This window comes from Malus domestica, chromosome 08, assembly GCF_042453785.1.
Source record: "Malus domestica chromosome 08, GDT2T_hap1".
In the NCBI taxonomy this organism is placed as follows: Eukaryota; Viridiplantae; Streptophyta; class Magnoliopsida; order Rosales; family Rosaceae; genus Malus; species Malus domestica.
Genome location: NC_091668.1, coordinates 12,499,645 through 12,571,733, shown reverse-complemented (window position 1 = coordinate 12,571,733; position 72,089 = coordinate 12,499,645). Strand labels below are relative to the sequence as shown.

The window sequence follows — 72,089 nt, the reverse complement described above, 5'->3', positions numbered from 1 at the left end:
GAGAACATTCAGATATAAAAATACAAAAACTAATTGTGTTGTCCGTAAACACTGTATGCATAAAGATACAAAAACAATTGCATGATTGCATCTTTTGAAATTCTACAGCCTTCATGGCTGTTCTGTAAACACTGTGAGCCTTCTTCTTTTACAGACACATACATACATATATATATATATGGTAGTTGCTTCTTCATATCGAAAATAAAAAAATTCATGATCCCTTACAGACTAAAAATAGTATAGATCAATTTCTATGCCACACATTCTTTGTTCGCCAACTAGAAATGTTTCTTGTTTGAGAAGTGTTGAAATGTAAATTCTTCATTCGTTTAAATTAATTCTTAACAGTTATAGTTTGTTTTGAATTAAGTTGGACGCGTAAGGTCTTGATATATTTTCTTTGATAGATGACAAGGGACAGGCTCATATTGTTGACTACATTACAAGGCTGTGATGTCATCTCTAAACATGTAAAAAGAATGTTTCTGTTGGAACGAATGTGTGCGTGCACTGCTATGTTTAGTATAGCAATAACAAACTTCTCTCTCCTCTGATTAGCTCCATCTTCCTTTTCCTCCTGCAATGCTTGTTTTCTCTTAGATTTTTCATCTTTGTGATTACAAGACTCTGTGTATAAGCTCAGATTAGAATTTCAACATGGTATCTTCTGGGCATCATGAAATCCAAAAAGAAATGGGGAAATCCAACAAAGATAACCTCTATCTTGTTGAGCTGGTCTTACATGACTGGATCTAGAGCGAGTGAGCTTCGAGCTTCCATTTTCAATGGATTTATGATTTCTGGAGAAGCTAGATGAGTAGGAATTTTAAATCGCACAAGATCTTGGAAATGAAAGCCCAGTGAACGAGGAAGGCAGTACTCTGACGGCAGCTCAGAAGCTTGAACTGGAGGAAAATGTTGCCAAGGATGCTAAGGCATTGGGACTGATTCAAAATGCAGTCTCCGATGACATTTTTCCCAGAATCGCATAGCAAGAATCTACAAAGAATGCTTAGGAGATTTTGCAACAAGAATTTCGAGGAGATAAGAAGGTACGATCTGGAAAATTGGAAGCACTCAGAAGGGAATTTGAATATACACATAGGCAAGATGATGAATCCTTGTCTAGGTATATTATATAACAAAATTGCTTCAGCTGGTAAATCAAATGAAATCCTATGGAGAAGAATACAGAAACCCTTGATTAGTTTGTCTACAGAATATGATTCCATTACAGAGGTGATAGAAGAAACAAAGGATACAGAGCTATAGGAGTTCAGGAGGTCATTGGCTCTTTGAAATCCCATGAAAAACGCTTGCAAAGGCATACTGAGAAACTTACAGAAAAGGCTTTCTCTAGCCTAAGTGTGAGTCCCAGAGAGCAAACAAATACAGGTCATGGTGGAAACTCCCAGTTTAAAAAGAATTGGAAACCACGTCAGGGGAAAAAATAGGATATGAAGCCTGGAAACAATTTCAAGAAAGAAAATCAAAATGAAGGAACAAATGGTCCTTGCAAGATTTGTGATAAACTTCACTACGGTTCCTTGTTGGTTCAAGGGCAAGCCTAGGGGCCACAAATGTTATAGGTTTGGTCACTTGGCAAGCGATTGTAGAGGAAAGATACCTCAAGCAGCTAACTAGACAAATCACATGCATGAAGAAGAAACGATGTTTTAAGCATGCCATGCTGCCTCACTGATAGAGAAAAATAATGTGTCGTATGTAGATAGTGCTTGTAGCAACCACATGACCTCACATGAGTCATTTCGTATTAATATTATTACAGATAGGGTTGAAAAAAATTCCCGAAAATCCCAAATCAAACTTGAAAAAATCCCGATTCCAAACTGAATTTCCCGAAATTTTGGGAACGGAATCCCAAACCATTCGGTACAGGATTCTGGATTACTTATTTAATTTTTTGGGAATCCGAACCAATACGAAATTATATATTAATTATAGTTAGAATTAATCGTCACCATTGGATTGTTTTGAAACGATTTGGGCCATCCAATGTTTGTTTAGGGTCTCCAGGCTCCTGCCTTACTCTCTCATTTCCTCGAACCTCAGAGCCTGCTCCTGCCTCCCTCACCCTTAACCACCCACCCCTTTCTTTGTCTCGAATTCGAACCGATGAACCTCAACTCAACTCCGACCACCCACCAGCCCACCACACCCAGCCACCCGCTCTCTGTCATGATTCTCTCTCTCTCTGGCGATTCTCTCTCTTTGACCTTGGAACAAGCAAAGCAAGGCAGCAATCATGGACTACCAGAATTGAAGTTTGCTCTCATTTCTGGATTTGTATTATAACTTTTGTTTCTGTTCATTGTATTTGTCTCCTTTTACATTTATGTGTTCAAGTTCAATCATGGACTGAGTAATTGAATCTGGTTGGTCATCATGAACTGAGTATGTGAAGTTGGGTTTTGTTCAATTCCTCGGCCTTCTTTTCACATTGTCTCGTATTTAAGTTTACGATGCAGTCTTAACATAAAATCCCAAATAGGGATTGGAATTTGAATTGAATAAATATTAGTTTGAAATGGAATTGTCGTAGTTTGAATTTGGATTTGATTTGTGTGTGTTGTGTGTGTCTTGTATAATGTTGCTTTTGAATTGGAATTTGGATTTAAATATGTGATTGAATTTGAATATGTTATTGATTTTGGATTTTGGATAAATGAAGTTCAGGAATCCTGAAATACCGAAAACATTTTGGGAATCCCAAAAATTAGGAATACCAAAATTTTGGTTCGGGATTGGTCTTTAAATTATCGTCCTGAAAATTTTCAGTTTGAGATCTTATACCGAACAACCCCTAGATACAAATATCGCTACAAAGGTAAAAATGGGAACATGGGAATTGGTTCAGGCCACTAGTAAAGGCACTTCAGTGATTGGCACTAAGTTTGGACCAAGGTAAATTAAAGAAGTCATGCTTGTACCAGGCTTAGATGAAAAATTGCTTAGTGTTGGGCAAATGATTAAGAATGGAAACTTCTTGCTTTTTGGTGATTTCTTGGTGGATATATTTGATGATAGATCACTAAAGCACCTTGTTGCTGGAGTTCCAATGATAGGGAACAGGTGTTTTCCACTTTCTCTCAAATATATGAATTCAGTGGCTATTAGGGCAACCATTGAAGGATCAACCTAGTGTTGGCATAAAAGATATGGGCATCTTAAGTTTCAAAGTTTGAAGGTGCAACAACAAAGAGAAATGGTTTATGGTTTGCCAGAAATTGGTGATACAGAGAAAACTTGCCAAGGATGTGGAATAGGGAAAGCACATAAGGAGTTAATGATAAAGAGAAAGCTTCGAGAGCAAGCATGCCACTTGAACTCATCCACTCAGTTGTGTGTGGACCAATGCAAGCAACAACCATTGGAGGCAACAGATACTTTTCAACTTTCATTAACATCATGTGTTAGGTGTATTTCATGCATTGTAAGTCTGAATTTCTCAACAAATTCAAGAAATTTAAAACAATGGTGGAATTACGAAGTGGATAGAAGATTAAAAGACTTAGGAGTGACAGAGGTGGAGAGTATACCTCAACTGAATTCTTGAAAGTTTGTGAAGATGTAGGAAATGAAAGACAGCTCACAGTGGCTTACTCACCCCAACAAAATGGGGTGGCTGAGAGGAAAAATAGAAATGTTATGGAAATGAGTAAAGCACTGATGCATGAAAATAGATTGCCAAATAAGTTTTAGGGAGAATCTGTAAACATATTTATCTATCTTCAAAATAGATGTCCAACAAGAGTTTTGGATGATATGACCCCATTTAAAGCATTTAGTGGTAGGAAACCTGAAATCAAACATTTGAGAGTATTTGGCTCTATTTGTTATTGTCATGTGCCAAACCAGTTGAGATCAAAATTGGATGAATCAGCAGCTAAGTTTATTTTTATTGGTTATGGCAAGTGTGAGAAAGGTTATAGAGTGTACAATGTGCAAACCAACAAAGTGACAGTCTCAAAGTGTGATATTTGATGAGGATTCTTTATGGGATTGGGAGAAGCAAGTTCTGCAACACATCTCAGTTCCTATGAGTGTTGAAGAGAACACAAGAATCAATGAAGTGGAGAGTGAAATCACAACCTCACCTACACCAGATTCTGAGTTTGGAAATGCTTCAAACATAACTAAGATGGTCTCAGGTTCATCTACTTCTAGCTCAAACATTGATTATCAAAGTTTAACTCTTGTGAAACTCAGAGATATCACTGAGTTATATGCAAGGTGTAATATGAGCATCATTGAGCCATAAAACTATGAAGAAGCTTCAAAAGACAAAGCTTGGCAACAAGTAGGGCTGGCGCGGATTGGTTTGGGCCAGTTTTGGGTCAAAACTAAAACCAAACCAACCTAGTCGGTTGGGCCAAAATTGTAAAGTGAAACCAACCAAGCTGGGTCTAAAATCGACCAAGTCGTTTAACCGACAATGGCAGGTTGGTTTGGGTTAGTTTTCGGTTTATGTGAACACTAGTTAAATTCAAAGTTTAACATTCAGACATTCTTAAAGTTACAAAAAGGAAATTCATCAAAGCTCCAATTCTTGATAATATTACAATCCAAATGTTCCAAAAGTTCTAAAAGATCAAAAGTTCTAAGTTCAAAAGTTCCAAAAGATCTACTAGAGAAGGCATTATATATAGATACTTAAGTATTACATTCATACATTCTTAAATTCATCCTAGACATACAGACAAAATACCACCATCTCCACTAAGGTCTATGTTCTAATTAAAACAAATAAAAGAAAACACATAGGTCGGTTCGATTAACCGATGTCCAAGAATTATAGGAACTGCTCGTCCAACCGACCTTATTCGGCACGGTTTGGCTGGTTTAGTCATTTTTTTTTAATTTCCCAGCCTTAGCAGCAGGCAATGAAAGTTGAAATGGAGATGATTGAGAAAAATGAAACATGGGTGCTAGTTAATAGACCAATGGAAAAACCTGTAATAGGGGTTGTTGATGCACAAAATCAGTGAAAACTTTGGTACAACATAAAGTGTTAAGTTTGTGACCTTCGCTAGATTGCTCCGGTCACTAGTGTGGATAAGTATGTAAATGGATAGAGATAGGGAAGCAAACACAAGATATACGTGGTTCACCCAGATTGGCTACGTCCACGGAGTAAAGGAGTTCTCATTAATTGTGAAGGGTTTACACAAGTACATAGGTTCAAGCTCTCCTTTAGTGAGTACAAGTGAATGATTTAGTACAAATGACATTAGGAAATATTGTGAGAGAATGATCTCTATTTATAGAAGAGAGTTTCTAGTTTCATTCTGACATTGACACGTGTCGCACTGTGATTGACTTTTGATGTTGACATGTGTCGCGTTATGATTGGCTTCTGATGTCGACACGTGTCGCACTGTGATTGGCCTCCTGGTTGGAGGGAAACTCTTATGGGTCCTTGACGGTATAACGTTGACCGGTGCTCAATAGTTTCAGGATTGGTCAAGTATGGTACAAACAATGCTCCCCTAAGTTCTCGAGTGAGGGAAGCTCCTCGGTTGGGGACTTGCAAGATCCAAGCCGCTGAGTAATCACGAAACTTCTAAGTACCGAAGTGTGGTATCGTCTTTACTTGCCTTATCTGTCTCATAAGTAGATATGGCATCTTCTCTAGAAGTACTTTTCCTCCATCCAGGGGTGGTATCTTTAATCGGTGGAGATGCACAAGGTAATGTATCAATTTCACTTGAAGCTTACTTGTAGTTTCAGGCTTGGTCAAGTGCGATACAAACCCTATAGTAGGAGTCCCCCAAGTCGCCGAGCTAGGAGATTTGTCAAAGGAGGTAACAGACAAGGTAAGCAATCAGACTTCCAAGCAAGCAACCTGGATCAGAAGTTAGACTTCGGCTTCCGGTTGATTGTTCTCCTTCTCCTTGTGTCGTAAACAGTAACAAGGATAAGGAGAAGCAAATGGAGAATATATGATATGAGATATTTTTTCTTTTGAATAAGTAACTTTCCACAGGCTTATTATTGAACTGGGCTGGAGGGTTTTCTGGTTTCCTCTAGAGTATAAGGCTGACTCAAGAATTTGAGGGTCAAAACAAGTCCATCAAATCTAGAGTATGTTCGACCCTGATGATATGAGATACTTTTGCTGTTGACAAAGTAATGGATGTATCGGCACATGTTCTATTACACTTGTCTCCACATGCTTCCTTGTATCCTTTTCACTTGCTTTATATGTTCCTCAGGCAGATGTGGTATCTTTTCTGGAAGCATAAGATGTTGAAGATGAGTACTCAAGAGTAATGCCAGGTAAGTAATCAGGCAAGGGGTTCCAGGCAGTCAGTTTCTGACTAGAAGCTTGATTCCAAGTGCTGACTGATTGCTCTCTTTCTTATTGTCTTGCAGGTAAGAACAAGGTCAAAGGAAAAGACAGGGAAAAAGCATGATATGAGATACTCTTGCTTTTAACCCTGATGATATGAGATACTCTTGCTCTGGTGTGACTTGTTTGCAGAGGTATTATTAGGAGGAAAAGAAACTGAGTATTTCGAGAGACTTTGCTGAGAGTGCCCTCTTGGATGTGAAGAAAAGTTGAGCATTTTTTATTTATTTGCAGGTCTGCTTGGCTGTGGAGGATGTGATAGGAGCATATTTATGCTACTGGATTAGCTTGTTCTTATGCATTTATGTTGTTATTTCTTAGTTAATTATGTATTTTAAGCTATTTTCGTGTGTTTGTAGGTCCATAGGCCTTATGAAGCAATAAGATGCATTTTGGAGCAGTTTTGGGCTTGGAATGAATAGCACATGCATGGAGCAAGGTGGATTGACGAAATTGTAGACTAAAGAGGCTATGAATGTGTTAAAGAGAAAGAATAATTAATGTAAAAAGGACAAAGAGCTCAGCCACAAGGGGTGTCACTTCACCATTCACCTTTTCATCATTGCCGTGCACCACCATTGCACTCCATTTGGATTCCTATGCCGTGCATCATCATCCATGTTCCCTTTATTAACTCATTTGTTGCATCATTCCACCTCCCTTTCCTTTCTCTACCATGTGCACAATCATTCATGTTCCCTAGCTGCAACACCACTTCATTTTACCCCCATGCTTTGCATCATCACTTCACTTTCACATTTAAATCATTTCAAACACCACTCATTGCACTCAATTGCTACACCATTCCTTGTTTCCTTCATCATTTCAAATTTAATGCATCATTACATTGAATCATTGCACTCAATTGCTACATCATTCCTTGTTCCTTCCATCATTTCAAATTCATGCATCATTACATTGAATCATTGCACTCAATTGCTACACCATTCCTTATTCCCTCCATCATTTCAGATTTCATGCATCATTGTACTCAATTGCTACACCATTACATGTTCCCCTTCATTGCCTTGCACTTCCTCTATAAAAGGAAGTGTGTGTAACATAAATTTAGTTCATACTTGGTTAGATCATTCACTCCTATTTCAACACAACCTTCATCCAAACACATCCATTCATCTTCACATTTATTCCTCCATACAAACAAACCTTCAAACACTCACCAACACCTTGTGCCGTAGCAAAGGAAGGGAAGGAAAGTGCTTGGACGTGCTTGCTGTCCAACTTGGATCGTTGGAGCGTTTAGGTGTTTTCTTTCTTTTGTTTCTAATGTTTAAATTCATTTCCTTTCGTTTTGTTGTAAATATGAGTGGTTAAACCCTTCTTGGCTAGGGATGATTTCAAAGCCATGATTATGTGTGCAATATAATTTGATAAATTCCAGTTACGAACTCTTGAATCATGAATGCAATTGGCTTAACTATTTGATTGATAACTTATTTGTATTTGTTAATTAAGGGTCGACACTTAATTGGCATGCATAAATCCGTTACTAGAATATAAGGAAGTTTCACATAATCGTTACAAACTTATATTCACATGTAGTGAAGATCGCTTATAAACGATCGTGTTAAGTTCAATTCCTAGCATGAGTGACATGATGTCATAGTTGCAAGTGCTTTGTCAATGCTTATGATTTTCATTAAACGTAATGATCTTTGATTGTATTTCTATTATGATGTCATGTAGGGAACTTTAGAAGAATGTTTTGGGTTGTCGAATGATGTCATCCAATCCAATAAAACAAGGAAAATCTGAGAGTTAACTAGTGATGTCACGATTAATTTGGAGCATTGTCGTTCATAATTCAATGAAGTAGTAATTGGAAATCGAATTATTTGCATACATGTCATGTGTGGAGAAAAAGCCTCTAGCTATCCCATCCATCATCTTATTTCTCAAATTTGTTTTACAATCTGTCTAGTTTTTCATACTTGTTTGTTTGTTTCAACTTCGTCCAAAACTCAATCCCCCTTTACTTTAGTGTGTCTAATTAGTTAGAATCTGTTTTATTTTGTGTTTTGAAATGTTTTGATTCAAGTAAAAGTCAATTTTCATCCAAAGTCATTCCTAGTGTCTAGTTTAAGTTTATTTAGTTGTTTTAAGCTGTTTTGAGTACTTTAAGTTTGGTTTGAGTCTTGTGAGTCTTGTTTAGTATTTTAAGTTTGCTTTAAGTTTAGTTTTATGTTTTTTTAGAGGTTATTAGCAAGCCCTCCTAATCCCCGGTCCAGAACGATCCCTACTTATACTTATACTACAGTTGTCAAAAGAGGGTTAAATTTGTGTGTTAAGATAATTTTTGCATCAGGATGGAGATCGACATATATAAGAGTCTTCCTAATAACAAGTAGTAGTGCTATTCCTTTACCCTTCTTGGTCATAGCAATGTAGTGGGAGCTGCAAGCTTCACGTGTTTTAACTTTGTCAGAGCACTTTGAAAAAGTGGTCTGTGGTATCTGGAAAGCTGATGTTGCGTGTGAAGATTGCATACAAGCTTTATCCAAGGAAATCTGGCATTTGAAGTTCGAAGAGCGGTGCCTCTTCGGTTTTCGAACAAGCAATCATGTCGAGGATCTAGCTCTCGAGATTCGAAGAGCAATGTCTCTTTGATTTTTGAGAAAGTAATCTTGTTGGGAGTCTGGCTCTCGAGATTCAAAGGGCGGCGCCTCTTCGATTTTTGAGCACGTAATCTTGTTAGGAGTCTAGCTCTTGAGATTCGGAGGGCAGTGCCTCTTCGATTTTTGTGAAAGCAATCTTGTTGTGAGTCTGAATCTTGAGATTCGGAGAGTAGTGTCTCTTCGATTTTTGAGAAAGTAATCCTGTTGGGAGTCTGGCTCTCGAGATTCGGAGAGCGGTGCCTCTTCGATTTTTTAGCACATAATCATGTTGGGAGTCTGGCTCTCGAGATTCAAAGGGCAGTGTCTCTTTGATTTTTGAGCACGTAATCCTATTGGGAGTCTGGCTTTCGAGATTCGGAGAGCTATGCCTTTTCAATTTTTGAGCAAGAAATCTTGTTGGGAGTGTTTTCTCGAATGTGAGTAAAGGTTGGGCATTTTTGCTAGTCTGCTTTGCCACAGAGTATGAAAGTTGACACACATTGGAACTTTCTAGTTATCAAGCAGTGGTGCTGTTCTTTTACCCTTGTGGGTAATAGTAGGGTAGCTAGACCTTCAAAATTTATGTGTTTAAACTTTGTCAGAGATCTTTGGCAAAGTTATCTGTGGTACCCGAAAAGTTGATGTTGCGTGTGGAAAGTGGTGCCTCTTCGAAATCCGGAGAGTGGTGCCTCTTCGATTTTTGAACCAACGGCCCTGTTGCCCTTTCTTTTAAAGGGCACCAATTGTGTCCAAGGAGTACATTCAGAGAGTTATTGCTTGTAGGAATTTTCCCCTTATTTCATAGATTTATTGCACCTCATTTCTCCTTCATCATTTCTGAGAATGTCTGGCCCATCCGACTGTCGTTTTGACTTGAACTTTGGTGAAGAGGCAGCCATGTCTTCTCAAGACAACATATGACGCCCATCCTTCTTATCCCCTACTGGTCATCTTACCGTTGGGGACTCTGTGATAAAGAATGATATGACCGCTGCGGTGGTGGCCAGGAACCTTCTCATTCCCAAAGATAACAGACTACTTTCCAAAAGGTTTGATGAGTTGGCTGTTAAGGATTCTCTGGCTCTCAGTGTTCAGTGTGCATGTTTTGTGTCTAATATGGCCCAACGCCTATTTGCTCGAACCCGCCAAGTTGAATCATTGGCGGCTGAAGTGATAAGTCTCAAACAGGAGATCAGATAGCTCAAACATGAGAATAAACAATTGCGCAGGCTCACACATGACTATGCTACAAACATGAAGAGGAAGCTCGACCAGCTGCAGGAATCTGATGGTCAGATTTTACTTGATCATCAAAGCTTTGTGGGTTTGTTCCAAAGGCATTTATTGCCTTCGTCTTCTGGGGCTGTACCGCGTAATGAAGCTCTAAATGATCAACCTTCGATGCCTCTTCCTTCTGGGGTTCTGCCTAGTACTGGGGCTCCGAATAATCACCCTCTGGTGCCTCCTCTTTCTGGGGCTCTGCCGACTGCTGAGACTTCTCCTGAGCAACCTTTGTGAAGGCTCCCTCTTGTTTGTTTATTTTGATTCATGTATATGTACATATTTGTAACTTATCGGAGATATTAATAAACAAGCTTTGCTTCATTTCAACGTATTGTGTTAAATACACAAAGGCCTTCTTCACTAAGTTATTTGAATTTTTCCTTTTGTTGAAGGTTGTATGTTGAAGCTTTGTGAGTGAAGCATGTAGGTTGAGGTAGTGCTCCCTTAATTTTCCGAGTGACGAAAACTTCTCGTTTGGAGACTTGAAAAATCCAAGTCACTGAGTGGTCGTGAGACTTCCGAGTATCAAGGTGCAGTAGCATACGGTAGGAGTCCCCCAAGTTTCCGGTCGAGGGAGTTGACAAATGAGGCATTTCCTTTCTAAGTGGTAGCCCAAAACTCCTTCTTCATATATATTTGTTATGAAAGTTGTTAGGCCTAAAGAAGAGGAGGCGTAGGCAATTTTTTTTTTTTTTCGAATTATTTTTTTTTTTCTTGAATTTTCGAATTTTTTAATTTCCGAATTTTTGAATTTTCAAAATTTCGAATATATATTTTAAAGCTTTGTAGATGAAGCTTTGCTGTTGAAGCTTTATAGGTGAAGTTTGAGGTTGAAGCTTTGTTGGGCACCATGAATTGATTTTGCTTCACACTATCTTGATCAAGATAGTGTGAAGCGTTTGTAGGTGAAGCTTTTGTGTTGAAGCTTTATAGGTGAAGCTTTTGTGGGTGAAGCTTTATAGGTGAAGTGGGTCAAGCTTTTGTAGGTGAAGCTTTTGTGGGTCAAGCTTTTGTGGGTCAAGCTTTTGTAGGTGAAGCTTTTGTGTTGAAGCTTTTGTGGGTGAAGCTTTTGTGTTGAAGCTTTTGTAGGTAAAGCTTTGGAGTTGAAGCTTTTGTTGGGTACTATGAATTGATTTTGCTTCACACTATCTTGATCAAGATAGTGTGAAGTTTTTGAGAATTTGTAGTTGTCCTCCATTGATGAAGCTTTGGAGTTGAAGTGTTTGTGGGCGAAGCTTTTGTAGGTGAAGCTTTTGTGGGTGAAGCTTTTGTGGGTGAAGCTTTTATGGGTGAAGCTTTTGTGGGTGAAGCTTTTGTGGGTCAAGCTTTTGTGGGTGAAGCTTTTATGGGTGAAGCTTTTATGGGTGAAGCTTTTGTAGGTGAAGCTTTTGTGGGTCAAGCTTTTGTAGGTGAAGCTTTTGTGTTGAAGCTTTTGTGTTGAAGCTTTTGTGGGTGAAGCTTTTGTGTTGAAGCTTTTGTAGATGAAGCTTTGGAGTTGAAGCTTTTGTTGGGTACCATGAATTGATTTTGCTTCACACTATCTTAATTAAGATAGTGTGAAGCTTTTGAGAATTTGTAGTTGTCGTCCATTGATGAAGCTTTTGTTGGTGAAGCTTTTGTTGGTAAAGCTTTTGTGGGTGAAGCTTTTGTAGGTGAAGCATTTGTGGGTCAAGTTTTTGTGGGTGAAGCTTTTATGGGTGAAGCTTTTGTTAGGTACCATGAATTGATTTTGCTTCACACTATCTTGATCAAGATAGTGTGAAGCTTTTGAGAATTTGTAGTTGTCTTCCATTGATGAAGCTTTGTTGAATTTTCCTTTTTTTTTTTTTTTTTTGGGAAACTAGAAATTTGAAAATGTGGGAGAGACAACATATACAAATTTTGCTTTCACACTGTTGAGTAAGAGATTGTGATGCAAGCCACACCTTGTAGTAGTCGAAGGTTTGGATAAACCATATAAATTGAATTTGCTTCGAAGGTCTGAGAATTGTAGTTGCTCTCCATTGATGAAGCTTTTGTTGGCACCATAAATTGATTTTGCTTCACACTGTCTTGATCAAGAGTGTGTGAAGCTTTTGAGAATTATGGTTGAACTCTTTTGATGAAGCTTTTGTTGGCACCATAAATTGGTTTTGCTTCACACTGTCTTAATCAAGAGTGTGTGAAGCTTTTAAGAATTGTGGTTGCCCTCCATTGATGAAGCTCTTGTTGGCACCATAAATTGGTTTTGCTTCACACTGTCTTGATCAAGAATGTGTGAAGCTTTCGAGAATTGTGGTTGAACTCCTTTGATGAAGCTTTTGTTGGCACCATAAATTGGTTTTGCTTCACACTGTCTTGATCAAGAGTGTGTGAAGCTTTTGAGAATTATGGTTGCCCTCCATTGATGAAGTTGTTGTTGGCATCGTAAATTGATTTTAGTTCACACTGTCTTGATCAAGAGTGTGTGAAGCTTTTGAAAATTTTGGTTGCCCTCTATTGATGAAGCTCTTGTTGGCACCATAAATTGGTTTTGCTTCACACTGTCTTGATCAAGAGTGTGTGAAGCTTTCCACGAGTTGTAGTGTTTGCATTGTTATGGAAAGGAAATGTTTGAAGCAGATGCAAGAGAGCTGAATAGTTTGATCTTCGTATGCCATGCACTGAAGTTGCTGTTGGCTTGCAATAAGACTCTGTTAGTGACTATAACTCTTGTTGGGCATAAGTGATCCCCTAGTTGAGTTGTCAAGCTTGAGGGTTTTTTATTATTTATGAATGCTAGGAGTTCACATGTACAAGTTGTACCACTCGTCTTCTGGTAGATGGAATGAATGGTGAGTTGCTTTCATCACTTGGTTGGTGGTACGAAGGTAAGTTCCTTTTTCTCCTGGTTGGTGGCATGAATGGCAAGTTTCCAAATGATATTAGAGTACGGGTTGTACATGTCATCATCTGGTTGGTGGCATGAATGATAGTATGAGTTGTACATTTCATCACCTGGTTGGTGGCATGAAAATGAGTTCATTCTTCACATTTCATCACCTAGTTGGTGAGAATAAGGGCAAGGTGTCTAGGCACATTGTAGCAAGTGTTGAATGACACAAAATATGTTGAACCCTTTCAAAGCACAGTTGGCTTATGTTTGAATGTGTTGGAATGTATGATTGAACGAATATACTGTGAAGCTGTTCGTTTATTTGTATAGTCTTGTTGATATATACTTAGACTTTGTTTCATGTTGGAAGCATTCATGTTGAAGCTTTGAACCTGAGTGTTTTATTGCTAGGAATGTAAAAGGATTAGGATCTAGTTGTTTAAATCACCTTTTTATTGAATTCATGCCAAATAGTTTTCGTTACATAGGATGTCGAACGGCTGAAGCTTAACACTTGTACAATGTGAGTTTACTTGTAATAGTACTTCAAGTGATCAGCGTTCCATGGATGGCCAAGGGTCTTGCCATCGGAGCTTCTAAGCTTGTAGGAGCCAGGGCGACTGATGCCAACAACTTCAAACGGTCAATCCCAATTTGGACTAAGTGTTCCTTCACTTGGGACTCTGTTGCAGAGTAATCTTTTCTTCAATACCCAGTCCCCCACTTTGAAAGAACGAGGTTTAACCTTTGAGTTATAGTAGTTGGAGATGCGCTGCTTGTAGGCGACATTCCTCAAGTAAGCCTGGTTTCTGTGTTCCTCGACTAGATCTAAGTTGAGGGTAAGTTGTTTGTCATTTTTGCTTTGCACGTAGTTCTGGACTCGGAACGTTGCTTGCTCAAGCTCAACTGGGACAACTGCCTCTGTATCAAAGGTAAGTGAGAATGAGGTTTCTCTTGTTGATGTCCGATACGAAGTGCGGTATGACCAAAGAACTTGGGGTACAAATTCTGGCCAACAACCTTTAGCCTTGTCTAAGCTGGTTTTCAAAGTTTGCTTGATTATTTTATTGATGGCTTCAACTTGTCCATTAGACTGGGGATGAGCTAGGGAGGCAAAACATAAGTTGATGTTGAACTTAGAGCAGAACATCCTGAACTTATTGTTGTCGAACTGTCGCCCGTTGTCAGTGACTATCGCATTGGGAATGCCGAATCTGCAAAGGATGTTCTTCCATACGAAGTCTTCTCTTTTTTCCTCAGTAATGGTTGCCAAGGGTTCTACTTCGGCCCACTTTGTGAAGTAGTCAACTGCAACGATTGCATAGCGAACCTTGCCCTTCCCTGCAGGCATTGGGCCGATCAAATCAAGTCCTTATTAGGCAAAGGGCTAAGGGCTGATCATAGGAGTGAGTGGCTTGGGAGGGGAATGAGGAATAGTTGCGTAGCGTTGACACTTATCACATGAGCGGGATATTCTGATGGCATCTTAGTGGAGTGTTGGCTAGTAATATCCTTGGCAAAAAGCCTTGTGTGCTGAGGATCGAGATCTAGCATGATCTCCGCAGACTCCTTCATGTATTTCCCGAAGGATAGTTTCCGCCTCTGCAGGCGTAAGGCATCTTAGGTATGGTAGGTTAAAACCCCGCTTGTAGAGTTAGTCATTAATGATCAAGTAATGAGTAGCCTTGTATCGAATCTGCTTAGCTTGGACTTTGTCATTTGGAAGGGACCAAGGAATCTATAAATCGGGGTAATGCAACTATCCCCCTGTTGTAAGTTGCACACTTCCGCAGCCATAATGCTTGGTGCTGCCAACAATTCGACTGAATTTTTCTCCCAATCTTGTCTTTCACCGCTGAGGCGAGGTGAGCCAAGGCATCTGCATGACTGTTTGCCGCTCGAGGAATTTGGGTGATCTGGTAGTGGAAGTGCTTGAGCAACAATTGTGTTTGTGCCAGATAGGCTGCCATGGAGCTATCCTTAGCGTCAAAGTTGTTAGTAACCTGGTTAACCACCAATTAGGAGTCACTGAAGATATTAATTCATTTAACCCCAAGATGTTTTGCCAAACGTAAGCCTGCTAGGAGGGCTTTATATTCGGCCTCATTATTCGACGCCTTGAATTTGAAACAAAGAGCATACTTCATCGCCACTTTGTCAAGGGTCGTAAGGACTAGTCCTGCTTCACAACCTTGTTGGTTGGACGAGCCATCAATCTATAGACTCCATGCTGGAGCTGTTGGTTCTATTTTCTGAGCTTCCGAGGGTAATGAAACCACTTCTTTAAGCGTAGAAACAATGTCAACAGGATATGTGAAGTCGGCAATGAAGTCTGCCACTGTTTGGCCCTCTCAGCTGGCTTTGGTTGGTAAGAGATATCAAACTCACCCAATGCTATCGCCCATTTGATCATTCGCCCGGAAGTGTCAGGACTTTGGAGTATCTATCGAAGAGGATGATTGGTAAACACGATGATAGAGTGTGCTTGGAAGTAAGGGCGAAGTTTTTGAGCAGACATGACCAATGCTAGAACCAATTTCTGAATGTTGGAGTATTGTGTCTCCGCATCTTGTAAGGCCTTGCTAGCATAGTAGACAGGCCGTTCGACATTACCATCATTTCTAATGAGAACGGAACTTACTGCTGAATTCGATACCGACAGATAGATAATAAGAGTGTCACCAACCTCAAGTTTGGAGAGCAGAAGGGGCTTTACTCATGTAGTCTTTGAGGTTCTTGAATGCCTCAGCACATTCATCAGTCTATGTAATGTACTTCTTACTTCCCTTAAGTGCTTTGAAGAAAGGAGCACATCTGTCTGTGGCCTTAGAGATGAACCTAGTTAAGGCTGCCACCTTGCCAGTAAGGCGCTGGATGTCTTTTGAAGTTACCGGTTCTTTCATGTCGAGGATTGTTTTGTTCTTCTTGGAATTAGCCTCAATGCCTCATTGGCTTATCATGAAGCCTAAGAATTTGCCAAAGCCTACGCCGAAGGCACATTTGTTAGGGTTCAACCTCATTCGATACCTCTTCAGAATGGTGAAAGTTTCAGATAGGTTGGTGATGTGTTGGTTAGCATGTTTACTCTTGACTAGCATATCATCAACGTAAACTTCCATGCTCTTCCTAATCTGTTCGGCGAACATTGAATTGACCAGTCTCTGATAAGTCGCTCCTGCATTCTTTAGGCTGAAGGGCATAACTTTATGGTAATATAGTCCTCTATCAGTAGTGAAGGCTATGTGTTCTTGGTCCGGAGGGTTCATGAGGATTTGGTTGTATCCTGAGTAAGCATCCATGAAGCTCAGGAGTTCACACCCTGCCGTAGAGTTTATAAGTCTGTCTATGAGAGGAAGATGAAAGCTATCCTTTGGGCATCCTTTGTTTAGGTCGGTGTAATCGACACACATTCTCCACAAGACCTTTTGGAGCAGGAGACTTTCCTTGGTCGGATTCTTCTTAACAAGGACAACATTTACTATCCACGTTGGATAATTGACTTCGCGGATGAAGCCTATGCCTTTGAGTTTTTCAACTTCTACCTTCATTGCCTCGTACCGTTCAGCGTCATAAGATCTTTGCTTCTGTCTCACTGGCTTGGTCTTGAGGTCAATACTTAAGTGATGACAGATGATATCGGGAGAGATGCTTGGCATATCCTCGTATGACCAGGCAAAAACCTCAGTGTTCTCTTGCAAAAATGAGATCAATGCCAACCAAATGGGTGGTGACAAAGTGGTGCCAATCTTCACCATGCGATCCGGATAATCTTTTGAGATAGAGACCTTCTCCTACTCTTCAGCGGGTTGTGCTTGCTGGGTGAAAGAGTCATCTCGAGGATCGTCGGGTTGACTATTGCCACCGTGAAGATCCAAGTTGGCTTCGTCTGGGCTGGTATTTATGACTTGGTCATGTATACAAAGGGTTTCCTTAGGCACAGGCAGATGATATTGCTTAACCGAAATGTTGTAACATGATCGTGCACTAAGTTGATCTCCTCTGATGTAACCATTGCCATAGGGGGTTGGAAATGTCATCAACAACATATGTGTGGATACCATGGCCTTGAGATCATTGATGCCTGTGCGTCTGAAGATGACATTGTATGCCGTTGGGCAATCAACCACCAGGAAGTTAGTGGTAATGGTAGATGTGTAAGGGTCTGTACCAATGGTGAAAGGTAAGTGTATTAGAGCGGAAATCGAGCGATCGAGCAAGTGTTCAGCTATATTAAGTGCCCTGAAAGGTCGCACGATATCACCGGATAAGCTTATTAGAGCGGAAATCGAGCGATCGAGCAAGTGTTCAGCTACATTAAGTGCCCTGAAAGCTTCAGCAAACATGATATTGACCAAAGCCTCCGTGTCTACCAGGATTCGTCGTTTTCAAAGTTGGCTATGTGAGCTTCCACAATCAATGGGTCGTTGTGTGGGTAGATGATACCTCTTTCTTCCTCAGGGTAGAAACATATTGGATCCCAGTTAGGCTTTTGATACTTACCTCCCCTGATGTCTTCCACGTGAAACACTTGGTGGCCAAACCTTAAAGCTCGTTCACTATTTTTCATGGCCCTGTTGGAAGATTTAGATATGGGTGTGCCACCACTTATGGAATATATCACATTCACCTAGCTTTGGTTACGGTTACCCCTTAGAGGGTGAAGGAGGAATTGATCAATTTTTCCTTCACATGCCAAATTTTCAATATGATCACGAAGGGTGATACACTTATCGCCGTAATGGCTATTATGCTCGTGGTAGCAGCAAAACGTGCCCGTGTTCTTCGTAGGCTTGTAATCCAGGTGCCTTGGTTTTGGCTTCGGTACCAGGTGTGCTATGCTGGGGTAAATAGCCACTCATGTGGCGTTCAAAAGTGTGTATGCCTCATACCTCAGGGCAGGGGTTGTCCTGACACGTGCTTGACCCACTATGTTGACTGCTTAAGGTTGGGGATTATCACGGTGATACCCTTGGTTATCGCAGTAGTGTCTCTTACTCCTTTTACTAAAATGAGACTGGTGAGGATGGAAATCTTTCCTTTTGCCTTGAGATTGATATGTCTGTTGACTTGGCAAAGTATTAAGTAAGGTAGGGGGAGGCACTGCTGCCGTTTGGAAGTCGAGATCTTCTCATTTGGTTGGATTTGGCTTCCACTCCTTACTTGCTGATAAGGGGTGGTTGTGGGGGGTTTCCCTTGATATGTCCTTGCCTCGGCGGAGGCATGGTTATAAGCCTATGCCATCACCTCAAAGTAAGTCTTCCAAGTGTTGGCATTGATCATGTACTTAAAGAAACAATCATGTAGGCCTGCCGTGAAGGCCTTGAGGGCGGTCTTGTCATCTGCCTCAGCGCAGCGAGAATACTCATGGCTGAAACGACTAGCATACTCTTGTAGTGACTCGTCCGGTATCTGGCGAATAGTGTACAAGTCATCTACAGAATGCAAGCGATCGGTCTGGAAGATGTGTTGAGAGATAAACAGTTTCCTTAGTTCCTCAAATGAGTCTACTGTCTCAGGTGGAAGACGGCAATACCAGTTTAGAGCTCCGCTAGAGAGGGTGGAGGGGAAGAGAAGACATCGCTCTTCGTTAGTGTGCATTCGATATGCCATGGTGGACTCAAAGAGGTTAAGGTGTTCAAATGGGACTTCCCTTCTAGTATAGAGTTGTAACCCAAGCTTTTGTTTTGTCTTTGCTTGAAGGGGGTGTCGAAGATCCTCCTTGTGAGAGGGCCAAGCCTGGGTTGGTTCCAGTCAGGTATCTCGGCCTAACGTTCAACCTTCAACTTGTTTACTTCCTTAAGGAGTTGTAGGACAAGGGGGTCCTGAGTGGAGTCATGTACCACTGGTATTTTCTTTCGTAAGTCTTCATCGCCTCTTGAAAGTAGGAAAGTTTGAGCCAAGGCGTGTGATTTTCTCTTGGATTTGCCGTACTAACTTCTAGGGCGAGTCTATCGGAATACCTCAAAGTCCCATGTACCTTCATGTTCCTCTGGGACCTTTCGTTCCTTCCCTAGATTGGCAGCTAACCTGGGTCATGGGAGGGGACCAGGTCTTTCAGGAACCCTTGGGTCATTGATCTTCGAGCATATGTGGAGGGGATTCTCTCGACGTTGCTTTAGGAAGTCTTGACAGTCACGATAAACGGCTTTCGATCTTTCCAACCCTTCTGCAAGGAGGTGTCTTTCTCCACTTCTCCTGGTTCGGGTCGAAGCAGCTAGGTTGAGAGATGTCTCATGTTGATCAATGTTTTGATGATTAGCTCGCTCTTCATCAGGGATACCCATGTCGAAAGAATGTGACCCTCAATGTTGGAGGGCACCCATATGATGGTTGATGTCCACAGGGACAACGAGCTCTTGTGTTTGAGTATGCCTAGTTTCATGGAGCGTCTCAAAAAGCTTCTTATACTACTTCTGAAGGACCTCATTCTTCATTGTATCTCTTTGTTCTAAGCTTCTAGCTCATCGACTTTAGCTTGAAGAGCAACCCTCTTTGCTTCCTTCTTTAGTTACTTCGCACTAGGTGCAAGAGGGGTGTCATTCTGTGTGCTGTGGCTTCCTTCGCTCCCCATGTTGGAGAGGGATGCCTGGTTAAAAGAGAGTGTACGAATGGTGGAAACCAGCTTGACAAAGCTGAAGAGAGTGGGAATAAGTGTCGTTCCCACAGACGGTGCCAAATGTTGATGCACAAAATCAGTGAGGACTTTGGTACAGCAGAAAGTGTTAAGTTTGTGACCTTCGCTAGATTGCTCCGGTCACTAGTGTGGAAAAATATGTAAATGGATAGATATAAGGAAGAAAACACAAGATATACGTGGTTCACACAGATTAGCTACGTCCACAGAGTAGATGAGTTCTCATTAATTGTGAAGGGTTTACACAAGTACATAGGTTCAAGGTCTCCTTTAGTGAGTACAAGTGAATGATTTAGTACAAATGACATTAGGAAATATTGTGAGAGAATGATCTCTATTTATAGAAGAGAGTTTCTAATTTCATTCTTACATTGACACGTGTCGCGCTGTGATTGGCTTCTGATGTTGACACGTGTTGCGCTATGATTGGCTTCTGATGTCGACACGTGTCGTGCTGTGATTAGCCTCCTGGTTGGAGGGAAACTCTTCTGGGTCCTTGATGGTATAACGTTGACCGGTGTTCAGTAGTTTCGGGATTAGTCAAGTATGGTACAAACAGGGGTTAAATGGGTGTATAAGAAGGTTGAACCTTAATGGCTTAATAGAAACACAAAGCTAGGTTAATAGTCAAGGACTGTAGACCAAAGCATAGGATAAACTTTAATGAAACTTTGCCCTATGGCCAGATTAGACACCATTAGAACTCTTATAGCATTGATAGCTTAAAAGGGATAAAAGTTATACTAGTTGGATATCAAATCTGCTTTCCTGAATGGTGTGCTTAAGGAGGAAGTATTTGTGGACCGACTTGATGGTTTTGTGGTTAAAACTCTAAGGATAAAGTTTACAAATTAAAGAAAGCCTTGTATGGTTTAAAATAGGCACCAAGGGCCTGGTATGAAGAAATAAATATATATCTCATAGTTGTGCGTATGTCAGGAGCACTAATGAAGCAACTCTATATTGCAGGACCAAGGAAAACTCTGGAACACTGATTGTATCAATTTATGTTAATGGCATAGTACAGGGAACAATGAAGAACTAATTGCTGAGTTCAAATAAAAAATAATGAGAATAATGAGAATGTATGAAATAACTAATTTGGGACTTTTGTATCATTTTCTTGGAATGGCTATGATTCAAACTGAAAAGGGTATTTTTATAAGTCAAAAGAAATGTGCATTGACACTGTTGAACAAATTTGGTTTAAAGTAATGCAAGCCTGTCACTACTCCTTTGGTGACAAGTGAGAAACCATGCAAAGATGATATTAGATATGTTGCAAATGAGAATGAATATAGGCAAATTGTGGGAAGTTTATTGTACCTAACAACCACAAGGCCATACATAATGTTTGCATCTAGGTTATTAGTTAGATTTATGCATTATTGTACCAAGAAACATCATGGAACACGCAAGATATAAAGTCTAGAATTATTGTTTTGACTTTCCTTGTCAAATATTGTAAATACTACCACACATGTTCTAGATCTAGATAGTTTTAGGGTTAAAATGCTTCTTTTAGGATCATGCTGCTATAAATATTCATCTTAAGTAACTTCTCACATCAAAGGTTTGTTCATACATGTACATTTCATGCTAATATTTTTAGTTCATTCTGTCTAGTGGTTCTATCTCATAAACTTTTCCTGTTGCTTTCCAGTTTGCTGGTCACACACTTTAAGACAGCCCACAGGAGTCAACTGACACATTTTCCCCGAGAGTGATTTTTAACCCTAAATATTTCCTAATTGTTTGTGGACTTGACAAGTGTATTTTTGGTCCCCTTCTTTTCTAAAACTTCAAGCCCTCTTTAAATTGTCCATCTAGGGTTCATTTGTTTTTGGGATTGAGATTGGAAATTTTTTTAGAGATTTATTTTCTTCATCACCATCTTAGATCCCCTAGGAGCATCAAGCATATTTTATGTTTAATGTTCTTCATTGATTATTTATAAATCTATCTTTGAAATTGCTTGTTTAAATCATTTCTATATGCTCATTTGTTTTGGCTATGAAATTTACGTTTTCTGAAAAGGTTTTTTTAGCTTTGAGCTATCTCTTGTATTGTTCATTGAAACCCTAGCCACAAAACCATGTTCATGCATTAAACACTCAATCATTGGATAATAGGGTAGCATTGTCTTCATGGATTTTGTTAATGCACAAAATCAGTGAGGACTTTAGTACAACAGAAAATGTTAACTTTGTGACCTTCGCTAGATTGCTCTAGTCACTAGTGTGGATAAGTATGTAAATGGATAGAGATAGGGAAGCAAACACAAGATGTACGTGGTTCACCCAGATTGGCTACGTCCACGGAGTAGAGGAGTTCTCGTTAATTGTGAAGGGTTTACACAAGTACATAGGTTCAAGCTCTCTTTTAGTGTACTAGTGAATGATTTAGTACAAATGACATTCGGAAATATTGTGAGAGAATGATCTCTATTTATAGAAGAGAGTTTCTAGTTTCATTCTGACATTGACACGTGTCGTGTTGTGATTGGCTTCTGATGTTGACACGTGTCACACTATGATTGGCTTCTGATGTCAACACGTGTCGCGCTGTGATTGGCCTCCTGGTTAGAGGGAAGCTCTTTTGGGTCCTTAATGGTATAATGTTGACCGGTGCTCAGTAGTTTAGGGATTGGTCAAGTATGGTACAAATAGTGCTCCCCTAAGTTCCCGAGTAAGGGAAGCTCCTCGGTTAGGGACTTACAAGATCCAAGTTATTGAGTAATTACGAAACTTCTAAGTACCGAAGTGTGGTATCATTTTCACTTGCCTTATTTGTCTCATATGTAGATGTGGTATCTTCTCTAGAAGTTCTTTTCCTTCATCCAGATGTGGTATCTTTAACCGATGAAGATGCACAAGATACTGTATCAATTTCACTTGAAGCTTACTTGTAGTTTCGAGTTAGGTCAAGTGCTATATAAACCCTATAGTAGGAGTCCCCCAAGTCGCCGAGCTAGGAGATTTGCTTAATGAGGTAACAGACAAGGTAAGCAATCAGACTTCCAAGCAAGCAACTTGGATCGGAGGTTCGACTTCGACTTCCGGTTGATTGTTCTCCTTCTCATTGTGTCGTAAACAGTAACAAGGGTAAGGAGAAGCAAATGGAGAAGAGATAATATGAGATACTTTTACTTTTGAAAAAGTAACTTTCCACAGGCTTATTCTTGAACTGGGCTGAAGGGTTTTCTGGTTTCCTCCAGAGTATAAGGCTGACTCAAGAATTTGAGGGTCAAAACAAGTCCATCAAATCTAGAGTACGTTCGACCCTGATGATATGAGATACTTTTGTTGTTGACAAAGTAATGGATGTATTGGCACGTGTTCTGTTACGTTTGTCTCTATATGCTTTCTTGTATCCTTCTCACTTACCTTATCTGTTCCTCAAGCAGATGTGGTATTTTCTCTGGAAGCATAACATGTTAAAGATGAGTACTCGAGAGCAATGCCAGGTAAGTAATCAGGTAAGGGGTTCCAGGCAGTCAGTTCCAGACTAAAAGCTTGATTCCAAGTGCTGACTGATTGCTCTCTTTCTCCTTGTCTTGCAGGTAAGAACAAGGCCAAAGGAAAAGACAGGGAAAAAGCATGATATGGGACATTCTTGCTTTTAACCCTGATGATATGAGATACTCTTGCTCTGGTATGGCTTGTTTACAGAGGTATTGTCGGGAGAAAAGAAGTTGAGTATTTCGAAAGACTCTGCTGAGAGTGCCCTCTCGGATGGGAAGAACAGTTGAGCATTTTTTGTTATTTGCAGGTCTGCCTGGCTGTGGAGGATGGAAGTCGACATATATAGAAGTCTTCCTAACAACAAGTAGTAGTGCTATTCCTTTACCCTTCTTGGTCATAGCAATGTAGTGGGAGTTGCAAGCTTCACGTGTTTTAACTTTGTCAGAGCACTTTGAAAAAGTGGTATGTGGTATCTGGAAAGCTGATGTTGCATGTGAAGATTGCAGACAAGCTTTATCCGAGGAAATCTGGCTCTCGAAGTTCGGAGAGCGATGCCTCTTCGATTTTTGAACAAGTAATCTTATCGGGGATCTAGCTTTCGAGATTTAGAGAACGGTGCTTCTTCGATTTTTGAGAAAGCAATCCTGTTGAGAGTCTGACTCTTGAGATTTGGAAAGCAGTGTCTCTTCGATTTTTGAGCAAGCAATCTTGTTGGGAGTGTTTTCTTTAAAATGAGTAAAGGTTGGGCATTTTTGCCAGTCTGCCTTGCCACGAAGCACAGAGGTTGACACACATTGGGACTTTCTAGTTACCAAGCAGTGGTGCTGTTCCTTTACCTTTGTGGGTAATAGTAGGGTAGCTGGACCTTCAAAATTTATGTGTCTAAACTTTGTCAGAGATCTTTGGCAAAGCTATCTGTGGTACTCGATGAGCTGATGTTGCGTCTGGAAAGTGGTGCCTCTTCGGAATCCGAAAAGTGGTGTCTCTTCGATTTTTGAACCAACAACCCTGTTGCCCTTTCTTTTATAAGGGCACTAATTGTGTGTAAGAAGTACATTCAAATAGTTATTGCTTGTAGGAATTTTCCCCTTACTTCAAAGATTTATTTCACCTCATTTCTCCTTCTTTATTTATGAGAATGTCTGGCCCATCCAACTGTCGTTTTGACTTGAACTTTGGTGAAGAGGCAGTCATGCCTTCTCAAGACAACATATGGCGCCTATCCTTCTTATCCCCTACTAGTCATCTTATCGTTGGAGATTCTGTGATGAAGAATGATATGACCGCTGCGGTGGTGGTCAGGAACCGTCTCACTCCTAAAGATAACAGACTACTTTCCAAATGGTCTGATGAGTTGGCTGTTAAGGATTCTCTAGCTCTCAATGTTTAGTGTGCAGGTTCTGTGTTTAATATGGCCCAACGCCTATTTGCTCGAACCCGCCAAATTGAATCATTGGCGGCTGAAGTGATAAGTCTCAAACAGGAGATCAAAGGGCTCAAGTATGAGAATATACAGTTGCACAGGCACTCACTTGACTATGCTACAAGCATGAAGAGGAAGCTCGACCAGCTGCAGGAATCTGATGGTCAGATTTTACTTGATCATCAGAGTTTTGTGGGTTTGTTCCAAAGCATTTATTACCTTCGTCTTCTGGGGCTGTACCGCGTAATGAAGCTCCAAATGATTAACCTTCGGTGCCTCCTCCTTCTGGGGTTCTGCCTAGTACTGAGGCTCCGAATAATCACTCTTTGGTGCCTCCTCTTTCTGGGGCTCTGCCGACTGCTGAGACTTTTCCTAAGCAACCTTTATGAAAGCTCCCTTTTGTTTATTTATTTTGATTCATGTATATGTACATATTTGTAACTTATCGGAGATATCAATAAACAAGCTTTGCTTCATTTCAACGTATTGTGTTAAATACATCGAGGCCTTCTTCACTAAGTTCTTTGAATTTTTCCTTTTGTTGAAGTTTGTATATTGAAGCTTTGTGAGTGAAGCATGTAGGTTGAGGTAGTGCTCCCTTAATTTCCCGAGTGACGAAAACTTCTCGTTTGGAGACTTGAAAAATCCAAGTCACTGAGTGGTCGTGAGACTTCCGAGTATCAAGGTGCAGTAGCGTATGATAGGAGTCCCTCAAGTCTCCGGTCGAGGGAGTTGACGAATGAGGCATTTCCTTTCTAGTGGTAGCCCAAAACTCATTCTTCATATATATTTGTTATGAAAGTTGTTAGGCCCAAATAAGAGAAGGCCTAGGCAATTTTTTTTTTCGAAAGTTTTTTTTCGAATTTTTGAATTTTCAAATTTTCGAATTTTTGAAATTTCGAATTTCCGAAAAAAAAAAATATATATATATATTTTAAAGCTTTGTAGGTGAAGCTTTGGTGTTGAAGCTTTGTAGGTGAAGCTTTGAGGTTGAAGCTTTGTTGGGTACCATGAATTGATTTTGCTTCACACTATCTTGATCAAGATAGTGTGAATCTTTTGTAGGTGAAGCTTTTGTGTTGAAGCTTTCGTGGGTGAAGGTTTTGTGGTAGGTGAAGCTTTTGTTGGTGAAGTTTTTATGGGTGAAGCTTTTGTGGTGGGTGAAGCTTTTGTTGGTGAAGCTTTTATGGGTGAAGCTTTTGTGGTGGGGGAAGCTTTTGTGGGTGAAGATTTTATGGTGGGGGAAGCGTTTATGGGTGAAGCTTTTTTTGGTGAAGCTTTTGTGGTGGGTGAAGCTTTTATGGGTGAAGCTTTTGTAGTGGGTGAAGCTTTTGTGGGTGAAGATTTTATGGTGGGGGAAGCGTTTATGGGTGAAGCTTTTTTTGGTGAAGCTTTTGTGGTGGGTGAAGCTTTTATGGGTGAAGCTTTTGTAGTGGGTGAAGCTTTTATGGGTGAAGCTTTTGTAGGTGAAACTATTGTGGGTGAAGCTTTTGTAGGTGAAGCTTTAGAGTTGAAGCTTTGTAGGTGAAGCTTTAGAGTTGAAGCTTTGTAGGTGAAGCTTTAGAGTTGAAGCTTTGTAGGTGAAGCTTTAGAGTTGAAGCTTTTGTTGGGTACCATGAATTCATTTTGCTTCACACTATCTTGATCAAGATAGTGTGAAGTTTTTGAGAATTTATAGTTGTCCTCCATTGATGAAGCTTTTGTTGGTAAAGCTTTGGAGTTGAAGCTTTTGTTGGTGAAGCTTTTGATGGGTACCATGAATTGATTTTGCTTCACACTATCTTGATCAAGATAGTGTGAAGCTTTTGAGAATTTGTAGTTGTCCTCCATTGATGAAGTTTTTGTTGGTGAAGCTTTTGTGGTGAAGCTTTGTTAAGTACCATGAATTGATTTTGTTTCACACTATCTTGATCAAGATAGTGTGAAGCTTTTTGAGAATTTGTAGTTGTCCTCCATTGATGAAGCTTTGTTGAATTTCCCTTTCTTTTTTTTTTTGGGAAATTAGAAATTTGAAAATGTGGGAGAGACAACATATACAAATTTTGCTTCCATACTGTTGAGCAAGAGATTGTGATGCAAGCCACACCTTGTAGTAGTCGAAGGTTTGGAAGAACAATATAAATTGAATTTGCTTCGAACAGTCTTGAATTTGCTTCGAATGTTTGAGAATTGCAGTTGCCCTCCATTGATGAAGCTTTTGTTGGCACCATAAATTGGTTTTGCTTCACATTGTCTTGATCAAGAGTGTGTGAAGCTGTTGAGAATTGTGGTTGAACTCCTTTGATGAAGCTTTTGTTGGCACCATAAATTAGTTTTGCTTCACACTGTTTTGATCAAGGGTGTGTGAAGCTTTTAAGAATTGTGGTTGCCCTCCATTGATGAAGCTCTTGTTGGCACCATAAATTAGCTTTGCTTCACACTGTTTTGATCAAGAGTGTGTGAAGCTTTTGAGAATTGTGGTTAAACTCATTTGATGAAGCTCTTGTTGACACCATAATTTGGTTTTACTTCACACTGTCTTGATCAAGAGTGTGTGAAGCTTTTGAGAATTGTGGTTGCCCTCCATTGATGAAGCTCTTGTTGGCACCATAAATTGATTTTGCTTCACACTGTCTTGATCAAGAGTGTGTGAAGCTGTTGAGAATTGTGGTTGAACTCCTTTGATGAAGCTTTTGTTGGCACTATAAATTGGTTTTGCTTCACACTGTCTTGATCAAGAGTGTGTGAAGCTTTTAAGAATTGTGGTTGCTCACCATTGATGAAGCTCTTGTTGGCACCATAAATTGGTTTTGCTTCACACTGTCTTGATCAAGAGTGTGTGAAGCTTTTGAGAATTATGGTTGAACTCCTTTGATGAAGCTCTTATTGGCACCATAAATTGGTTTTGCTTCACACTGTCTTGATCAAGAGTGTGTGAAGCTTTCTACGAGTTGTAGTGTTTGCATTGTTACAGAGGGGAAATGTTTGAAGCAGATGCAAGAGGGCTGAATAGTTTGATCTTCATATGCCATGCACTGAAGTTGTTGTTGGCTTGCAATAAGACTTTGTTGGTGACTATAACTCTTGTTGGGCATAAGTGCTCCCCTAGTTGAGTTGTCAAGCTTGAGGGTTTTTAATTATTTGTGAATGCTAGGAATTCACATGTACAAGTTGTACCACTCGTCTTCTGGTAGGTGGAATGAATGGTGAGTTTCTTTCATCACTTGGTTGGTGGTACGAAGGTGAGTTCCTTCATCACCTTTCATCACATTTTATCACCTAGTTGGTAGCATGAGGATGAGTTCCTTCTTCCCCTGGTTGGTGGCATGAATGGCAAGTTTCCAAATGATATTAGAGTATGGGTTGTACATTTCATCACCTGGTTGGTGGCATGAAGGAAAGTACGGGTTGTACATTTCATCACCTAGTTGGTGGCATGAAGATGAGTTCCTTATTCACCTAGTTGGTGGCATGAAGGAGAGTAAGAGTTGTACATTTCATCACCTGGTTGGTGGCATGAAGATGAATTCCTTCTTCACCTGGTTGGTGGCATGAGTGGCAAGTTGCCAAATGATATTAGAGTACGGGTTGTACATTTCATCACCTGGTTGGTGGCATGAAGATGAGCTCATTCTTCACCTGGTTAGTGGCATGAGTGGCAAGTTGTCAAATGATATTAGAGTACGAGTTGTACATTTCATCACCTGGTTAGTGAGAATAAGGGCAAGGTGTCGAGGCACATTGTATTAAGTGTAGAAGACACAAAGTATGTTGAACCCTTTCGAATCACAATTGGCTTATATATAGATGTGTTGGAATGTATGATGTTTATGTATGAATGTGTTAGAATGTATGATGTTTATGTATGAATTTGTTGGAATGTATGATGTTTATGTTGATTGATATGAGTGATGCTTATGAATGTTTTGCTATGCATAAAGGGATCCATGGTTTTGATATGTGAACCATGTTGTTTGTAACACTTAGTATCACATACTTTGTGTCAAAGTACGCATGTTGAAGCTCTGAGTTTGAGTATAAAGGTAGGTCAGTGTAGGCCAAGTGTTCCAGTGCCAGGAACGCAAAAGACTCAGAAGAAATTGTCTGAATTCCCCCTTCTTTAAATATTTGCCGAATGGCTTGTGTGACAAAAGATCTCAAGCGGTTGAGAGTCAAAACATTTGTAATGTGTATGCTTTCTTATAATAGCATTTCCTTCAGTACCTAATCCTCCACTTTGAAAGAGTAAGACTTGGTCCCATAGTTATAATAGTCGAGGGTACGTTCACCCCTGGTTGTCTTGATACGAATTTTTAACCCTCTTGTTGTAATGGGCTTGCTGAAAGTAAAAATCCTTCCTCTTACCAAGAGACAGATACGTTTGGTGACTTAGCGAGTAGCTAAATGAGGCAGGAGATGATGCAATGGGTGTCTGAATGGCCAATATCTCCTCACTTGGTAGAACTTGACTTCCCATTCCCATTTGTTGATAAAGGTTAACCATATGGGGGTTCCTTTGGTATGTCCTTACTTTATGGGGGTTCCTTTGGTATGTCCTTGCTTCGGCGGAGGCGTGGTTGTAAGCTTGTGCCATCACCTTAGAGTAAGTCTTCCAAGTGTTAGCATTGATCATATACTTGAAGAAACAATCACATAGGCCTGCCGTGAAGGCCTTGAGGGCGGTCTTGTCATCTACCTCAGCATAGCGAGAATACTCATGGCTGAAGCAACCGGCATACTCTCATAGTGACTCGTCCGGCTTCTAATGAATAGTGTACAAGTCATCTGCAGAATACAAGTGATCAGTCTGGAAGATGTGTTAAGAGACAAATAGTTTCCTCAATTACTCAAATGAGTCTACTGTCTCAGGTGGAAGACGGCAATACCAGTTTAGGGCTCCACCAGAGAGGGTGGAGGGGAAGAGAAGACATCGCTCTTCGTCGGTGTGCATCCGATATGCCATGATGGACTTAAAGAGGTTAAGGTGTTCAATTGGGTCCGCACTTCCAGTATAGAGTTGTAAACCAAGCTTTTGTTTTGTCTTCGCTTGAAAGGGGTGTCGATGATCCTTCTTGTGAAAGGGCTAGGCCTAGGTTGGTTCCAGTCAAGTATCTCAGCCTGACGTTCGGCCTTCAACTTGTTTACTTCCTCAAAGAGCTGTAGGACAAAGGGGTCCTGAGTGGAGTCATGTACCACTGGAATTTTCTTTCGTAAGTTTCCATCGCCTCTTGGAAGTAGGAAAGTTTGAGCAAGGGCATGTGGTTTTTTCTTAGACTCGCCGTACTAACTTCTAGGGTGGCTCTGTCAGAATACCTTAGAGTCCCCCGTACCTTCATGTTCTTTTGGGACATGTCGTTCAATCCCTAGATTAACAGATGGCCTGGGTCGTGGAAGGGGACTGAGTCTTTCATAAACCCTTGGGTCATTGATCTTCGAACATATATGGAGGGGATTCTCTCGACGTTGCTATAGGAAGTCTCGGCAGTCACGATAAACGGCTTTCGATCCTTCCAACCCTTCTACAAAGAAGTGTCTTCTTCCACTTCTTCTACTTCGGGTCGAAGCATCTGGGTTGAGAGAAGTCTCATGTTGATCAATGTTTTGATGATTAGCTCACTCCTCATTAGGGATACCCATGTCGAATGGAGGTGACCCTCCGTGTTGGGGGGCACCCAGATGATGGTTGATGTCCACAGGGGCAACGAGCCCACATGTTTGAGTATGCCTAGTTTCGTGGAGCATCTCAAAAAGCTTCTCATACTGTTCCTGGAGAACCTCATTCTTCATTGTTATCTTGTTGTTCTAAGCTTTTAGCTCATCGACTTTAGCTTGAAGAGCAACCCTCTTTCCTTCCTTCTTTCGTTGCTTCGCACTAGGTGCAGGAGGGGTGTCATTCTGTGTGTTGTGGCTTCCTTCGCTCCCTATGTTGGAGTGGGATGCCTGGTCAAAAGAGAGTGTACAAATAGTGGAAACCAGCTTAGCAAAGCTGAAGAGAGTGGGAATGTTCCCACAGACGACGCCAAATCTTGATGCACAAAATCAGTGAGGACTTTGGTACAACAGAAAATGTTAAGTTTGTGAACTTCGCTAGATTGCTCTGGTCACTAGTGTGGATAAGTATGAAAATGGATAGAGGCAGAGAAGCAAACACAAGATGTACGTGGTTCACCCAGATTGGCTACGTCCACAGAGTAGAGGAGTTCTCATTAATTGTGAAGGGTTTACACAAGTACATAGGTTCAAGCTCTCCTTTAGTGAGTACTAGTGAATGATTTAGTACAAATGACATTCGGAAATATTGTGAGAGAATGATCTCTATTTATAGAAAAGAGTTTCTAGTTTCATTCTGACATTGACACGTGTCGTGTTGTGATTGGCTTCTGATGTTGACACGTGTTGCTCTATGATTGGCTTCTGATGTTGACACGTGTCGCGCTATGATTGGCCTCATGGTTGGAGGGAAGCTCTTCTGGGTCCTTGACGGTATAACGTTGACCGATACTCAGTAATTTTGGGATTGGTTAAGTATGGTACAAACAGTTTTATTTTAATTTGGTGGTTAAGTTCTCCGAGTTTCAAATATTTACACAGACCCCATTTTCGGATTCATGTCAATTTCTTCCTTTAACTCTAAACTGACTAGTCATTGAATCTAGATAGCACATTATCATCATTTTCATATCAGTGCCATAAGGTGAAGAGTTCAGGAGAAGCTGCCACTTCATGAAGACCGAATGAATCCTTCTCATGTAAGGCAAGGTTGCACAAAGGTAAAGTTGTTCCTTAGACTAGATTTAGGAATTGAGTTTTGTGTAGTACTTTTTACACTGGTGGATTGGCCTCAGTGTAGTCTCCGGTTTTTTAACCCAAAGGTGGGTTTTTCCGTCCAAAAACTTCTTGTGTTCTTTGTCTCTTAAACTTGTCCACATATCTTATTTACTTGCATATGTTTAATGTTTCCTATGAATTGTTATTTGATATAGGTTAGAGATACACTGCATATTATGAGCAATGAACTAGATTGTTGTTGACTAGGATAACCTATAGTGAACTAAGTTTGATTTGTAGATTTGTGTTTGATTAATTGACGAATCTATACTTAGTTAACTGGTAAGCTTAACTAGTCAATCCAACATACTTTAATTCATAAATGCTTTGTCATTGTTGTTTGCATAATGAACTTATATGTAAATGTGTTCAAGTCTAGGAATTATTTTTGTGAAACTAATTTGGGTAACTTGGATTAGTTGAACGTATTGGTCATTTAGGATTTGTTCTTGCAACTACACTTCATATCACCGACTAACTTATAACTAGTTGACCAGCTCATTTGACTAGTCTACTGTGCAAAGTTAAACTTTTATTTGCAAAATATTCCGCCTAATATCCAATTTCACAATATGGTCTTGAGGTACATACAAGGATAATCAATTATGGCATTGAGTATTAGAAGGGAAAAGAAGATGTGCTAACAGGGTATTATGACAGTGACTGGAGTGGGAGTCAAGATGACATGAAAAGCACCTATAGTTTTTCCTTTGGCAGTGGTGTGTTTTCTTGTGCATTAATCAACCAACATAGTGTTGCCCTTTCTACAGTTGAAGCTGAGTATGTCAAGGCAAATGAAGCTACTACTCAGGTCATATGGTTAAGGTTTGTACTAGAGGACTTTGGAGAATTGCAAACATAAGCAATACTACTGTTGGTGGACAATACTTCTGTCATTGCAAATAACCAAAAATCATGTTCTTCATCAGAAGGCAAAACACATCAACCGCAGGTATCATTTCATTCATGATGCTTTGCAAAAAGGTATAGTAGATTTGAGATATTGCAAGTCTGAAGAGCAAGTAGCTGATATATTTACAAAAGCATTGTCTAAGGATCAGTTCTACTACTTGAGAGGGTTGTTGGAAGTTAAACCAGTTAACAATTTAGAATGGAATGTTGAAATGTAAATTCTTCCCTGATCTAATTTAATTCTCAATAACTATTGTTTGTTTTGAATTAAGTTAGACAGGTGTAAGTTCTTGATAAGATCAATATTTATAGGTCTTGTATGTCTTTGATAGATGACAAGTGTCAGACTTATAATGCTGACTACATTGTAAGGCTGTGATGCCATCTTTAAACATGTAAAAGGAATGTTTCCGTTGGAATAACAGTGTGTGTGTACTGCTATGTTTAGTGTAGCAATCACAAACTTCTCTCTTTTGATAGCTTCATCTTCTTCTTCCTCCTCCTGCAATGCTTGTTTTCTCTTAGATTTTTCATCTTTGTGCTTGCATGACTCTGTAAAAATATAAGCTCAGATAAGAATTTCAACAAGAAGATCATCGACATTAACGTTAATTCCAAATCTTTGAGGGGAACAGTCAACTAGACGTGTAATGGTGGGGGGGGGGGGGCTCATTGATGTTGATAAAGGTAGAAGTCGTGTCTTTAGATGCAAGGCCAACCCTAATGATAGCCCGACAAGACGACCGCCTAGGGCCCTTGATTTTGGGGGCAACAAATTTTTTTTATATAGCTATTGATATATAAATATTGTAAAAGTAAGATGAAAGACACAAAAAACCTACTGGCGTAGCGAAAACTGAATGATGTTACCTCACATCTCCGGTTCGAAACACAATGGACGTATTTATTTTTTTAATTAATTTTGTATAACTGAAGTCTAAACAGGCCATGCTGAAGACCCAATCAACCATATATCCAAATAGCCCCCAAGGACTCCCCAACAAAAGCATATCCAAATGTAATCAGAAAACCTAATCTAATAACAATTTTATATTTTTAATTTTTTTTCCCTTTTAAATCTCCAATACATAAAAAGAATAAGAGAATTTTGGAAATGGTTTGATATTGTTTTTGTTTTTGTTACTTGGTTTTAGTAGGTATATTTGGGAATTATGAATTTGTGATGCTGAATTTTGGAAAAGCATAAGAGAATTTCTTCTATACGTCAATCGGATTTTATTGTTCTTTAAGACTTTATTGACTTAATATTGAGTTGAAAGTTGATTGTTACGTTGTGGTTTCTTGATTGAAAATGAGTTATAGTTATCATGCCTCTTATTAGAAAGCATCTCTCTGGGTCTCAAAAAAAAAAAGGAAAAAGGAAGAAGTATTAATAAGATCTCAAGTTGGATATCTTAGTAGGTATTTCACAAAACAATTTGACAGTTCAGTGAATGAGGAACAAGATGAGCCTATGTTTGACTATGTTAGTGGAGTGCCAGAAGGTGAACCTCTGATTGAGACTGGTATTGAAGAACATGATCAAGCTAATGAGAAGGTAGAAGAAAATGAAGTTGTGGAAGATAATCATAATGGGGAAGATATTGAGAATATGTCCGAGGATGCTCACATTGAAGATAAGTGAAGAAGTAGTTTTTTCTTTAAATATTGATGATCTAGGGAATTGGATAAGATTGGTCAAAATCTTAGAGATATGTTAGTGGAAAGATGCCCTAAAAGAGCTAACGGGGATAAGCAAGATAGGAAATGGCTAGTATATTCAGTTTCTTTAGATAAAGTATTTTGTTTTTGTTTTAAGTTATTCAAGCAAACTAGAATCAAGACTTACCTGGATAATGAGGGTTTCAAAGATCGAAAGAATATTGCTAATAGGTTTGTAACTCATGAAACTAGCAAGGAACATATTCATCACATGAGTATATGAATTGAGTTGGAAAGAAGATTGCAAAAGTGTAAAAGAATTGATGAAAGTGTGCAACAACTAATCAGCAAGAAAAAGAACATTGGAGACAAGTGTTATGAAGGATAATTGATGTGGTGAAAAGACTTGCAAAAGTTACTTTAGCATGTTGTTGACACAATAAGAAGTTGTATGAAGAAAATAATGGAAACTTTTTAAATCTTATTGAAATGGTTGTTGAATTTGATCCTATTATGCAAAAGCACATTCGATGTATTGATACCCGTTAGACTCATTATCATTATCTTCGTCATAAGATTCAAAAAGAAATTGATACAACTGGTGGCAAGTGAGGTCAAAAGTGCAATCATAGCAAGAATAAAAAAGGTTAAATATATTTCGGTAATACTTTATTGCACTCCAGATGCAAGTCATGAAGACCAAATGTCTCTTATAATATGGTGTGGATGTTACGAAAAAGAGGTTGAAGAATTCTTTTTAGAATTTCTGAATATACATGACTCAACAGGGAATACATTTTTTGATGTGTTTTTAGGTGCATTGAGCATTCTTAAACTTGATGTTGATGACATAAGAAGACAAGGTTATGACAATGGTTCTAATATGAAAGGAAAAAATAAAGGTGTGCAAGGCAAAGTACTTAAAATAAATCCTAGAGCATTCTACACTCCATGTGGATATCATAGCCTTAATCTTGCACTTTGTGATATGGCCAATTGTTACCCTAAAACAATGTCTTTTTTTGGAGTAGTACAACGCATATATACATTGTTCTCATCCTCTACCAAGCGATGGAATGTTTTTACAGATTATGTGCAAAGAAGTCACACCCTAAAACCATCGTCACAAACTCGTTGGGAAAATCATATTGAAAGTGTTAAACTCATAAGAGAAAAGCACTCAACAGATAAAAGATGCTTTAATTCACTTGGCATATACTAGTGAACATCCTAAGTCCAGGAGTGAAGCCATGTCCCTAGCAATTTCTGAGTTGGAGAATTTTGAATTCTTGTTAGGTATGGTTCTATGGCATGAATTATTGTTTGCTATTAATAATGTTAGCAAAGCTCTTCAAAAAGAAGACATGCATATTGATGTTGCTATTGATCAGTTAAAAGGACTTATTGATGTGAAAAATTACTTGACACACAAATTAAACCCTCTTTTTGACAATTGTAGTATAGATGTAAGTAGGGTATCGTTCTAGACCGGGGATTAGGAGGGATTGCTAATCTATTCTAAATTAATTTAAAAATATTAAACAAGACTCAAGGACACAAAACTAGGCTAAAAACTCTAATAACTTGAAACACACTTAGGATGACTCAAAATAATGAAAACAATCAAATTAGACACTAGGAACTGCAATGGACGGAAATTGAATTAAAAGATTAACAACAATGAAAACTAACTAAATAATATAATTTAATAATGGGGGGGTTTGGTTTGACGAGAAGTAAATTAAACTTAAATAAATTACAGAATTGACAAAAACATGAAATTAAGGTGAAAGGATAGGTGATGGATTAGCTAGAGGGTTCTTCTCCACACATGACACATATGCAACCTAAATTGATTTTCAGTTGTTCTTTCAATAAGTTGTGAATCTCAACACTTCAGATTAACCGTGAACAACACTTTTTTAATCTTCAAGTTTTCCTTAAGTTATTGAATTGGACGGAAAAACGCATACAACAATTCAAAACATTCTTCAAAAGTCCCCTACGTGAAAAGCACAATAGAGATACAATCAAAGATCATTAAACTTTGTGAAAACTATAAGCATTGACGAGGCATTCGTAACTATGAAAAGCATGATACTCTTGCCAAGAATTCACTTAACACGATTGTGGATAACAACCTTCACTACTTGTGAATATAAGTTCATAACGATTAGGTGAAATTCACTTATATTCTAGCATCAAATTCATGCATGTAAATTAAGTATGCATCCTTAATCGACATACAAAAATAAGTTATCAATCAAGCAGTTAAGCAAATTAAATCACAACTCAGAAATCACAACTGAAGGTAATCAATTCATATTACAAATATATTCATGGTTTCGAATTAACCTCTAGCCAAAATAAATTAGTTACACATTATTAACAAATTAAACCAAACGTAAATCATGAGTTTGAGAAGATAACACCAATAAGAACGGAGTGAAGCCCTCTGCCTCTGTGCTCCTCTTCTTCCCTGGCTGTCGCACTCTGACCTCTTTTTCCCGAGGCTCAAGCTGCGCAAGGCAGCTTGCTAATTCCCCCAAAATCACGTCCTCCCCCCTGCTCTCTGCCCTCTCTTCTATATATATTTTTTATGCGCCTTCTGCTTTCCAGTTCATTTATATTTCCCTTTTTTTTTATTCTTCTCCACGCTGTCCGTCCACTTCTCTCTGCGTATACCACGTTACTCTTTTCCGCTCCTCTTTTCTGCTTGCTGTCAATCTCCCTTTTCGTCTCTGGCAGCCTTGCTGCCTTTCACGCTGCAAAACCGTCCCTGCTCCTCACGTCTGCTTTCTTTCTTTTCTTTGGATCCGTCTTTCCCATTTTTCCTTTTTAATTTTTTTATTCCTTCTTTCTGGCAGCCTTGCTGCCTTTCCTTTTTCTTACTGGAGCACCATCCATCAACTCAAACTTAGCAAGTGCCTCTGTCTTAACATGAGTATTGGGCCCCGACCCTGTTGACTCACGACGCCTGATCTCCAGATCCATATTCTTTATTTTGATTCTTACAAGAAGGAAATATATCTTGCCGATAATAACATCTTTCAGATGGTACTTGCTCTTGTTGTACTCAAACTCAATGTGCAGACAATCCTCGATTCCCACTTCCATCTTGATGCTATTGTTAATAGATGGAGGTGGGGAAAAAATGCGAACCTGAAGCACAGAACGACATCAATATAAACTGTGAGAATGCTACATGACTAATGATTGTGAATGGTACTTATAATCACTTATATGTGAAATCCTGTGAGTAGTAAATTGTGAGCAGGTTTTGAAAGCATAGACAATAGAAGGTGAGGAGCACAATGAACAATATTGCTAAAACAATTCTGATTTCCAAGAAAACGAGAGAAAAGAGATTACCACAAAAGTTGATCTACACAGACAGTTTTGACGAATTTATTACATAAAATTTCACTTGTTCTATTTTTATTTTGTTTGCATAACAAATCCTATAAACACAAAAATACGTAAATAGCTCAAAAATATAAGGAACTAACTAAGAAAAGACGAGTGAATTCGAAGTAAAAATATATATAAATATGATCCGATCACTTATAACCGTTCTTGCTCAGTATAGAGAACATGAATTTGAGGAGGCAATGAATGAAGCTAAGAAAATAGCAAATGAGATAGGGATTGAACTATTTTTCATAAGAAACACATCATTTGAAGAAATAAACAATTTGATGAGAGTGCTAGTGAAGCGGTAACACAATCAACTATTGAAACTTTTAGAGTTGATTACTTCCTTTATATAGTTGATCAAGCCCATACTTCACTTGATATCAGATTTGAACAATTTCTGAAATATGAAGCAACTTTTGGGCTTTTGTTTAACTTCAAGAAGTTAAAAGCTGCAGAAAATGATAGTTTGAGGAGTTTTTGAATCAATCTTGAAGGATTTTTGAAACATGGTGAGCATTCTAATATTTATGGGAAAGACTTATTCCTAGAGCTAAGAATCTTGAGAAAACTTTTACCGAAGGAAATCAGTCGAGCAATGGAAGTGTTGAACTATTTGAGACAAATGGATGGTTGTTTCCCAAATGCATGGGTTGCATATAGAATTTTGTTAACCATACCAGTTAAGAAGTTTTTCAAAATTAAAGTTGATCAAATCTTGTCTTCGATCAATTATGCCACAAGAACAGTTGAACGGGTTAGCTATTTTATCAATTGAAAAATAATTTGTTGAAAAATTAGATTATGTAAACTTAATTAGTACATTTGCGTCTAAAAACGCGAGACGTGTAATGTTTGTTTTTCTTCTTTTGATATTAATTTCTAATGGTATTTGATGTTGAAATAGATATTTTGTGTATTTAGCGATTTTTTTTTTTAACATATCAATGTACAAAGAGTCATGGGTTAGAAAACTTAAGGGCCTCATTTTGAAGGCTCGCCTAGAATCCCCAAATTCTCATGGCCGGCCCTGCCTAGTTGACCACCATTCATTGGAAGTTTTGGAGCTCAACAAATGGAAAAATGCCTCCAAAATTACAAAACCAGATTATATTTTCCCACCACGAACCAATCATCTCATTGTTTAAAAATAAAAATAAAAATTGTGTAGCTCAAGTCAAGTGAGAAATGATGAGTAAAGACATAACTTTGTATCAAGAGACAAATATTATAACAAATATCTTTACACTCCATATTAGCTCTTAGATCTTTTTACATCTAATGGTCCTAAATAAAACTAATATTACTCAAGCTAAACTACTAAATGATGTGGCAATGACATGGAAATAAAAAGACTTTATTCAATTAAAACATTTTAAGGAACAATATCAGTTTAGGGAAACGTAAACTTCCAAGCCTCCATCTTCCCCCCTAGGCCGTTGTTAATTAGGTTTCATCCAAGGCATTGTAGACCTCGAAGAGATTTCATGTCAACGGGGTTCGAACCCACGTTACAATGCAAGAGCAACACTCATCTCCACCACTGTGGTGGAGGGCCACTTGCTCATTAATATTAGTTAAAATCCACATAAGTATCCATGTCATTTAATGAATAAATAAGAACCCTTGGATGTTATAAAATCTCAATGCTTCAAAGAAGTGCAAAGATATGTGTAAAAATATTTGTCCCTTGATCCTAATATATATATATATGTGGGATATGATCAAGGTATAAAATATTGATGATATCGGAAATATCGGTAGTCCAAAAACACGAAAATTTTGATGGAAATATCGGAATATTATCGATATCGATAAAAATTGAATAAAACCCATGGAAATTGTAAGAAAAACTTGGAAATTTTTATTGAAACTTTGCAGGATATTTATTTAGTTAATTATCTATTATTCTATCACAAACAAATTGGAAGGAAATGCATTGCATGATGGATTTAACTGATTTAAGTTGATTATATAGCGAGCTGGCAAACATTGTGAGTGTAGAAAATATGTAGTAATTAATGAAAGAAGTTTAAACACACCATAATCATTTATATATAATTAATTAGTACAATATTTTACACTTTATACATTGCATGGTAAGATACATGAGTGACTTAGTACCACATAGAGTTCCTATCAAGGTCTAAAATATCGATGATATCAGAAATATCGGTAGTCCAAAAATATGGAAATTTCAATGGAAATATCGAGATAATATCGATATTTTAGACCTTGGATATGATCAAGGGACAAATACTTTTACACTCTTTTTAAGCCTTTTGATTACATGACATCCAAGGGTTCTTATTTATTCATTAAATGACATGGATGCTTATGTGGATTTTAACTAATATTAAAGATTAAAAAAATGAAAAAAAACTTAAAATCTGGAAAATTGAAAATATAATTAAAAAAGGAAGACAATTTAACTGAAATTGGTTCTCCCATTCCCATTTCGATCAAGACTTGGATTCAGACTTTGAACCCTAATAAAAAAAAACATGAAACTATTGTAACTGTGCAAAAGAAACCCTAAATAGACTTTTAACTAATATTAGTCGTGCAAAAGAAATCCCCCTCCAAAACCTAGGTGTTGTCGAAGGCTTGTAGCCCACATTTCAAGTAGCTCACCGTTACCACCCTGGAACTATCGCTCTTCAGTATGTTCTCAATTATGTTCAATTCATATTCTCTAAACCGTCTTCTTGAATTTTGTTGTATTAATCGTCTTATTTGAATTTCATCATCTGAATAGTGTTCTTGAATTTTGTTATATAACTTATGTTCTTTGAATTTCGTTATCTGAACTATGTAATCTCGTTATTCAAGTGAATAAGATAGACACAAATCATACAGCCAAATCTGTAACATCCCACATCGACCAACGGAGAGGGGGTGATGTGTCTTATATGTACATGCCCACCTCTTATAACACGAGGCCTTTTGGGAACTCACTGGCTTCGGGTTCCATTAGAACTCCGAAGTTAAGCGAGTTCGAGCGAGAGCAATCCTAGGATGGGTACCCACTGGGAAATTCTCGTGTGAGTTCCCAGAAACAAAATCGTGAAGGCGTGGCCGGGGCCCAAAGCAGACAATATCGTGCTACGACGGAGTTGAGATTGGGATGTGACATAATGGTATCAGAGCAACTATGTTGTTCGGTACAGATATGCCGGCAAGGACGCCAGGTTCCCCTTAAGTGTGGTGGATTGTAAGATCTCACATCAACCAGCGAAGAGGGGGTGATGTGTCTTATATGTACATGCCCACCTCCTATAGCATGAGGCCTTTTGGAAACTCACTGGCTTCGGATTCCATCGGAACTCTGAAGTTAAGCAAGTTAGGGTGAGAGCATTCCCAGGATGGGTGACCTACTGGGAAGTTCTCGTATGAGTTCCTAGAAACAAAACCGTGAGGGCGTGGCCGGGGCCTAAAGCGGACAATATTGTGCTACGATGGAGTCGAGACTGGGATGTGAAAAAATGGTATCAGAGTCACTTTGCCATTCCATGCGAGTGTGTCGATGAGGATGTCAGGCCCCTAAGTGGGGTGGATTGTAAGATCCCACATCGACCAACGAAGAGGGGGTGATGTGCCTTTTGGAAACTCACTGACTTTGGGTTCCATCGGAACTCTGAAGTTAAGCGAGTTCAGGCGAGAGCAATCCTAGGATGGGTGACCCACTGGGAAGTTCTCGTGTGAGTTCCTAAAAACAAAACTGTGAGGGCATAGCCATGGCCCAAAGCGGACAATATCATGTTACGAGGGAGTTGAGATTGGGATGTGACAAAATGGAATCAGAGCCACTCTGCCGTTCGGTACAGATGTGCCGGCGAGGACGTCGGGGTTGATTGTAAGATCCCACATCGACCAACGGAGAGGGGGTGATGTGCCTTATATGTACATACCCACCTCCTATAGCACAAGGCATTTTGGGAACTCACTAACTTCGGATTCCATCAGAACTCCGAAGTTAAGCGAGTTGGGGTGAGAGCATTCCAAAGATGGGTGACCCACTGGGAAGTTCTCGTGTGAGTTCGCAAAAACAAAACCGTGAATGCATGGTCGGGGCCCAAAGCGAACAATATTGTCCTACGGAAGAGTCGAGACTAGCATGTGATAGAATACCAACGGAGAGGGAGTGATGTGCCTTATATGTACATGCCCACCTCCTATAGCACGAGGCTTTTTGGGAACTCACTGGCTTCAGGTTCTATCAAAACTCCGAAGTTGAGCGAGTTCGGGTGAGAGCAAGGTGAGAGCAATCTTAAGATGGGTAACCCACTAGGAAGTTCTCATCTAAGTTCCCAGAAACAAAACTGTGACGCCGAGGTCCAAAGCGGACAATATCATGCTACAATAGAGTTAAGACTGGGATGTGACAAAATGATATCAAAGCCACTGTGTCATTTGGTACGAATGTGCCGACGGAGTTGAGACTGGGATGTGAAAAAATCTACAATTCTAACGTGATTTACTCACTGCCCAAAATTTTATACTTTCTTACATTCTAAAATATTTGTTGTGTCATTCTCTTTTATTACTCGTCATCTTTGACTACACCAGTGAACTCTGTTATTTGAATTGTTCCTTAATTCAATTTTATGATAATTTACAGTGAAATTCGAAAGTACCATAAGAGCACTGAGCTTTTGATCTGCTGATGCGAAAATTATCTTAACACACAAATTTAGCCCTCTTTTAACAATTGTAGTACAAGTATAAGTAGGGATCGTTCTGGACCGGGGATTAGGATGGCTTGCTAATAACCTCTAAACTGACTCAAAAACATAAAACTAAACTTAAAAATACTTAACAAGACTCACAAGACTCAAAGCAAACTTAAAATACTCAAAACAGCTTAAAACAACCAAATAAACTTAAACTAGACACTAGGAATGACTTTGGACGAAAATTGACTTTTACTTGAATCAAAACACTTAAAAACACAAACTAAAACAGATTTGAAACACTTTGAAACAAGAAACTAAAATGGGGGTTTTGATTTGGATGAAGTTGAAACAAACAAACAAGTATGAAAAACTAGACAGATGGTAAAACAAATTTGAGAAATAAGATGATGAATGGGATAGTTAGAGGCTTTTTCTCCACACATGACATGTATGCAAATAACTTGATTTCTAGTTACTACTTCATTAAATTATGAACGACAATGCTCCAAATTAATCGTGACATCACTAGTTAACTCTCAGATTTTCCTTGTTTTATTGGATTGGATGACATCATTCGACAACCCAAAACATTCTTCTAAAGTTCCCTACATGACATCATAATAGAGATACAATCAAAGATCATTACGTTTAATGAAAATCATAAGCATTGACAAAGCACTTGCAACTATGACATCATGTCACTCATGCTAGGAATTGAACTTAACACGATCGTTTATAAGCGACCTTCACTACATGTGAATATAAGTTTGTAACGATTATGTGAAACTTTCTTATATTCTAGCAACGGATTTATGCATGCCAATTAAGTGTCGACCCTTAATTAACAAATACAAATAAGTTATCAATCAAATAGTTAAGCCAATTGCATTCACGATTCAAGAGTTCATAACTGGAATTTATCAAATTATATTGCACACATAATCATGGCTTTGAAATCACCCTAGCCAAGAGGGGTTTAGCCACTCATATTTACAACAAAACGAAAGGAAATGAATTTAAACATTAGAAACAAAAGAAAGAAAACACCTAAACGCTCCAACGATCCAAGTTGGACAGCAAGCACATCCAAGCACTTTCCTTCCCTTCCTTTGCTACAGCACAAGGTGTTGGTGGGTGTTTGAAGGTTTGTTTGTATGGAGGAATGGATGTGAAGATGAATGGATGTGTTTGGGTGAATGTTGTATTGAAATGGGCATGAATGATCAAGTAAAAACTAAACTATATGGCTGCCACACACACTTTCTTTTATAGAGGAAGTGCAAGGCAATGGAGGGAAATTGGTGGTGTGTGCAATGATTCAAGGGTGAAAATGAAGTAATGATGCAAAGCAGGGGGTAAAATGGAGTGGTGTTGCAGCAATGAGTGCATTGAGTGATGTTTGAAATGATTCAAAGGTGAAAGTGAAGTGATGATGCAAAGCATGGGGGGTAAAATGGAGTGGAGTTGCAGCTAGGGAACATGAATGATTGTGCACATGGTAGAGAAAGGAAAGGGAGGTGGAATGGTGCAGAAATAAGTCAAAGGTGGAGCAAGACTCATGATGCACGGCATGGGATTCCTAATGTGGTGGATGGTGCATCAATGAGTGCATGTAGTGGAGGTAAAAGTTGTATGAAATCTGATGGGTGAAGGGGACAAGAAATGTGCAGCAATTGAGTGCAATGATTCAATGTTTTGATGCATGAAATCAGAAATAATGAAGGAGACAAGGGTGGTGCACGGCATGGGTGGATAATGAGTGTAATGGTGCATGAAATGAGTGCAAGAAATCTGGTACATGAAGGGGACAAGGGTTATTATGCATGGCTTGGGTGGAAAGGTGAGTAAGTGGTGAATCAATGAGTGCAAGGAGGTGAAAGGATATTGTGCACATGGTAGACAAAGGAAATGAAGTGGAATGATGCAACAAATGAGTCAATGGAGGGAACATGGATGATGATGCATGGCATAGGAATCCAAAGGGAGTGCAATGGTGGTGCACGGCAATGATGGAAAAGTGAATGGTGGAGTGACACCCCTTTGTGGCTGAGCTCTTTGTCCTTTTTACACTAATTCTTCTTTCTCTTCAACACATTCCTAGCCTCTTTAGTCTTCAATTTCATCCATCCACCTTGCTCCATGCATGTGCTATCCATTCCAAGCCCAAAACTGCTCCAAAATGCACCAAAATGCATCTTATTGCTTTATAAGGCCTATGGACCTACAAACGCACGAAAATAGCTTAAAATACATAATTAACTAAGAAATAACAACATAAATGCGTGAGAACAAGCTAACTCAGTCGCATAAATATGCTCCTATCATCTGCAAGCTGCCGTTTCAACGCCTTGTTCATGAACTCGCGCAGGACTACAAGACGGACCTCAAGCCAATCTTAATCTTTATAGCGAGCTTATTGTGGAAATAGGAGCATCAAGCTTTACACTTCACAAGGTGAGTGAAACTAGTTCAGAGTAATTGATTAAGACATAACGGTTGGTATTTTATTTTTAAGTAAAATGATGGTAGTATTTTCAGGTTTATTTTTCTAGCCTTAATGGATCCTCAACTTGAGGATGTCGAGTTAGCACCAGTTCAAGTAATAAGTGACACAGGCAATTGTCACACTCAAAAGAGAACTGATCAAGCATTAGAAACGCCATATGTGGGTATGGTTTTTGAAATAATGGAAGCGGCGAGAAATTATTATGAAGATTATGGCCGACAAGAAGGGTTCTGGATTCGTATTCGAACTTCATCAAAGTCTAGATGATGTTCAAATGAGGTGACAAATGCACAATTTGTTTGTTCACATCAAGGAAAATACAACATGCAGTCTGAAAATGAAGATGACATGAATGATAATGATGAACAAAATGTATGTGACATGAAAAAAAGGGAAGAAAAGATAGAGAAGTTGTTCAACAGTTAAATGTGGGTGTGAGGCTAACATGCGTGTTGTTCATGATAAATGGACTAACAAGTAGAAAGTGTCAGTTTTTAGTGACATTCACAATCACAAACCAGTTACCCCATCTCGAAGGAAAATGATGAAGTCCAATTGACATATGCCTGATGCAATTAAGGAGTTGACAGAAGCATTTCACAGAGAAATTTACAGATTGGTAAAGTTCCATCAATTTTTAGCCGTGCTCAAAATTTTGGTTTCAATAATAGAGATTGTTAAAACCATTTAAGAAATGTCAGGCATAGAGAGATAGAAAGAGGAGATGCGCAATCATTTCTCAATTACTTTAGAAAAAAGCAAGTAGAAAAACACAATTATTTTATGTAGTCCAATGTGATGAAAATGGAAGGGCCACCAATTTTTTTTGGGTGGATTCTAGAAAACGAATGGCATATCATTATTTTGAAGATGCAGTCAATTTTGATACAACATATAGAACAAACAAATCTAAAATGCCGTTTGCACCATTTACCGAAGTAAGTCATTGCTTTCAGTCAATACAATTTGGATGTGCCCTTTTACAAGATGAGATAGAGAAAACATTTTTATGGTTATTTGAGACATGTTTGGGAGCTATGGGAGGTCGTCATCCTGTATCTATATTCACAAATCAAGATTTGGCAATGGCAACAGCAATTTCACAGGTATTTCCTAATACTAGCCATCGCCTTTGCCTTTGGCATATTAAGAAAAATTTTGCTGAAAAATTGTCGCATATATATTATAAAAAAATCAAGTTTTAAGATTGCAATGAAAAAGTGTATTAGGTTGACATACAGAATAGAGGAATTTGAATAACAATGGAAAAACAAGGAGTATGAATTGGAAGAAAGTGAATGGCTTGCCCAACTCTATGAAATACGTGAGTCGTGGGTGCCAGTTTTTAATCGTGTCACATTTTTTGCTGGGATGGATACAACTGGACATAGTGAGGGTATCAATGCATTTTTCGATGATTTTGTTACATCAACGACAAATCTTAAAGAATTTGTTGTCAAGTATGAGCAAGCTATTAATAAGATTGTGACAAATGAAAGTGTTGAAGATTTTGTTTCGGAGCATAAGTACCGTATTGTGGATGATGATGACTTCCTTTTGAAGCATGCGGCCCAAGTTTATACTCAAAAAATGTTTGAAAAGTTCAAGGAAGAATGGATAAATGTCAATTGACTCAAAGTTGAAGATATAGGAAGTGTCAATTAGTTTCATTTGTATGTGGTCAGGAAAAAAATTGGTGAAGCTGAGGATTTTTTAGTTAAGTTCAATCTACAAACCTACGAGGGAACAAGTTTAGGGTTATGGATTTAGAAGAACTAGTAAGAAATGATAGTCAAGAACAAGCAGAGGCATTGAGACTCAACCATATGTGCCTTAGAGCTACTAAATTAGCTTGTTGTGCAGCATCTTCAAATGAGGCATATACAATTTACATGGAAGTTTTAGATGAATTGTTAAAAAAACTATCTCAAGTTGAAGTCAATATTGCATCGAGTGAAGAAGCTTTTGAGATTCAAACCAATGATTTACAAAATTATAGTGATTTGCCCAATCAGTCCATTGACAACACTTCTCAAACATTGCTTTTGGATCCAAATATCTCAAAGACCAAGGTTAGAAAAAAGGATGATAATAATTGAGGAAAATCCAGTAGTTCCAAAAGAATAAAAAAGCAATCTTGAGTTATCCCAAAAGAAAAAGGGCAAGCAATGTCAAACATGTAAGATGATTGGGAGTGGACATGATACAAGAAACTATCCAAAGAGAAGAAAAAGATTGATTCAGACCAAGGCAAGTGAACTTATTTACTTTGAATTAGTTTTAGTTTATTGGATACACCATTTTTAATACTTTTCATGTTTTAGTCCAACTCATATTATCTTTTTTCGATATCTTATAGTTTCTTTACACCATGATGAAGAATGTTGCTAATCAGAGGATTGGGAGAATGACAACCATGAAGAATGATGCTAATTTTCTATCACAACCGAGATAATAATCAAGTTTTTAATTTGTATGGCAATTACATGAAGTTGAATATATTACCCTTGTTCATGTTATTTCATTTGACCTAATTCCAGGCCTTGTTGTGCGCCTGCTTTTGATAATTTGAGAAAATTGAATTCGGTTCTTCAAAATTACTACATCTGGGAACTGCTAACAGAGTTTCTCTGGGAACTGCTAACAGAGTTTCTCAAAAGATCACATAATATGGAATCTCTCATCTTAAAACACAAAGATGTAAGATGTATTTTCTCTTATGTTATGTGATACCAATATCACCTCTATATTATTGTGTATTCTCATTCAATTTGTTCTTTTAAAATTACCGACACAACGAAGAAAATATTTGCTGAGAGCAGCAGAATACGGAAAGGATGAAGTCTGAATCCAAGTCTGGAATAAAAACATCAGTTAATGATTTTTTTATTAGGGTTCAAAGTCTAAATCCAAGTCTTGATCAAAATGGGAATGGGAGAACCAATTTCAGTTAGAGTTTCTTCCTTTTTTTAATTTTCCAGATTTTATGTTTATTTTTTCAGTTTTATTTTATCTTTACTATTAGTTAAAATCCATATAAGCATCTATGTCAGTTAATGAATAAATAAGAACCATTGGATGTCATGTAATCAAAAGACTTAAAAAGAGTGTAAAAATAATTGTCCTTGATCCTATCCCTATATATATATATATATATATATATATATATATATATATATATATATATATATATATATACCACTTCTTCTCTTCAGAATATATATATGTATGTATGTATATATACCACTTCTCTTCAGAATCATCTTATTGGAGCCAATTCAATTGAATAAGAGTACAAGGACGGTAGATCCCTCTACCTATAGAGAAGAAAGTTGAGATTCTACTATAAAATCAATTGGAAAATGGAGAATAGCCAAACCACTTATAAGCACATACAAGATCTCTCATTTCCCTGATGTGGGATTAACACTCTCAACATATATATGATCATTATATATGTGAATCACAAGATACACAGAATGCGAATTTTAATCAACCAACTACTTCTTTGTCTAGTAATAATTATCTTTTCAATATTGAAAGATGTATTGAGTTCAAACTTTCTCTTAATTGGATTGAAAAAAAAAATACTTAATATAAAAATGTCCTGAATCTAAGAAAATTTGGAAATCTCGACCCTTTTCTTACACGTTAAAGAGTTTTAGCCATTTATTTAAGAAATAGAAATATACTAGCAAAGAAAGCGCGGGTTTAAAATCGTAACCACAATTTAGCACACCCATTTTAAGGACTAATTAACCTTTCCAAAAATGATTAGCAACTAAAATTGATCCACAAATTAACAAAAAGAAAAGACCAAGTAAAAAACTGAACACTATTAGCATATTCATATGTGTACATAATGGCAGGTCCATAAATTATATCATGAGTTCAGGTGTAAACAACTTGATTGTGCTCATGTAAAAAAAAATTAACTAGTTATAATTATTGATTCATGTAATAAATGAGTCGATAGATCCATAAACAATATGGAAACCAAATACACATTGAACACTCTCTATACCTCCCATGTACAAACAAATTAAAGGGGTCATATTGCAAAACAGAAGTATACCTCCTGCAGCAAGCTTAAGTTTCACCTCCAATGGAGCAACGATGGATTCAATGGGTAGCATTTCATCATCTTTCTATGCAGCGTGAACTCTTCAAAGTCTGCCTTCTGCTGCAATATCTTGATATAAAACAAAACCTCCATAATCAGCTTAATTAGGGTTTTTTCTTCATAGTTTCATGTACTTCAAAAGATATATGATGTAAATTATACTTGAGTATTGTCATTGTGTATAAAAAAACTAAACGGATATATCACATTCAAATTTAAGTATGCTGATTACCAAAATACTTTAAATGGTTCTTCAAATTATCATTGTCATATACCATGACTATGCTGACATATCACTCTTTTTCCAAAAATACTTGCAGAAATTTCAAAGAACCTTCAAAAGAAGTTGTTTCAGAACAGGTTTCATCTCAACCGACTCTATAAAAATCAATGATTTATAAAGACTGTTAAGTGTATCTATAAGGTAAAATAGGTGGAAACCTTTACCGGATAAACCATCTGCTCAAATATGCTCAAATATTCTGCACGTTTGATCAAGGTTCACATTCATGAGAGTCATTTGGAGAGCAAGACTAACAGCACCTTAGATGACCATCCGACCTCTGGACTTCGTAGTCCCATCTTGTCGTTCCAAAAGTTGTGAAAAAAAATCAATACCAATTAAAATTCATATGCCAAAATTATCAAATAATGTTTCAATTAGTTTAATTTCAATGACCTCCTCAACATTCTGGAAAGGCAATCCAAAGCTGCCCCCTTGAGAGACTGAGTGACCATTTTCTGGCAGCTCAACAAACAATACTTCTCCAAGATGGTCCTAAAACAAAGCTTCACCTGCATCACTCAACCCATGATGTATACAACCAAAATCAAACAATCAGATTGAGATACAAAAACTTAATATGTGCTTACGCCCCTCCTCTTGACTTTGAACTCCCCCTGCATATTTTTAAAAAATTACAGATTAAATTAAATAAAAACAATTCAATAAAATTAATCACAAATTTCATTTGAGTAATCTTCAAAATCGAGAGAGTGTATGCAGGTGAGTTATGGACAATTTACTATGGCTCAGCCAAGTAAGGACCAATTTTAAAAAGTAAAATGAAGTCAAAGTGTACTGAAAAGAAGAAAATGAAATAAAGATAGTAATATTATCACAAAAACAGCAGCAAGAGACATTAATTAATTAAGATGGCTTATTTTAGTGAGCAAAGAAAAGCTAACAATTAACAAAGCATGGATTTATTTGAGAAAAAAAAACACAGGATGAAATAAATTATTTCTTTCCAAAAGAGTATAAAAATACTACCAAAGATTCAAAAATATCAGTTAACACAAACAAACAGCAACAAAAGCCATTAGACATAAGGTAAAGTACCAAATACTTGATCAAAGAAAAAAGAATCATTTACCTCTACGGATCTAACCATGTGAGAGGGGAACTTCCTCTTTCACATTTAAATGGTGGATTGAAGACCAAACATGTTTCTTTCCAAAGAGAAGCATGAAAATTGAACACGATGAATTACTGACATGAGTAAATTTTCTATCTTCAACTCTCCAACTAATTTGACATAGCACAACAATTAACCGTTTAAAAGAGTTGTGTAAAACATTATTGATTTTCTGAATTTGGTAGACATTCACTATCTCTTTGCTTCAGTAGTTGAAAAGAGAAATGGAGAAATCATGAATGTGTAAATAAAAAGTTGAACCTTATGGGAGACGAAGAAATAACTCTATAGCTAGCAAACTATTAGAAATCCTGTTTACAAATTTACTCACATTATCAACAAAGCCATCCATTGCCTCCTCTCTCCTTTTGCGTTGGGATGTATAAGTTTGTTTTCAATAAAACCCTGTAAGAAAGGGAAAGTAGAGGAAAGTTTAATGATATAAACAATAGAACAGATCGCATAAGTTCCCTAAAATGCACAAATGTAACTATTAGTAATAATAACGAATGTAATCAAACATAAATAAAATGGTATGGTACAGTTTTATTCTTTTTCATAGAGCTCTGAGGTTCGAGTCTTATGAAATGGCGAGTTTGATACAAATTATTATTGGTGGAATTGCTAGTTTTATTCTCTTTCATGAAAGCCAAAAACCAATACCAACATGATTCAAAGAACCTCAATCTACTATCTTTAACAATTGAAACTATATTGTAGGGTGTTAAATCTTTAGTCTTAATTTGAAGACTGAAAATAAAATAATTTGAAGCTAAATTGATTAGTATTAAGCTTAGCCTCAAATATTCTTCAGCAGATGCAATCCAAAATTAAGATAAATTTGAAAGAATTGAGCCTAATGTGGTCTTACTCATCACACACTGCTTCCCCATTCAATACAAAAGTAAAATAAGTGAGAGGTTAGTTGGAAGATTAGTTGGAAGAAAATAATAATTAAAATCTTGTTCACAGGCTCTCCTCAATTATGTCTTATCCATCTAATATTTCAGTAATACTCTTTTAGTACTTAATTACTAAATTTGCTAGTCTAGCCTATTACGTAGTCTGAATTTTAATCAATCTTTACCATCTCATTGATTAGAGTTGGTCTTAAAGTCAATTTACACTGTTCACCTCTCAGACAACACTATAATCGATTATTAAAGAAAATTTGCTAAATGACCGAAAAAAATATCCGTCATTAGATTTGATATCAAATTTATAGTCAGTTATCGGGACACTATTATTTACCCTCTTATCTATTAGTAGCTAAGTATTCTCACTGGAGTGTTATGGTGTTATACAAATACAAATTACAATACATCTCAAGAAACTCAATAGAAACTTACTATGCAACAAACAATGTCTTCGCCGCCATGGTCACTGCCTCCTGCTACCTCTCCTGTTACCACTGCACCTCAATTACCACTGTCATTTCCTCCACTTCTGCCACCATTGTTGCCGACAGCAAGCTGTTAAGCATATCAATATTTGCATAAGATGAACCAACATTTGAAAAGTATAAGCAGATGGACCAACACAGAGAGAAAAATCCTAAATTTACAGCAAGATGAAAGCTTAACGAAAAAAAAATTTGGGTAAAAAATACCTAAATTTACAGAGATATGAGAAAATAGGGTGCAAACATAATGTGCCCCTTTTTAAATGTGGGTCAGTGAGGGTAAGAGAGAGTGCCCTTGGTGTTCTCACTCAATACGACCTTGCTTGACAGAGATATGACCTTACTACCAGAATGGAAAGAAGCCGGTAAAACAGCATTGGTAATTACATTGGATATATGCAACCTGCTATGGGAGTCATGTATCCAAAGTGGCAGATCTCACCTACGAAAGCATCCAAATCATCAGAATAATGCAGGAAAAAATAGAACTGAAACTCATTAGCATAACGCATAAAATAAGGAATTGAGTACCATACAAATAATAAAACGAATTTGAAGTTTTTGCATAACCGAAAAGTATACCTTTGATATATGTACCCCAAGACTCTTATGGATCCCTGAACATTGCATGCATATGAAGATACCAAGATTCACGCTAGCCAATCGTGGAGCTTTGCACCAAAAAATGGAAACACTACAACAATTTAGATAAAAAATGTTTGACATATCCGTTTGAGGCTACCCACACATGCAGTATGAAAATATATAGATAAAAAATGTTTGACATATCCGTTCGAGTTTCATTGACGTGGGTAAGGAAAAGATTGAAACTTTTTCACTAATTTTTGGAAAAACACAGCAAAAATTTAAATACCTGTATGAGCTTAATGAGAAAATGGTATGTCTTTCTGGTACAGCTCGGCAGATAGGCTGGTGACTGCATGGTGAAGGTCAAGAGTTAAAGAGAAGTCTAAATCAGGGAAGAAGATGAGTTTTACCCGATGACTCAAGTCGGGAAGGAAGACAATGGGAGTCGGCAACTCAGGATTTCAGCCAAACATAAAGAGAATATGAAGAAAGAAATAGTTTTGTAAGATGCTGAGAAGAAAAACAAGGAAGAATAGAGCTTGTGGTTTCTGCAAGAGAGAGCTCGTTGTTTCTGGAAGCAAAAGGATAAAAGGTCGGCTTTCCCGTCCTTCTTCTTTCAAGATTACGAACACGTGTACATCGCCAACACGTGTAAATCAGGAGCAGCGCCAGATAAAGGCACCAACTGAGATTTTGGCAGAAATGAAATAAAACCAATTAAGTAAAGGCAAAATGGAATGACACTGTGCTTATGAACAGTGTTTTAGGCGTTTGTCTCTTTTAGTTACAGCAGATATGATTGCTTTAAGGTACGTAGTATCTATAACGTGGAAGGAGAAATGCAACCTATGGATACAGTACAGTTCAACCTAACGTTGTGTGTTTGTCAAAGCTTTGCACACTCTAAAGACAAACCTCAAACACACTAAGAAATGAACAAGCGGACTCAAGTAAACCTCGTAAATTTGTTCTTAGTTCTTTGTTTTTTCTATGGAAATGTGAAGGAAATAGGAAAGCCTTTGTGTAAAACAATCATCCATGATTTGTGTGAACGAATTAGTGTCGCAACCATTCAAATCAAAGTATCACTTGCATTATACCACTTCATATGAAACATGCCTTTTTTATTTGAATTGTCATTCAAATGCTTAGAACATGTTTATCAAGTTATTTCATTTTAATATATTCCATATCAAAGCTTAGAGTTCAAATCACCGACCAACCGATCTTTGGTCTAGGTCCGATCGGTCGTTTGACCTAGGTCCGACCGGTACTAATTTTTCCGAGAACACAAAGGGTGAGTTTTTGGTCTAGTCAACCGATCACTATTTTGAGGATTTGCTAAATTTTGACCCCTGACCATATCGATGTCGACCAACCAGATTAAGTTGTTACCTAAGTATGTTCCATTGAAGGCCAACCCATATCAGATGATATGGTGGTGGCCATCCCATTAATCCAACTACTGAGGACCCAACTGCTTTTTATCTGAAAGCACTTCCTGAATAAGCACTAAAAGGTGATTTTAATAAAAAGCTAACAGAAATGAATCTTTATCCTTGAAAAACATTTTTGTTAAGGGTATTCCCAAATCCCAGGCATTCCCTTTGCCGTAAGTAGACTTGAGGAAGTCAAGTTTCTTGGTCATTTGTGGGAGAAGCTCTGCTATCACTGGCTTTCATGGCGGGGTGTTGTTCATCCGAAGGATTCAACAAAGATTCAAAATTATAGGATTAAATACAAGTCGAGACCAAACTGAAACATCAAGGAAACTACAATGGCGAAGATTTTACTGTATCCTGGGTTCGAAATACGGAAACTCTCTAACATCACAGCTCATTTTTCTCTTTTGAACTGGGTTCCGCAGCTTGAATCGGGTTTCTTGTATCTTTGACTAAATTGCTACCTTGATGGCCACCTACAGTACAAACCAAATGGACCATTGAGTACACGGTTGTGGCCATATGTTCTTATTGATATCTCGGTGTCAAACACCCCACTGGATATCCATGCAACCATAATGGAGTTAGAAGATTACCTGCCGGTGTCAATATTCGATCAGCAAAACCCGCAGCTGGACTAGAATTCCCAGGAACACTTAACCTCCCATGGTATTCTCGCAACAGTGCGTTGTTACTTGCTGCACCGGTTTCAACCTCTCCACTAGGCATGCGACTTTCACTGCCCAGCTTTGCATTAGGTTTTAGTGAGTAGGTTGTTGACCAAGATCCTCCATTTGATCCAGCTAAAGCCATTATAACATCTGCCTGAAAAGAGTACGTACAGTGGTCACAACAATGTCGCGTAATTAACAGCAGAGAGTGAAAAGATATTTGAATTCGTACTATGTTGCTAATAGAAACGATGGTGAAGAAAAGGGAATTATAATTTTTTGAAGACATCAATGACAGAGAAACATTGATGAATAATATATGAAAGAAAATAGCAGTAGACTATGGGATGGAAACTAGACTTAAGTTTAGATTTCTAATTAATATTTAGGGAGTTCTTAGGAAACTAGACTTAAGTCATAATCCGCACCATTCACTTTCTTTATCATCTTTTAATATCAGCTCTATAAGAAATCAATCAAATTGGAAATTATACATCCATATGTATAAAACAAATCAACGGTTTTGTTAACAACTAATATTCACATAACCAACTGTCCATTAGTAAGCGATTGTCAATTTGATTGAACTTCTTTTGCAGAGATGATCTTTAAACATGATTAATAAAACGACCGGTTATAATTATGAGATTTGTACGGTTAAAATATATCAATTACAATTGGATGGACAAGTAGGTGCACCAATGGGATTAATGACGCAAGCCAACTCCTTTTTTTACAAGAATCATTTAAGGGCACTTGTTGATTGGTTGAAATAACAAAGTTTTCCCTAATTTCTCTCTCTCCTTGTTCTACTTTCTCTCAGTTTGCCCGACACCATCCATGGCCTACATGACATAAGCAAGTGTACGAGAGACCTTAGGCTACAAGTCTTGGGTAAAATCACAAAAGAACACTCCCAAAGCTTAGGCATACAAGTCTTCAGTCAAACCAAAGATGTAACAATCCCTTCTGACTCTTTCTTAATTTGGAACTTGATCTCACATATGAATCCCTATGAAGGACAATAAAAGGGCCAACACTAACACATAACAACGAATAAATTACAGCAAATATGACTTCATAAATGATCTACACGGGAAACCACTACTGCATATTTCATGTGTAAAATACCAATGGCTACTCTCTACCGCCAGAATGAGACAGCAACTGAAGAACCTTCCCACACAATTAACAAATGAACTTCCTCACATCAATCATGAAAAGTACTATAGGAGACTCTATGATGTACTTTTTCTTTGTTACACCCGTCTACATCATACTTTCCACCAATTTGATATAATAACTTGGTATTTAAGACCATGTCACATTTTTATTACCAACAATGATTTTTTGACTTTCAAAAGCACTCAATAATGAGGACCACTAATCCAACCAAAAATGAAGAATTAATGGAAGTAGCAAAGCTGACCACATTGACGGGTGAAACCAGCACTAATGAGGAAGAAATACACAAAACAGCTCCGGTTCAGGGCCAAAGAGCAGATAAATATCAGGCATGCACTAGTATAGAGTCATGCGTGACCATAATGACAAAGAAAGTGCGTAACTCTAAACTGCCCCACACCAAGACAAAACACGTTCAGAGTCTTTTACAGCCTTGAAAATTATCTTCATACCCAATTTCAAGGACTTCTAGTCATTAACTCGTCAATCTCCCGCAACCAGGGACTGACAGGGAAAGCAACTTCCGCACAATTTTCAAACAGTACCGTGCTAATCCTAGCTAGACATACCCTAATAACTATAACCTACTCTTTTTTAATGACTCAATATAGACATCTAAAAGGTCGAGCTTATGATAATATCAAGAAACTTTTATGGCTACAAAAGAATTCACAAAGCCAAAACCACATGCTCTAGAACACTACACTATACCTATAAGTTAATATCAGATCACACCAATTCTGCAATTTACAGATTGCTTATCTGTATGCAATGACTCCATAAGCTAGCCAATGTTGATATCTGTAGTATATATTCTTTATGAGAGATTGTCCACATATATTTGCTATATTAGGATATATAAACTTATAAATCAAGGGAGCTCGCTCTACTATAAATCAAGGGATATATAAACTACATTCTTTAAGAAAGCAAACCTTGTTCGGATGGACATCATCAAAAACATGAGCTTGACCGCCATAAAATATGGTCATCTGCCGACCAGCTGAAGTAAATCCATGTTGACTGCCACAATGGACGATAAAAGATAAGGCATCAAATTTTCTCTTGAAAAAAAAAAAAAACAAACAAAAGTAACAGACATGTACTATATCTTGTATAATTAGATTTACCTTGGATTAGAAGGTTCTGACTCTAAATTATGAGTCCCAGATTTCTGCCTGCTGCCTCTTGGCAGCACCCCAGATGAGTTTCTTTCAGGAGCATCACTGCCGGCATTAATGGAACTCAAAATTCCCGGGCCTTTAATTCCAGTTCTAGACCCCTCATCTGCTGCTGATTGAGAGATATTGTTTGGAATGGTATTGGCATCCCTAAATCGATTTGAAGGTAATTGATGCACCATGGGTACAAAATGACCCCCTCGTGGAGGGTACTGTACTGCAGCACCCATATTCATAGGACTAGGTCGTTCCCGTTTGGTGTCAACTCTACCACCAAGTGGAGGCTGAAAAATCAGAGGACCAGAAGTTGGCCTCAGTGGCTGTGTAGCAAAGACTGCTTCATCGTCAATGGACCTTCTAGGTCGTTCTCCCCCTGGTCCATTTCGAAGCATCTGATTTCAGGATAACTAAAACGCATCAGATGAGAAAAACATAGGTGGGGCGTTTTCCTTATGTAAGAATAGGATAAAAGTATTGTATCATGTCACACTAACACCTTCATCAAATGCGAGCTCTCAAGGTGATCAGGACCCGTATGAGGGGCACCATCTCTGGATGAACCCATAAAAGTCGAGTCTGAATTACTCCGTTTACTTCCTAGTAACCTGTTACTTATCTCAAGCCCAGATATATCGCTCCTATGGCCATAGAACGGAACCCCCTCAAGATGGTTTCCAGCGTGCCTTTCTACCAAATTTAATGAGACAACAAATCAAAATCTAATCCAACCCAGATAAGAAAGATAAGTACTGTATGTGTGTTGACATTTCAGTTATATAATCATAACAGACAAGCTCAAGATCAGTAGTTAACATTCATTCACCGAAATCCCAGATGAAAAGGTCAATAATATAACATAAACGTCATCATAAACATATGCTCATCCGACAAGTCTCACTTTGTAATGATAACTTTTGACAAACACACTCAACTTTTTCACTCCCACGATAACAACATCAAAACCCGAAAAAGCCCCGCCACAATGTAAATGATAACAAACACACAAAACCATTTCAGCATCATGATTCTCAAGCCTAATTTCAAATGCTCCAATAATACACAAATTAAGAGAGCTAACAAAGGCAATGAGGGGAAATCAAGTGAAAAGCTTGCCCTTGATTCAACCTATCCATACAAATTTAACAAATCAAAAGCATAGAGGAAAAAGAGAAAGCCCACAACAGCTACCAAACTCCTCACTGACATCAGTAACTAAACCATTACATAGAAAGTTATAAACCCACTCCCATCTTTCTCATTTTCATTTACACAAGCAATCCAAAACAACAACAAAAAGACAGCCCCCAAAAAAACATGGTAAAGAAACGAACTTTATCAACCTGATTACAAAAATGCTATTAAAGCAATTATCTTTAAGCAAAAAAAAATTTGATGGGTTTTTCTTCTGAACTCAAATAAAAGCACAGGGGTCAAAAAAAAAGCAGATTTTTTTTACCAAATGGGTACAAACTCACCGGAACCCAGATCAGAGGTGGTAGAAATGGGGCCCCGGCCGCCGCCGGAGGAAGCCCCAAGGGAAGCGGAGGCCGAGGGAGAAGGCTCAGAGAGCCTGCAATCGGTGGAGGCTTTTGCTGGCAAAAGCACAGGGGAATCTCCAGGCTTCATGCCCAGAAAGTCATGGAAGATGGTGTGCTTCCCCAGCTGCTGCTCCTCTAGCTTCTGCTTCTCCGGCTGCTGTTTTTGCTGTTGGCTGCTAAGAGTTTTGGCATTGTTGTTGGGGATGCCTTGCTGGGCCATTTTCAGAACAGCCATTCCATCTCCATCCCCATTCCACCACTCTGCATAGCTGTTGCTTCTTTGCTAGCTAGAGGGATGGTGTTTTTGTGAAAAGAGAAGAAAAGGAGAGCTCGATTTTCAGAAAAGGAAAAAGAAAGAAGACTTTAAAAGAAAAAGAGGGAATCTTGGGGGCTCTTATATGAGCAGAGAGACCGAGGAGGAAGAGAGAGAGAGACAGAAGCAATTAAAAGCAAAAGGTTCTTGGGCAAGTGTTGTGACTTGTGCTTGGGCTTTTCTGAGTCTTCTCTCTCTAAAGATTAAATGGGGTGTTTGTCTGAATGTGTGGGTGTTGGGTTGTTTGGTTGTGGGGGAATATATGTCGGGGTTGGGAGGTTTCTTTTTTTAGGAAATTAATTAAAATAATTTGAACATTTTGAGTTTTAATCAAAATGATAAAAATGTATTGTAAGTAAATAGTATCATGAATAATTTTTAAATATTTTTAACATTAAATGTAAACAGTATCAGAAGTGTTTCGTTAAGACTCTCTTTTTATTGGCAATTATTTGATAATGTTAAGAAAATCATCTCAAAAGTAAGACTCTTTATAGATTCTTAAGCACCTCATATTTTTTTGTATAATATTTTATAATATTGACACAAAAATTAACGTTAGACTGTGAGATGACAAATAGTCTAGGAAAAGGCTCACCTTGAGAGAGTTTCCTTTAGCATGTCTCTTTCTACTGAGTAAAAGCGTCTCCAACAATTTTTATAAGAGTTAATCTCAGTTTACTACCCTAAAGTTTATTGGCTTTTTAACATTTCGTACATTAAATTTTTTTTTTCCATCCCAACCTGAAGTTATAATTCTATGACACTTTCATACTTCTATGATTTTGATTGTTCATTTGTCTGTTAACCGATGACGTGGCGCCAATGTGGATAATTACTAAACACCACTTATCAATTTAGCACCACGTGGACATTATAAAAAAACTAAAAAAACTAAAAATTTTAAAATGTTGTAGGCCTATTTGACTGAATTGTATTTAGAACTAGAAAGGGAGAAGGGGCCGGCGGCAAGAAAGAGAAAAAAGAGATTTAATTGTGAGTTGTGTGTTGTATCACCTCATTGTGTCTTTATTTATAGTAGTTATGATAGGTTAAATCTTTATCCTAATAGGATTACAACTCTAGTAAGATATTAACTACTAAAGGGAATATTCCAAGATATCTCTAGATACACTAGGATTTACACAATCACATTCATATTCTAGATATAACTGTTACACTCCCCCTTAAGTGTGGAAATACTCAAACAAAACATCGCATCAGATCTTCAGCAAATAAGGTAGAATAGTTGATGAAGTCGGCGGCACAACAGGCGAATTATATGAATATCTAATATAAAGAAAGTACAAAACCTCGCTATGGTAAAACCTAAGGCAAGTGAAAACCCATAGACTAAGGAGAAATGTGAGAAGTATGCATAATATCTAAAATAAACGTCAAACAGGACGAAAGTAGTGAACTCAACAGAGTATGATCATCACATGATGGGTGCCTCATCAAAACCTCGTTAGTTAGCAAAAACCCAATGGGAAAAATGCTCCTAATCGTATGAAAAAGAGTACATAAAGATCAAGTCAGTATGCTTCAGGATACTCCCCCTGAGTTAGACATAACTTCCAAATAAGAGAACTATAAGCAATTCAACTCAGATAATTTACGCATACCAATTCCTTGGACGAGCTTCTAAAAAGTAGACTTAGGTAATGACTTGGTAAAGAGATTAGTCATGCTTTCCTGGAAACGGATTTGCTTGACTTCAATGCTCTGATGCTGTTGTTGCTGGTGAGAATAAAAGAACTTCGGCGTTATGTGCTTGGTGTTGTCTCCCTTGATGTATCCCTTCTTTAACTGCTCGATACATGCTGCATTATCTTCAAAGATCGTCATAGAAGGTCAATGATGGTAGTATGACCACTAGTGCTTCGGATATGTTCCATGATTGCTTTCAACCAAAAGCACCCACGCAATGCTTCATGCAGGGCGAGGATTTTAGCATGGTTCAAAGAAGTCGCAACTAGCGTTTGCTTGGTAGGCCTCCAAGATATAGTGGTGTCTCTAACAGTAAAGACATAGCCCGTTTGATAATGTGTCATATGTGGGTCAAACATATAACCAATATATGCGTAACCAACAAGGCAGGAATCAACCTGAGGATCGAGGGGGGCGACAGCTCCTCTTGAGGATTCGTGGGTGTAAAACAAACCCAAATCCGTCGTACCCTTGAGGTAACAGAAAATGTCTTTAACACCATTCCAGTGCCTGATTGTAGGCGCATTGCTGTATCTAGCCAAAAGATTAACAGCAAATGAGATGTCAGGTTTAGTGCATTGAGTCAAGTACAATAAAGCACTAATTTCACTTAGGTATGGAACTTCAGGCTCCAAATTTTCTTCCTCATCCTCCCTAGGACGGAAGAGATCTCATTTAACATCTAGAGTTCGAACGACCATATGAGTACTCGAAGACTTCACTTTATCCTCGTTAAAATGTTGCAACACCTTTTGGGTGTAGTTCGATTGATGTACTAGGATTTCATCCGAACAATGCTCGATCTCCAGGCCGAGACAATATCGAGTTTTTCCAAGATCTTTCTTCTCAAACTCCAATTTCAAGTGAATAACAATTTCTTCAAGCTCTGCGGGAGTTCCGATAAGGTTCATGTCGTCTTCATAAACTGCAACGATCGTAAATCTGGAATGTGACTTCTTTATGAACACGCATAGGCATAATTCGTTGTTCACATAACCCTAACTTGTCAAATATTCACTCATATGATTATATCATATCCATCTGGGTTGTTTCAATCCGTAGAGTGATCTCCTCAATCTAATAACGAAAGTGTTACGTGGTCTAAAACTATTTGAACCAGTCAATGGAAGTCCTTCTGGAACTTTCATGTAGATTTCCGTATCTAGATCCCTATAAAGACAGGCGGTTACCACGTCCATAAGTTGCATATTCAGTTTTTTGAAAACTACCAAACTGATAAGGTAGTGGAACTTTATGACGTCCGTTACGGGGGAATACATCTCCTCGTAATCAATCCTAAGGCGTTGAGATAAACCTTGCGCTATGAGGCGTGCTTTGTATCGCACTATTTCATTATTCTCATTACATTTCCTCATGAAAACCCACATGTAGCTCACGGACTTCACATGTGGTGGAGTAAGAGCTATAGGCCCAAACACCTTACGTTTCGTAAGCAAATCGATTTCAACCTGGATTGCTTGTTTCCAATTGGGCCAATCTGTTCTACGTCGACATTCATCAACGGAACGGGTTTCAATGTCATCGCTAAGCATGATACAGTAGCTACTGTGTAAGAAAATGCATCGTTGACGATCATCTCATTCCGATTCCAAACCACATCCAATACTACATAGTGGACCGTAATCTCGCGATTCTCGAAAAGTAAGGTTGTCTTATCTAAGATATCACCGAAATCTAGAATAATATCATGCACTAAAGCAAATGAGATAGCGATGGTTGGATTCAGACTAGGGTCACTAGTTTGTGTTGCTTTTCTCCTTTGAACCAAGAGGTATGCCACGCTTCAAAGTAGGAGTAGATCATTGACTAGCCGCCAGTGTACCGGGCCGCATGGAAAGTGCGGCCGCCCCACCCTTAGGGACGGTTTAGCCTCCTCATTTGATATTATGGCGTACTCTAGGTACGTCTATCCTTACAGGTGCGTTTGCAGCGAGTATATGTGATCTCATCACTTTTGCTAGATCAATAAAAGCATCTGGCATATGTTGAGCAATGCTATGAAGATCTATAATACGTCGCACTTCAGTTTCAAACTAGGCAGTGCGGGGTCGAAGCATACCACGACAATTCATGGCATTCTATAGGAACGCTAGCAAGCTTATCTCCCCCTAACGACGGGAAGATTGTCTCATCAAAGTGACAATCTGTAAAACGTGTGGTAAAGAGATCTCCTACTAAGGGCATTAAATAGCGAATAATTGATGGTGAATCATAACCGACATAGATTCGCATTCTTCTCTGATGACCCATTTTGGTACGTAGTGGCAGCGCTATTGGCACATAAATTGCGCACCAAAACACACGTAAATGCGAGACATCAAGCTAGTATCCAGTAACCAACTGTAATGGTGAATAAGGTTGGGTAGTGGTGGGCTTCAAGCGAACCAACATAGTTGCATCCAATATTGCATAGCCCAAGGCAAATACCAGCAGTTTGGTTCACATAACCAAAGTCCGAGCTATCAATTGAATGTGCTTTATGAAAGCTTCTGCCAAGCCGTTTTGGGTGTGAACATAGGATACAAGATGTTTAACTTCAATCCCAATTGACATGCAATAGTCGTCAAAAGTCTGTGACGTAAATTTTCTAGCGTTATCTAGTCAAATCGACTTGATTGGATAATCAAGGTGGTGAACCCTAAGCTTAATAATTTATGCTGGGAGTTTCTCAAATGTAGCGTTGCCTATGAACAATAAGCAGACATGTGACCAACGTGTCGATACATCAACTAACACCATAAAGTATCTAAATGGTATGCATGTTGATTGGATAGGTCCAAAAGTATCCCCTTGAATCCTCTGAATAAACTTAGAAGGGTTGTGAATAATCTTTGTAATGGAGGGTTGAGTATTCAACTTTTCCAAAGAACAAGCTTTGCATGGTGGGAATCCAACGTAGGGATGTAAATGATGCCCATGTGATGATTTAAGGATACGACGCATGATGTCACATATGAGATGTCCCATACAGTCATGCCAAAGCAGTAAAGTGTTGTGGAACCCGGGCTCAATGCCAGCCACATGATGGGTCTCTATGCCGCTAATGGTTGTGAAGTACAACCCACTAGAGAGATGTTCCAAGTTTTCGTGAATACACTTCTAGCCATACTCGTAAGAAGTGATATAAAGAAATTCATAACCATTCTCTTCAGTGGTTTCAACATGATATTAATTATCTTGAATGTCTCTAAAACTCAGCAATGTTCTTCCAGAACGTGGATAATAGAGGGCCTCTTTAATGGTTAAGACAATACCATTAGATAACATTATACGGACCTTTTCGTATCTTTCAATCAGGTTGGATGGGCCTGAGAGGGTTGTCAGATGTGTTTTTTTAGGTACGAAGTTAGTAAAATAGTGTCACTCATGCAATATGGTATGCGTAGTAGCACTATCAGCCAGACAACTAACTTCCCCACTAGACATACATAGAAATGAATTGATTGAATTGGTGACATGCATAAATATAATTCCATTCATTCAATTAATCAATTCAAGAAATAATATCCATAAAATAATTATCCATAATTCAAAACAAACCAAAACCAAAACCAAACAAATTATTCCAAATATTTAGAAAAATTGTCCAAAAATTAAACCATAAACCTAAAAAAATTAAGGGGGTTCGGCCACTAGGGGTAAAAACACCCTAAAAACATGTCTAGAAGAATAAAACTTATTCGTCCATAAGAGTTGATGCCTCCTGAAAATCTAATATTTACAAGGGTGTAGTAGCATCTTCAGTATGTTCCACATTGGCAAAGTTAAACTCACGACAGGAATGATACTTGGCAATAGCCTCGGGGGTAGCTTTGCATACACGTGACCAATGATCATTTGATCCACAGTGGTAGCACATGTCCACTTTAATGGAAGCCAATTGAATGGTAGTTTTTCCCTTGTTCTTAAAGTTTTGAGCCTTAGGTGCAAGGGGTTGGTGGTTCTAGGTCAAATTTCCTCCTTTGGGTGGGCCTTGGCTCAGTTGACCTTGGGCTTGTGGGTGGGCTTGCAACCCATTACCACGGCCATGATGATGTTTTCGTCGTTTATGGTTGCTGGAATTGGTCGCATGCGCTTCAGGTGCAAAGTTTAAGCCAATGGGTCGAGCTTGATGATTTTTCATCAAAAGCTAGTTACTTTTCAGCGTGAAGTAAAAAAGATATCAAATTCAAAAATATGGTGAACTTATGTGCCTTATATTGCTGCTACATAAAAATATTGGTGGCATGGAAGGTCGAATAGGTTTTCTCCAAGAGATCTACATCTGTTAAGTCCACTTTACATAACTTAAGTAGTGATCGAATTCTACAAACTTCAGAGTTGTATTCACTCATGAACTTCAAGTCTTTGAAGTGTAAATGCTGTCAGTCGTGTCTTACTTTAGGCAAGTAAATGTCTTTCTAGTGATCGAAACAGTAGGTCAGAGTAAGCCAGATGATGCATGGGTCTTCCTCAATGAGGTACTCAGATTGCAGTGCATCATGGATGTGTCTTCGAATGAAGATCATTGCAGTAGCTTTCTAAGCTTCATCGACAGGGTGACGTCGGTAGGTACCTCAATGGTGGCTCTAATACCCTTTGCAATAAGATGGAGCTTCATGTATTGAACCCATTTCAAGTAGTTTCTTCCAGATACTTCAGAGCGGTAAAATCGAGCTTGTTTAAGTTCAATATGTCCCTAAAACAAAGGGTGCAACAAAACGTAGATAGTCATATGGTAATCCCTAGACATACATCATAGAACATTCGGGTTCTATAGACATGTATTGATTTAATTTAAACATGAAAGCTACAGGTTTCATGTGGTAAGTTTTGAATGAAAACTTCGGGTTTTAAAGGCACTAAATATGAAATTACAAGTTCAATTTTGTTTTATGAACGATTAGTTCATAAATGAGAGTTTCATGCAAGAGCATAGAATGCAATATGTTGATTTAAGTGTAGTGGATTTAATTGCTTCGGGAACTCAAGTGTGGAGCTTCAGGAATACGAAACGTTGTCAACGGTTCAAAGTAGAAAAATAAATTATTGAATCGTTAATGTCCAAAAGTGATCTTCAGGTCAATAATTTTTTATAAATTATCAGATTAATGGACTTCAGGTCACTTTTAATTAATTCAATAGATCGGGACCAACGGGATTGATCGTGGAAGTAAAATAATGACAGATAGGTCATATTACCTTCAGTCGATGATAAACCAAGTGATAATTAAATTAGAATTTATTAGCGTAATCCAAAGTACCCCAAAAAAATATTTGGGCATGATTTATAACATGGGGATGCCAAAAATTGGCATTGGGTCGAAAAAATAACGCAACCCAGCCAAAAGTGAGCTAGTTGCGATGTGAGGATGGGCATTGCAGCACGACTACAGGCCATTGGGCCATGGGAAGGATTGCAGGCCTATGGGTCGTATGATCTGGGTAATCCCAACAACAGGTGTTGCTAGTTTGGGCCTAAAACCGAGGCACAAGGCAAACCCAACTTAAGGCTGGCTTACGGGTTAGTGCGGGGAAGCCCAACCGAGGCTGGGTTTTGGGTTTTTGGGTTGGCGCAGGTCAAGCCTAGCATCATAAGCAGCGAGCAAGTAAGTCGAGGGGTGGCGAAGCCCAGCAAACAACACGGGCTTGCTACAGATGGGCTTGTAAAACGAGACAAAGCCCAGCAGCATAAGGCTGCTGGCAAGTTGGGTCGGGGACACATAAATGGGTCCAAGAAGAGCTGCAAGCCTTCTTAGGAGTTGGGCTAGGTTGCAAGCCCCTGTAACCCTACCAGGCTGAAGGCTTGGCGTGTCTGTGTAGGAGCAGCAAAGCCCAAAGGGCTATTGCCATGGTCCAAACGTCGTAATGATGTCATCCTGGTAAAGTGCTCGACACGGTTGGGTTGCAAACCAGCGCGATGCTCTACGGTGATGCCAGCGATGGTGCGGCGACGAACAGTAGCCATGTTGCATTAAATTCCGAAATTTTTTTTTCAACATCTCTAGGGTTTGAAAAACCCTAAATTGCTTATAATTTATTTATATGCTTTGACTCACAAATTCTATATGGCAAAATAATTGAGTAATGCATGAAACATGTGTGCATATATATATTGATAAATATATGAATTATATACAATATATTGGAAGGAAAATATAAATATAAGTGGTTCATGTATCATGGGGAATTTTTTCGTGCTTCATGGACGTTTCAAATATCTTACTTTATTTTAAGCGTACCTAATTGGCAAAAAACAAATAAAAACCTTTGAATTTTGTTGAAGAAAACCTCCTCCTATGATCCTTCAGTTCCTTAGCTTCTAGCAAAAGCACGTTGATAACGTGTTGTAAGCCTATTTGACTGAACTATATTTATGACTAGAGAGGGAAAAAGGTCGACAGCAAGAGAGAGAAGAGAGATTTAATTATGAGGTGTGTGTTGTATCACCCCATTGTGCATTTATTTATAGTAGTAGGATATGTTAAATCCTTACTCTAATAGGATCACAACTCTAATAGGATACTAACTACTAAAGGGAATATTCCAAGATATCCTTAGATACACTAGGATTTATATAATCACATTCCTATTCTAAATATGACTGCAACAAAAAAACTAAAAACTAAACCTAAAAGATCAAGTTTGATGTAGACCAAGGTTCTAAAAAACGCAAGGCGCTAGTCGAGCAGCGAGCAGGGGCCTAGCACCTAGGCTCCTAGGCGGTGTAGGCGGATTTGTATATTATATATATATATATATATATTATAAAGTATGAGTATATTTGTAAATTTTTAGGGCTTTTATGTTAGTTTTATAACATTTACTCAACCCATATATTTTAATTATTATTGGGCTTTGCTTCTCATTTAATAAACAACCTTGTTTTTTATATAAAAATAAATTTCTTATTCCCTAATGACATAGACAAAAAATGACAAAATAAAAAAGACATAGACATGGCAAACAGCCACATCTCTCTTCCCACAACTCTCCCCACTTTATTTCTTATCAACCCGTGAACCATATCACAAAATCCCAAAAATCTCTTTCTCTCTCTCTCTCTCTCTCTCTCTCTCTCTCTCTCTCTCTCTCTCCTTCTTTTTTTCTTTTTTTCCAGTAACCTCTAGCAAAGCAACCATGGGCGGCTCTGGTGGACGTAGTAGTGATGGTATAGGTTGGTATGGAGAAAGATTGAAGGAGGCTGTGGATGAGGATTTGAAAGATTTGAGAGATGCCATGAAGGAGGATTTGAGCGATTTGCGGATCTCCACACATGAGGTGTCTACATTTTTTATTCAACATGTTGGGCTCGGGAAGAATAACGTGAAAGATGGTTTGTGTCGATGCAAATTTCCCCCGTCTCTTTGCTTTGACAAAAATGCATCTGCAAACAATTACACCTTTGATCAAATACTTAAGCCTCACGCACCCATGAGGTGGGGAGGGGGGTTAGGCCAATGGAACTTCGATGCCTAAGTTAGTTTATCTAAAAAGAGTATGTGTTTAGGGCTTTTAGGGGTAGTTTAAGCTTATCGAAATTTGGTAAAATTAGATATATATATATATATATAGCCATGGTGTAAGGTTTTTACCCTACACATGACAGCATCATATTGGCCAAGGTTTATGAAGAGAATATTCTCAAGATATTAATAGGAAATAATATCTTGAGATAATGAAATAAATATCCCTAATTGATTTAAATATGAATTACTTACTTGAATAAATTAATCATTATCTTTAATACTTTGACTTTTCCTTGCCAAAGGCATGTGAGTTGTGGTCAGTCGTATGCAGTTGCATGGACCTTTACGGGTGTTGAGCTACGCACAATCTTGTCTTTCTTGAGCAAAATCCATGGGTCGCCTCTAGAATTTTTGAGAATATTTTAAGCTCCACAGTTTAAGCTACTTGAATGTCTGTAGCAAGCTTGAGCTTTTAGGGTTTAGTTTTTTAGTTTTCAAATTTTTAATTTTTTAAATCAATTTTTTTTAATGTCCACATGGGGCTAAATAAGGTTCTAAAAGGTGATAGGCACTAAACGGGCGACGGGTTGGGGTCTAGGGCCTAGTTGGCTAAACGGGGCCCAGGCGGGGCCTAGCTGGATTTAAATAACTTTATTATATATTATGTAAATAAGTGGCCATTTATACCAAAAAAACACATAATTGTATTGTTATACATCAATTGCAAAATAAACTGACATATAAATTATAAAGTACTAGAACATAATGAAAATATGGGAAAGAAGTATATAATGAGTGTTCATCCAGGTATCTAACAAGTGTCTTACATTTTATTGACAAAATAAAATACAAAATGAAAGTTAATGATTTTCTGTCTAAATGAGAATAGTGACCTAGGCGGGTTTGGCTGACTAGGCGAACGCCTAAGCGGGTCTAGGTGCACTTTCTTAATTTTCACACACCTAGGGACTAATTGAAGCGGTGGCCAATTGCCTGGGTGGCACTAGGTGGAGATTTTTAGAATAGCGTGACATCCAGTCAATATCTACATTAGCGCCACATCATCGGTTAATAGAAAAGTTAACGGTCAAACTCATAGAAGTACAAAACTATCCCAAAATTATAACTTCAGGTACTAAACTGAGATGAAAAAATTTTGATGTACAAAATGTTGAAAACTAAGAAATTTCAAAGTAGTACACTAAGATTAACCATTTTTATAAATATCTCTTTAAATACAAGTTGGTTGATTTAGTGACAATTTAAAAAGTAAAATTTGTTACTACACAATTTTGTTTACCAACAGACTCTATATATTTTAATATTGTATTATGTATTATCTAATGAAACAAGCTAGTCACCTTTTTTTTTATTAATTGATGTAGATAGTGAGACAAAAACACATTAAAAAAAGAATGTTTAAAGACTTGGTTAGAAATTCTCCAAACCTAAAGAGCGTAGTGCAACTCCTACAGGTGAAAAATAAGTTTACCAACTCTCTTGAAGTAAGAAAATTATGTAGTTAAAAGATAAATTTAGCAACATATCATAGGGAGAGAAATACTTGGTATTCGTGTTGTGTTTCTCGTGAACATGTCGTTTTCATGACATACCTAATTACTTTAACGGGTCGTGTCGTATAACACTCGTTAAAATAAATAGATAATATAACATGACCTGAAATCAACCCGTTAATATTATCGGATAATATGACTCGACCTGTTAAAGAAAATATATTTTAAACCAATAAGTAATCAAATGAAAAATAAATACGAAATTAGTATATACATACCACATTGTCATATAAACATTACTTCAAAACATAAAAACACATTTGTCTTTCAAGTATTACATACTTCAAAATAATAGCCTAAATGAAAAATCATTAGTAAATTACTTTAAAATATCATATGTTCAATGATATGGAAAATGAAGGGAGTTTTTTTGTGGAACCTTATCAGATATCAGTCTTATAAGAAATAATCATATTATCTATTCTAAAGTTGAGGAGGGATTTGACTGTAGCTTAGTTACAGTCCACTCAATTTCACGTTATTTACCACAAAGCCATCTGGATTGGAGGGTAATTATTAAAAAATAGGATGGTAAATTTGTCCGTAGGGTTTGGGCGCCTTCCTATACAAGTGTTAGGTCAACCATCATATGGGGTTTGCATACAGTAGTATCAACGGCTGTGTGGGATTTGGTGAGGGGATGAGTTACGAGAGAGAGCCTTCAGCTTGCAAAGAGGGAGGGAGGGAGAGAGCTTGCAGCTTGCAGAATCACGATGATAGAAGAAGAAGCTCAGAAGTCTAATACGCCACTTCGGAGGAACCCTAAAAACTAGAGAAGGAGAAGAAGCTCAGAAATCGAAGCATTCAAATAAGAGCCAAGGAAGATGAGGCGGATACTGTGGAGCCAAAAATAATCAAGAAAAATATGGAGGCGACACATGGATTTTGGGTAAAAAAGACAAAACTACCATCGAGGCACACTGAGATTTCTACGCGCAAGCAATGGGCAATCATTCCTCAATCAAGTCAAAAATGCCCAAAATAGGTATTTATTCAAAACCTATTTCATCCATCATCATCAAATCTTCTCCACAAGGTAACCCCCAAATCATTCGTTTCTAATTATATTAATTAGCTAATTAATTGATTTATTACCTAATTAATTTATTAATTGCTAACAAATCATGAATCTCACCCAAAAACCATCCAAGTGGCCAATCTTCCTCCTCCAAAAGGGGTCGGCCACACTCCTATATGAACACCCTCATTTTCTCCAAAACCTAAGTTCTACACTCTTGCTAAATTCTCTAAATTCTCCAAACATTTTTGCCTCAAAATTTTAACTTTGGCATCGAAGGTTCTTCGGCCAAAACTCCCCCATTTATCATGGGTGCGTGAGGTTTTTAGCCTTGACCTAAGATGTTAATTGTTTTGTAGGTGCGATTTTGTCCAAGAAAGAGAAGGCGAAAATTTTCATCCATAGATACGATCGTCAGATCACGATTTTCTCGCCCAAATATTTGCTTCTTCCAATTCGGTATGTGATAATCTCCAATCCCTTCTGTGTGATTTCTTCGATTTGAATCTTGGATGGTTCCTCAGGGAGGGCAGATTTGTGGGCTTTTAGTTTTTAGGGTTTCATGTTTTGGAAATTTTCTTTCTTTTTTGGAGTGGGTTTTTCGGAAATTCAAATTCTTGCATTCGCAAATCCATGTAAAATCCTTCAATTTCATTTTGTTTTACCTTTTGAGGTATGATTTTATAGAAATTAATGATTGGAATTAACTTTGGTAATCTTGATTTTGGTTTGGTTCAGCTAAGGTTTAGATGAGTCCACCTGCTATGGTGAAGATGGAAGATCCTAAATTTTGCTTGATGGAGGTAAATTTTGCTCAATTTTACTTATTTGTTATTGTGAATTTAATACATATGTAGTTGCCCTGTTTAGCTTTGGGGTTTGGATTTGGGGAATTACCATTAATAGGAATCATTCAAGAAAGTTGCATAACTCATACGCATATTTTTCTTTTCATAGTCCTCTTCTGCCATCTCTTATTTAGATTTTTCATATAATAGACAAAAAAGAAGGATTTTCCCTTTGTATTCTACTGAACTATAACAAACTGGTTAATTGCTAATAGATACCCTCGCGACCCTTTTTTGGATTTAGATTTTGAAAGCAAAGGTTTTTTGACATATAATACATCTTAATTGTCACATCCCGGTCTGGGTCCACCATATCCCGGGCCCGTTCCACCACCGTAGCACGATATTGTCCGCTTTGGGCTTACCAAGCCCTCACGGTCTTGTTTTTGGGAACTCACGAGCAACTTCCCAATGGGTCACCCATCTTGGGAGTGCTCTGGCCTCCTTCTCGCTTAACTTCGAAGTTCCTACAGAACCCGAAGTCAGTGAGCTTCCAAAAGGCCTCGTCTAGGTAGGGATGTGAATGTACATTTAAGGATCACTCCCCTGGACGATGTGGGATGTTACATTAACCATGCTTTCAACTGTATGTATGATTAAATATAGATTTTTTTTTCCTTTTCAAACCGTTTTTGTTCCCTCCTAATCTCTAAACAAAGGTCCTTAATTCTATTTATTGTATCATACAGGAAAAATGGAAAGGGAATATGAGATGGTATTGAAGAAGACATTGCAAAGCATCTGCCTACTTGATTCAAATACCACAACCTCAATTATTGTTTAGGTGAGGTGCTTTATTTATAAGAAAAACTTTTTGTCTGAGATATCTTAGGCTTTGTGTCAACAGCTTGAGATGATTGTAAAACAGTACATGGAGCCTTGATGTCTTTTGCTTTACTCACATATTTGTTTCATTGGAATTAAACTTGCATGTACAAATTTATGCCAAGGAAAGGTCACATGCTCTTAACCCCTTCCCCTC

The 72,089-nt window shown here is 38.1% G+C and overlaps 1 protein-coding gene and 2 long non-coding RNA genes across 10 annotated transcripts; 1 reads left to right on the top strand and 2 right to left on the bottom strand.

Annotated features, from left to right (window-relative positions):
• Nucleotides 1-4,886: 4,886 nt before the first annotated feature.
• On the top strand, nucleotides 4,887-7,817 carry LOC139198289 (uncharacterized). The gene is made up of 2 exons (XR_011583670.1): nucleotides 4,887-6,510; nucleotides 6,611-7,817. It is a non-coding gene; the product is annotated as an uncharacterized lncRNA (long non-coding RNA).
• A 40,731-nt stretch (nucleotides 7,818-48,548) lies between these two features.
• Nucleotides 48,549-52,771, bottom strand: LOC103437344 (uncharacterized). Of its 8 annotated transcripts, none has more exons than XR_011583717.1 (8): nucleotides 52,445-52,771; nucleotides 52,153-52,264; nucleotides 51,778-52,012; nucleotides 51,518-51,640; nucleotides 50,500-50,573; nucleotides 49,192-49,650; nucleotides 48,983-49,084; nucleotides 48,549-48,819 (listed from the first exon to the last, which is right to left on the bottom strand). It is a non-coding gene; the product is annotated as an uncharacterized lncRNA (long non-coding RNA). The 8 variants fall into 8 exon arrangements; XR_011583716.1 differs by having other exon boundaries at nucleotides 49,198-49,650; XR_011583719.1 differs by having other exon boundaries at nucleotides 48,549-48,810; nucleotides 49,198-49,650.
• Nucleotides 52,772-53,865: 1,094 nt separating this feature from the next.
• Nucleotides 53,866-58,722, bottom strand: LOC103449943 (protein TIFY 8-like). Its single transcript, XM_008389269.4, has 6 exons — nucleotides 58,113-58,722; nucleotides 57,134-57,324; nucleotides 56,587-57,029; nucleotides 56,392-56,479; nucleotides 54,197-54,425; nucleotides 53,866-54,076 (listed from the first exon to the last, which is right to left on the bottom strand). Exons 1-6 carry the CDS (start codon nucleotides 58,408-58,410, stop codon nucleotides 53,988-53,990), a joined length of 1,338 nt encoding a protein of 445 aa, XP_008387491.3. The 5' UTR covers nucleotides 58,411-58,722; the 3' UTR covers nucleotides 53,866-53,987.
• Nucleotides 58,723-72,089: the final 13,367 nt, after the last annotated feature.

Coding starts and splice junctions, on each gene's coding strand:
- LOC103449943 (XM_008389269.4), bottom strand. CDS start 58,410: ATGGCTGTTCTGAAAATGGCCCAGCAAGGCATCCCCAACAACAATGCC. Junction 57,325..58,112: donor CACCTCTGATCTGGGTTCCG/GTGAGTTTGTAC, acceptor TAAATTTGGTAG/AAAGGCACGCTGGAAACCAT. Junction 54,426..56,391: donor ATGATGTCCATCCGAACAAG/GTTTGCTTTCTT, acceptor TACTCTTTTCAG/GCAGATGTTATAATGGCTTT.